Source organism: Gigantopelta aegis, unplaced genomic scaffold, assembly GCF_016097555.1.
Source record: "Gigantopelta aegis isolate Gae_Host unplaced genomic scaffold, Gae_host_genome ctg4123_pilon_pilon, whole genome shotgun sequence".
NCBI lineage: Eukaryota > Metazoa > Mollusca > Gastropoda > Neomphalida > Peltospiridae > Gigantopelta > Gigantopelta aegis.
Genome location: NW_024533694.1, coordinates 3,349 through 64,429, shown reverse-complemented (window position 1 = coordinate 64,429; position 61,081 = coordinate 3,349). Strand labels below are relative to the sequence as shown.

The 61,081-nt window shown below is 33.5% G+C and overlaps 1 protein-coding gene and 3 pseudogenes across 1 annotated transcript; 2 read left to right on the top strand and 2 right to left on the bottom strand.

Moving 5' to 3' along the window:
* Positions 1–9,159: 9,159 nt before the first annotated feature.
* LOC121392590 lies at positions 9,160–15,051 on the bottom strand (annotated as a pseudogene).
* Positions 15,052–16,931: 1,880 nt separating this feature from the next.
* Positions 16,932–20,801, top strand: LOC121392589 (annotated as a pseudogene).
* Positions 20,802–24,315: 3,514 nt separating this feature from the next.
* On the top strand, positions 24,316–25,767 carry LOC121392588 (adenylate kinase isoenzyme 1-like). The gene is given in 7 exon segments (XM_041523736.1): positions 24,316–24,502; positions 24,547–24,710; positions 24,763–24,816; positions 24,819–24,875; positions 24,923–25,003; positions 25,005–25,115; positions 25,690–25,767. Coding segments are annotated over 7 exon segments (732 nt in total).
* A 136-nt stretch (positions 25,768–25,903) lies between these two features.
* Positions 25,904–39,498, bottom strand: LOC121392587 (annotated as a pseudogene).
* Positions 39,499–61,081: the final 21,583 nt, after the last annotated feature.

Below are 61,081 nucleotides of genomic sequence, written 5' to 3'. Positions count from 1 at the left end.
GTGAGTGTATTTCTGGACAGTTTAATTAAACAAGTGGACATTATGGAAAATATTTCTTTGTTGTTCCTCTAATCCTGTTCGGATCGTAGCAGAACTTATGATTGTAATGTCTTCAGTGGCTTAAATAAATTTTTTTTTTTTGGGGGGGGGGGGGGGTTGAACTGTAAACCTGATATTTTTACTACTAAAATTAAAAGGAATAAATATGTTAACTTTTTTTTTTAATCTTGAACAATAATAGTAAACATCAGTAAACAGTTTAAAAGTGTCCAAAATGTTCATTCGTTCCATCATTTCTCTTATTGAACTTTCCTTGGCTATTGAACATAAGTCAAGATTAACAGGTGTAATTCTAGTGTATATGCAAAACTTAAACAATTGTTTAAGTGGCTTTGAGTCATTGAAGAACACAAGTAGTTTAAGAGTGGAAAATGATCTCTCAGATGTGGGATATTGAAGAGATAGGTACTTGTTAAGAACAAACGAAGGAAGTTGTGTACTGCTGGAAGTATCCCCTTTATATGTAAACATTGTTGTGTATTAGCATGCAAATATTTTGTACTGAAGTGGACTTCTTAATGGAAGGGAATTTCCTTCTGGTATTAACATCATACAGAAGAGGCAATTGTCTTGTAAAATCAGATGTATAACATCCTCTCCAAAGCAAGACTGTTGAAAATGTTCTATAAACATCCTGAAAGTCTTGCTTATTTGCAGCTTTAATTAGTGTCTGCTCCATGCAGACTACACACTGGAACATGTTGATTTTCAAATCGTCTTTCCAACTCACCCAAAAAAGAAGTCACATGCTTCATAGTATAGTCGCGGTAATAATCTTTCTACAGATTGAATGATGTGGTGAACATCCATCTTCATATCTTGGAGGTCGTCTCTTTGCCTTTGTAACATAGGCTCACCAATATCTAGTTTCTTAGCAAATGTTTACACTTTTTTGATAAAATTGACTAAATTATTCGTCTGATCGCATTCGTTTGTAAAAGCTTTTTGCAGTTTCAACAGCCACAAAGCATCTTGTAATGAAATTCTTTCTTTGGCAGAGTGAGAGATACGTTTTTAGCTGCTCCAAATAGATATAACCCACCATGAGTCCAAAAAATGTATCAAATAATTCAAGGAGTAAGGAGCAAGCCATTTGCTCTTAACCATATTCATCATGTGTTTGTTACATGTATTTCATCCATTACATCGAGAAGGAGTCTAATAGTCTTTCAGTATGGCTTCAATGGCTCCAGTCGAGCTGTCGGTGCACCGGGTTCCGCATATTGGTTTTAAATTTCACAACAGTCTCATCTTCTTGTTGTCTGCCTTTTTAGCTAGTTTGGATGAGTCCTTAGGGAGAAATGAATTAAATTTGAGATTATTTCACAGATTCCAAAGCATTTCGCAAAGATATTTATGGGCTTCTCTACTCCTGGAGGGCACAAATTTAAAGAATGGGCTAAGCAATGAACAGGAATGGACGCACATTGTTTTCACTAAGAATTCTAGCTCCAACTCCTGTTCTTCTCCTTGCATATTAGCTGACCATCATAAGCTTGTCCTCTAGCACATCTCTATGGGAACTGGTTGCACCGGATAAGAATGTCTATGATTACTTATATAAGGTTTCTGATTTGGGTTGTCAGGTACAAGCAATGGAATCTTCATTTATTTCGTATTCATCGCTTACCCACCTAATTGATATAAATTCAATTGTTCATTGCAACAGAACATCTGTAGCTTTATCAGCTATCAACGAAAACCAAGGGCGACCAGTATATTTAAGACTGTCTTTGTATTTATGCATCAATGCACTCATTTTTGAGTTTACGGAGTATACGGAATCATTCTATAATTGTGTATAGAAAATGTAACAGGACAAAAGTAATTATTGTCTGTAAACTCCGTATACTTTAAAAGCATGCTGCTGCGCGGCAGGAGGAGGGCTATGGCAGCAGACCGATACTTTGGTGTGTTAATTTCAAGAAAATGTCGTAAAAGATTAAAGAATTTTGGCTTGGGCAACGTCATGTTCTCGTATCTTTTAATACTAACATAAAAATGTAGTACAATCATAGTCCTTATATTACAATATTGTAGATGTATTCTGTGATGAAGATGGTAACCGTGAGTTTAATAAAACGTGTTGTTTGTCTGCATGTGTAGACAGAGCTACCTGGTAAATATGATATTGTACAGTGTGATCTCCAGCCATCAGAAGGTATAAATCACGTATGTCATTATAATAACACTATCATATATATTTTGTGTAGATGGTATTAGCTGGACAGAGACCAGAAAACTGTAATTGAGATTACATCAAGAGCTCTGTCATTCTGGACATATCAGGTTAATGTCTTGTTATTATTATAAGAGTTAATTGTAATGTCTTCCACTAGTTCTCATCAAGAAAGAATGTATCAAGAATTTTGTGCAACTAAAGCAAAGAACGTCTTCAACAATTGGAGAGTTATTATGATCAACTCCTTACACGACACAACAGAGCTATTCATTAAGTTATTATAAAACTCCATAAAATTAATGCTAAGTAATGTCTTTTATTATTGTAGCTGTTAAATCTCAAATAGATTGTAAGTATATACATACATTGTATGTAGGCAATATTGACTGCATTATTAATAGCACATACGTAAAAGTTAGACTCTACTAAATTAAAATATAATGAAGCTTCTGAAAAGTTAATGGAAAAAAGTCGTCAATATCAAAAATTACAAGGTCATACGATACATTAAGACGGTAAAGATTATGTCTATTATAGTTAGTTAATTTTATGAGCATTTTCAGTCGGTAATGTTACCATGGCAACATTGATGGACTCTCGAGAATCATCCACAAACTTTCTCCTCGTCGCTATCTATCTCATCCACATCCAAAACCTGATTTTCTGTTTCTAAAAAACAGGCGTCAAACTGATTGTGAAGTCACAAAAACACTATTAAAATGATAATATAATATGTTCTACCAGTAAAATCATCCACCATATCAACAAGGAAAGAACACAGAACAGTGGGTAACTGATAGATCATATTTATTAGTATACATTCCTTCAATAGGGTCTCAGTTACTAAATGTCTACATTTAGCACATACTACATATACAGCAGGTTATACTATATATTCAATGTACTGTGTAATACATCTTGTTATTAGGTTGATCCAGCACTTGCAGCTGCTGTAAATGTTGGAGTCACTTCATCAATCACAACTGACCAAACACATTCATACAACTGATCAGTTCATGTTAGAATTAGGTACCAATCCTATATCTCACAAGATTGGGAAAAGAGTTTTAGATCACCATGACTTATCATTACATCATGTGACTTGATATAGTTAATTCACATGATTTATCATAGAGACTCATTGTCAATACAGAAATCACAAAATCACATGATAATGTACAGAGATCACATGATACTATTATTTCTTAGTTAAAAGTTAAACCATCTACCGAGAGACACTATCAGAAACTCAAAGTGGCAGGTGCTCCACCCAATAAATCTCGGACCATAATAAGATTTTGGAAATGGCCAATGACCTCACGTATACTCTGTGCCCCACAAATTATAGCATTAAACGATTAAAGAAAAAAATCTATGTATTATAAAGGGACCAATAGTCAATAGTTGATGTATTATATACTTACCTAGTGCTGATACCACCATGAGGGGGACAACCTGAACGTAATCCTTTTAATAAATGACTAAAATTATCAGAGTCTATCTTTAAAATAGTTAAATATATGTTCTTGAAGGGCTGGGGTTATGGACTCTGATAGATCCTCCCCCCCCTAATTCCAGCCATATACTACACGATCATATATGTTGAGCTGATATCTGTGATAGAGAGGTCTTAAGACAAATAGATATATAATTTTTTACTTGAATTAATTCTTGGTAATTAGTGGAATATAAAGAGTTCTCTATGTCCATTTTTAGGTGCAGTATAAATGGATGATGAGTGGATTTTAATTATATTAATTACATATTGTTATAATAATTACTATAAACAATATAATATTATATATTACCTTGTTCAACACACAAATAATGAAAAACATTAATCCCATATAAACTCATACTGTGGTACGGTTGAGAGGAGTTCCTAGTCTTTTGTAATACATTGCCTATATCAGTTCTGATACGACCTAATGCAGTTAACTATATGATAACAAAATATACTGATAAATATACTGTAATATACTAATAGATATACTGTAATATACTAGTAGATATACTGAATAAATATGTATATACTAATAGATATACTGTAATATATATTCAGTATATATGGGGTGTAATATACTGTAATATACTAGTAGATATACTGTAATATACTGATAGATATACTGTAATATACTAATAGATATACTGTAATATACTAGTAGATATACTGTAATATACTAATAGATATACGTAATATACTAGTAGATATACTGTAATATACTAATAGATATACTGTAATATACTAGTAGATATACTGTAATATACTAGTAGATATACTGTGTTATACTAACCATGTCATCTTTAGTATTATCACCATAATAATCATGATAATATGGGTATCTCGTCCTCAATTGATCCAGTAATTGTGACATTATATGAGGGATATTCAGATGACAATCCTCACCAAATGAGCAATTGTTTGTTGATATAATTCTATTAATATATTAATTATTATATATAATATTAATATTCAATACCTGGGTTTCCCACAGTGACAGAATAGGATGGTCCTTTAATTAGTGGTTGATGATCTGCTAGTGTCTCTCATTAACTCTTTTATCTCTACTCTTTTAATAGATTAGGTAGCTCCTAAATTATTATATTAATTGTAATTAATTATGTATTAACAATACATACCTTCCAATGAGGTAAAAAAAAATGGGCAGAGAACCACCAAACATGTTGTCACTGGAGATGATCATGTGAGCTAAGTAATTTAAACTATCCAAAGATATACTAATAGTATACTATTAGTGTACTAATACTTACTGGCATATTATAAGTGTATCTGGTTTATCTGTACCGCATACTATATAAGGTAATAGTTTTAACTAGGTTATTAAAAGAGCACTTACAGTATCCATAGCTTCTCGATAAGTCATGATAGAAAAAGTTGAGAAGAACATATTTTTAATTCAGTAAATATTTCAGTTACTAATGATTCTGTTAATTTTATTACTCCTTCTTCATCTACAAATGACATTTCAAATCAATCTAGAGAAATATACAGCCACACCCACTTTATTAAATACCTGTGTGAATTCTGGTTGTCTGTCAGCTACGTTGATCTCTTCGGTCTCTATAAGCAACGAGAAAACTGGAAATACCTGTCAATTTACGTTATTCACCAGCCATAATAACTGTTTAAAACTAATAAAACCCAGTTATAATAACTGGCTTTAATAACTGGTTTTTATATACTTGTTGTGGGCTCTGAGTTAATGAGTACAACTGTCCATGTTCTCTTGTAGGTACTATAAACTCACGTGCTCCCTATCCATTAAGTACTAATTAATTATAATTAAACATATTACCTCTGGAGTTTGGTTTAAATAAAGTTGGTGTCTCTACTTCACAACAAACCCTACCATATCAAATATATAGTACGATATTTATATTATATTATGTATACCATGTTCTTGTAAGAATTGACGGACTATTTTACTAACAAGTGAATCGTAGTCTAAGATTATGTTGTACTGTGGACGACGTATTTCCAAGTATCTCTCACGTAATTTTAACTCTTCATTAATTGTGTCTAAAAGATAAAAATATGTAGCTCCTCTTGTGATATGGTTACCAACCTCTTCATAGGCTTTACTGAGTGGCAAAAAAGGTAATTTTATTATCAGCTTCATTAAGTACAGTCAATGAATGTAACTGGACCTCAATATCACCTGTAGACATGTCCTAATAAATTTACATAACTAATTAATTAAAAGGGGTGGAGTAATTACTTTATTAATATTATTTTCAGGTCTTTGTGATACAAGTCCATTAAAATAGTACTACAGATTCTACTTGTAATGATTTTAATATTTCTTTATGTTCCTAGACAGTAACTCCTGATAATTAACTCATTATTAGTGAACCACCCCACCTCATTATCGCTAACAATTTGGGTTGTACCTGTTGCATCTTTTAATGGAAGGAAAACCACACCCACTGATCCTACACAGGCTATATATATATATATATATAATATTTATACAATGCTATGGTTGATTCCACCGAGGTCTTAAGACCCACCCAACATAAAGTCACGTGACTACCACATGATTGTCCGAAGTTCTCCACAAGTATGAGTACATATGAGAAAACTATTAAAATGAGAACCTAATATAATAAAATATAACGTTTTTTAATTAATAATGAACGCTATCACCTCTAGTTAAAAATTATCCTGATACTCAGACTAGTAGTAGTACAGAATGATTGGAATAGATTTCTAAAGGCAGGACATGATAATATAATATTTAACCCTATAGAAGTGTTTTTTATGACTAGTAGTAGTAAGTACACTATTTATTTTGTTACTTATCTCATATCAAATACAGTCAATCTAGTTGTTTCATTATTTAGGCAATTAACTGGGTTCTTCCTCGGTACAAAGAATACAATCATAAAGATGTGGAAATCTTGAATGAACAAAGCATCTCGCTTGGAAAGTGGAAGGGTCTAGAAAACCGACAAGTCTCATCACTTCGCAGAAAAGAACACCATAGGCTATAGACATCCATTTTAGTAGTCTGAGCATATTTAGTACTTCTAAAAGACTCAGGAGCACTATATACGAAAGCACCAGCTGCATATGTTATTGCTTGACAAGTTTTATTAGCAGAACCAAAGTCCGAGGACCTTGAGTCTTCTAATGTAATAACTCTTGAGTTGTTTCATTAATAATGCTATTGTTTTATAGACTATAATATATCTCTTTGAAGAGAATAGTAATAAAAAACCACATGCAAAAACACTAAAAGTAACTATAAAAATATCATATAATAAACTAGTACATATAGCCTCCCTCCTATTAAAATATTCCAAAACACTATTACACACTCTATTCTACTACAAATAGTTAATACATTACTTTAGATGTAGTTGATGTAACTATTGAGACGTTCAATTACTTGTTCATTATTGGACGACTACTAGGATCTTCTTTAATACAAGAACGTATTAAATCATGAAGAGGTAGAAGATCTTGAACAAATTTGTTGAAAGCATATCTTGGAAAACAGAAGGGTCTGGAAGACGACAAGTCCATAACTTCACAGAGAAGAACACCATAACTATAGACATCCATTTTAGTTGTTAGTAACTTTTGGATTCTATGTAGACTTGGTACAGATTCAGGATCATATATAAAAGAGCACCTGCACCCCAGTAATCTTGACGAGCTTATTAGCAGAACCAAAGTCAGAGATCTTAGTCTTCCATTTTGAGGACCTTTAGATTCATAGTAGGACATTGGCACTACTCACATCACGATGTATAATAGGATCAGGTAGACAATGTAAGTAGAGTTAGACCTACTGCTACATCCGTATTATAGTCAACATGACGGGCTCACAAGATGGATCAGGGGTGAGTTGTTTGGTCTCATAAGCATTACGTAATGAGATATCATAATCTCAGTAATAATCATAGGATTACCAGATGGCTCATCTATACAGCACCAATAAAGCTGGAGGAGATTAGGATGACGTAACTGAGCCATTGTATTTGATCTCACGATGTAATAACTCTAGAGTTGTTTCGCTAATAATGAGTTCATGCATTTCTTTTATAGCTACTTCTCTGTCTCTAAATATACCAACTTTAATAGCACCATAAAGCTCCTTTACCTAACTTCTCTTTAGTAAAACATTGATCTCTTTATGACTTACTCTCCAGCTTTCTTCCATTGTTCTGATCTTTTGTTGAAGAAGATCACATTCTTCCTGTTTTGTTGACAAGTTCTTTTGAACTTGTTTCTAATTTCTCTTGTAGTTGATGATGTTCCATTGGTAGTTGTCTTGTAGTTGAGAGAAAGCTCTTGTTTGCTGTTGTTGGTGAGTTTTTTGCAAGCAACATGTGCTCTCCTTCCTGTTCCTTATATTTCATTTGTAACTGTAAGTAGTCTTTCTTGTAGTTGTTGGTAAGCTTGTTGTAACTGAGGATAATGTTGACGCTGTATTATCAACAAACTTAGGGGAGAGTTCTTGTGGTATTTTTACTGTAGAAGGCTCAGGACCTAACAATAATAAAATGAAAATAATATGTCAAAAGTACATACAAGAATAATGATTTGTTCTAATATATCACTTCCATATAACAATAACCTACATATCTAGTATGACTAAACAATTTAATACATGTTCAAACATACTTTCATTGATGTCAGATATAGAATTTAGTTTGCTAGATACATCAGCAAAAACTTGGTCGATCATCTTGGTTTCCATTCCCAACCTATAATACTTGTGAACCAGTTATTGGATGAGTTGGGATAGGTGGAACATCAGTAAGTGATAATTCTTCTAATGGTTTTGTAGACTTATTTAAATTAATGTCTTTCTTGGGAACGGGAGGTTTAGGACTAGAAGGGGATTTAGGTGCCTTAACTGTTTAGAACTTGTTGAATCCAGATTTTGGACGACTTGGGATAGGTGGAATATCTGACGAACTTGTTGAACCAGCTGTTGGACGACTTGGATAGGTGGAATATCTGAAGGAGTAAAAGATGCTACGGTGGTCCTTCACCTCTACTGGGATTGGAGTCACTCTGTTTAGGTGGTTGTCTTGGAGGTGGTGGGCGTGACACTGCTGGTGGCTGGTCTTCTGATTGTACTTTGCTCATAGGAGGTGGAGGAAGTGCCTCTATTTGACCGTGATGGTAGATCTGAAGGATTTTTATTTCCTGCTTGAATAGAAAGAGAACGAGGTGTACCTCCATTATTTGAGGAGGTCGAGGGGTGGTTTGTGACAATGGTATGTGAGAAAGCTGAAGGAGTTTTCTACTGAAAATGCTGTCCACACGAGGTAGACTTTCTCCTCTTAATGTGGCTTCAACAGCTATAAAGGGGTTTAAAATAATAATATTCTAAATAGTATGTGAATAGAACATACTTTCATTGATGTCGATATAGAGTTTAGTTTGCTAGAACATCAGCAAAACTTGGTCGATCATCTGGTTTCCACTTCCCAACCTAACAACAAAACATTACATAAGTTATTGTAAATTGTGTACATACATTTTTCATTAGTTCATATAGGCTGGTGGCACACCTTAGGTGATAACATTCTATATCCTGACTCTAACAGTTTATAAACCTGTGCGTAACTCAATACTGGGATAGGGTGACATACCATATGTGGCTAGCTCCCATAAGAGAACACCAAATGCTAGAAACAAAGTATGAGAACAATTTTAAACAATACTATAATTACATACCCCAAACAAATCTGATTTAATTGAAAAATTTGTTATAAGTTAATGCTTCAGGGGCTCTGTCCACTAATGGGCACTTAGGCTCTTTCACGAGTAATATAAACATCACTCTCCATGAATAGACTGAGACAAAACCAGCCACTTTCACAAGATAATGTTGCACCAACTAAACAATTACGAGCAACTAGATCTCTGTTATAATGAGAAACAAATATAACACTTCTATCCACATATTTCACACTTACCTATGTATCATGTTTATCTGTTCCAAAATATGCCATTGCAGAGGCTACTTGCTGTGCCATATATACTAATGTCACAGCTTCTAAATCTTTTCCTTCTGGTCCTCTGAGATAGTTAAGAGGTTACCTTTTGGCATATACTATGTAATTATAAAGAAGGGAGGAAGTTCCCGTGTACAGACCCGAGGAGTTGGACCAAATTTGGATGTCTGACACGTTTCATAACATTAGCTTCTTTTAAGAATTCCTTTGCACTCAGTGGTTCCTCCTACAGGACAAATTAATATACATATTAATTGCTAGTATGTTGACCATATAAGGTAGTCCACTACATGTACTACATGTAAACATAGGGTGTGAAAAACTCTCTTAAGAGAGTTGACCACTTACTCTAAATGTCTTTTTACAGCCACAGTAACACCACGACCTTTGATAAAACAGCTTTATAGACTTCACCATATTAGTCCCCTCCTAACTTTTTGGCCCATTTCTAAGTTAGACTGATCAAATCCCCATTCATCAAAGTCATGTGACGTGCACATAAACAGGAGGTTTACGTGAATTAGGTGGATGATAACGAAGTGTAGTTCTCATACCATCTGGACTCTTCGAGTGATGTTTTTAACTAACTCTGCTAGTGTATCAAACTTTGATCCTGGATAGATGTAATATTGATTGGTCACTGGGTCTGAGAGAATACGATAGGGATTACTTGTCCATCAACAATGCAATGATACTGAAAATTGACCTGGGTTGTTTTCAACTTTCACGTATTAAGAAAACTACCATTATAACCAGATCCTAAACAAAGTTCAGCTTCAGCTCCGAGTGATATTGCCAAAAAACCATGAGTGTTTCTCAAGACTATCTAGTTTGACAATATAGGATGCAGGTACCATCCATTATCACCATTTCTGTTAGTACCTTCTACCCAATCACCTGTGTCCATCGCTACAAGTTTTCTTTAACTGATCTCTGTTTACGTATTGACAATTGCCCTTGTGACTTGTGATGTAGTCATGTTTAGCAATATTAAAATCAGGATCACTGTCTACATCGGTGAGGTTTTCAAAAAACGCCATCTTCTATATATCAGGTGTGAGGAAAATCGCTGGGGTCAGCATGGACTAAATACAAGACTTGAAGTATTCAACTAACTATTGAAAAATTAAGAGATACACTCCATTGGCAAGCTTGGAATTTACTACTTATAAAGATAACCATAGATTTATACCTGTTTCTCTACTCTTATTTGGTCTACTATAACATGCATGCTATGCCAATTGGTCTAACAATTAAATAAGTTATCATCAATTATTAGATCAAATTAACTATCAAAAGATTACTTATGATTAATCAATCAAATCACAACTTATTTAATCAATTGGGAAAAGCATGCATGTTAGTAGATGAAAACAGGATAGTACCCCACCATAGATGGTGGCAGGCCATACAATGTAAAGCAAGAGTTGCTATTAGCTTAATTCACGTTAACCTGAGAATCTGTTCCTCAAATAAAGGTAAATCTCCTCAGATATGATGTGTTTATACATCATATCTGAGGAAACAGTTCAAAAGAACTCGTAACAAAACAAAAAAAATGTGGACCTTCTTCAGCAAAAGATCAGGACAATGGAAGAAAGCTGGAGAGTAAAGTCATAAAGAGATCATTTTATATCTAAAGAGAAGTTAGGTAAAGAAGCTTGTGTTGCTATAAAGTTGGTATATTTAGAGAACACAGAGAGTAGCTATAAAACAAATGCATGAACTCCTTTTGATGAAACAACTCTTGAGTAATGAGCAGGACATACCTGTTGAGGACCAGCTATACCATTTACTACTAAATTATCACTTGTTATGTACCTGTTTATTCAAATCAACAAATATCTATTTTAAACCACCAAATTTAGAGTTGTTTTCATTAATAATGAGTTCATGCATTTGTTTAAAGCCACTCTTGTTCTCTAAATATACCATTCTAATACCACCAAAAGCTCTTTTACCTAAAACTCTTTAGTAAAATATCTCTTTAGACTCATTTTTTAAGGTGAAGTCACCTTGTCTTTTTAGTTTCATATTCTCAACTGTTAAGACAAGCTATCTGACTTGTAGTTCAGACTCTAGTTTATCTCTTTGAAGTTAAGTAGCAAGCCTGGATATCAGTGATCTTTCTTTAATGATGTTGTTTTATAAAAAGAATAGTAATAAAAACACACATTGTAAAAAACACTAAAAAGTAATATAAAAATCATATAATAAAACTAGTACATATTAGTATAAAATATTCCAAACACTATTACACACTCTATTATTACTACAATAGTTAATACAGTACTTTAGATGTAGGTTGATATGATTATCAAGATGTTCAATTACTTCTTTCATTATTGGACGATACTAGGATTCTTCTTTAATCCAAGAACGTATTAAATAATAAAGAGTGCAGATCTTGAACAAACTTGTTGAAGCATATCTTGGGAAAAACAGAAGGGTTTGGAAAACAACAAGTCATCATTTCACAGAGAAGAACACCATGCCATAGATATCCATTTTAGTTGTTCTGAGCATATTTTAGTACTTTAAAGATTAGGAGCACTATATATGAAAGAACCCAGTTGCACATGTTATTGCTCGATGAGGGGGGCTTTATTAGCACGAACCAAAGTCAGAAATCTTAGGTCTTCCATTTATGAGGACCTTTAGATTCTAGGAGGACATTGGCACTACTCACATCACGATGTATAATAGGATCAGGTAGACAATGTAAGTAGTTTAGACCTATTGCTACATCACGCATTATAGTCAACAGACATGCTCACAGGTTGGATCAGGGGTTGAGTTGTTTGGTCTCATAAGCATACGTAATGAGATATCCATAATCTCAGTAATAATCATAGGATTACCAGATGGATCATCTAATACAGCACCAATAAAATGGAGGAGATTAGGATGACGTAACTGAGCCATTGTATTGATCTCACGATGTAATAACTCTAGTTTGTTTCGCTAATAATGAGTTCATGCATTTCTTTTATAGCTACTCTCTGTTCTCTAAATATACCAACTTTAATAGCACCCCAAGCTCCTTTACCTAACTTCTCTTTAGTAAAATGATATTCTTTATGACTTACTCTCCAGCTTTCTTCCATTGTTCTGATCTTTTGTTGAAGAAGATCACATTCTTCCTGTTTGGTTACAAGTTCTTTTTGAAACTTGTTCTAATTTCTTCTGTAGCTGATGATGTTCCCATTGGTAGTTGTCTTGTAGTTGAGGAGAAACTCTTGTTGCTGTTGTTGGTGAGTTTTTTGGAAACAACATGTGCTTCCTTCTGTTCTTTTATACCTCAGGTCATTTGTAACTGTAAGTAGTCTTCTGTAGTTGTTGGTAAGCATGTTGTAACTGAGGATAATGTTGATGTTGTATATAACAAAATTAGGGGGAGAGTTCTTGTGTACTTTTACTGAAGAGGGCTCAGGACCTAACAATAATAAAATGAAAAATACCATATGTCAAAAAGTCCATACAAGAATAATGATTTGTTCTAATATATCAATTCCATATAACAATAACCTACATATCTAGTATGACCTTTAAAACAATCTAAATACATATTCAAACATACTTTCATTGATGTCAGATATAGCGAATTTAGTTTGCTAGATACCTCAGCAAAACTTGGTCGATCAGTTGGTTTCCATTCCCAACCTAAAAACAAAACACCACATCTAGTTATTGTATGTTGTGTCTCATACAGGTTTTCATCAGTTTCATATATGCCTGGTGGACAACCTTCAGGGCATTGCATTCTATATCCTGACTCTAACAGTTCATAAACCTGTGTTAACTTAGTACCTGGATAGGGTGACATACCATATGTTGCTAGCTCCCTAAGAGAACACCAAATGCTATAAAATGCATGAGGACATTTTTGAATATAATAATTATAATTACAATACTATAATACTTACCCCAAACATCTGATTTAATTGAAAATTTCCCATAAGCTAATGCTTAGGGCTATCCACTGGATGGGGAACTTAGCTCCCTCACGAGCATTATAAATATCACTCTCCATCAATCGACTGAGACGAAATTAGCCACTTTAACAAGATATTGTTCACCAACTAAACAATTACGAGCAGCTAGATCTCTGTATAAGAGGAAACAGATATTACACCTCTGTCACATACTTCACACATATAATTACCTACTGTATCATGTTCATTTTTCCAAATATGCCATTGCGAGGCTACTTGCTGTGCCATATAATACTAATGTCACAGCTTCTAAATCCTTTCCTTCTGGTCCTCTGAGATAGTCCAAGAGGTTACCTTTTGGCATATACTCTGTAATTAATAAAGAAGGGAAGTTCCCGTGTACAGACCCCAAAAAGTTGGACAAAATTTGGATGTCTGACATGTTTCGTAAACTTAGCCTCTTTTAAAAATTCCTTTGCATCAGTGGTCTCCTCCTACAGACAAAATAATATACATATTACTTGCTAGTATGTTGAACCATATAAGCTTAAGGTATTCCATTACATATCCTACAATTAAACATAGAATGTGAAAACATTCTTAAGAGTGTTGTTGACAGTAAATGGCCTGACTCCCCTACTCTGTTTATGCCTACTCCAGTTTGCCTACTAAAAAAATAATTTGTATGTATTTGTCTACTATTAATTTAATTCTATTTGCTACTTAAGTATGTGTTTTAAAGCATAAGTAGGTGTTTCTGTACTTTGATCTGCTAAGTAGGTGGTAAGTATAGTAAGCATTTAAAAGAGTAAACAAACACTGTATAACTGCACTTACACTAAATGTCTTTACAGCCCCAATAACATCCACAACTTTGATATATAGCTTTATAGACTTTATGATGTTGTCCCTCTCTTACTTTTGACCTATTTCTAAGTTAGACCGATCAAATTCCCTTCATCAAAGGCACCCCCCCCCACAGGTGAAACACCATAGACAGGAGGTTTCACGTGAAATTAGGTGCAGGGACGGAGTAACGAAGTGGTGGTTGCCAAACCATCTGGACTCTTTGAGTGATGTTTTACTAACTCTGGCTAGTTGTATTAAACTTTGATTTCATAGTGATTGTAATACTGATTGGTCACTGGGTCTGAGTGATACGGCAGGGGATACACACTCCATCATAATGCAATGATATATAGAAAATTGACCTGGCTTGCTTTCACTTTCACGTATTAAGAAACTACCATTAATACCAGATCCTAAACAAGTTTTCAGCTTCAGCTCGAGTGATATTACCGAAAAACCCATGAGTGTTTCTCAAGACTATCTAGTTGACATATAGGATGCAGGTACCATCCCAGTATCCGCCATTTCTGTTAGTACTTCTACCCAATCAAACCTGTGTCACTACCTACGAGTTTCTTTTAACTGATCTCCTTTACGTATTGACAATTGTCCTTGTTTACTTGCGACATAATCAATTTAGCAATATATAAGTCAGGATCTGTCATGGCAGTTTTGTGTCCTACTGAAAAACTGCCCTAGGATAAAATTATTTGCTATTATTTTATTCCATGTGATAAAATTTCTCAAGCAATTTTTTATCGTAAGTCAAGTGTATAGAAATTTTTATCCTACCGACAAAAAATTATCCTAGAACATAATAACTTAGTGCTAAATTTTTTATCCTAATGTAAATTTTCTCAAGATAATTTTATAATTGTAATTGATCTTGTTAAAATAATAGGATAAAATTTATCTTATCTTAGGATAGAAATTAGCGGTAAGTTTATTATTCCTAGGATATTTTTTTGCTGACAGGATTGTTTCTTTAATAATGATTTCATGCATTTGTTTTACAGCTACTCTCTGTTCTCTAAATATACCAACTTTAATAGCACCCCAAGCTCCTTTAAATTACCTAAACTTCTCTTTAGTAAAAATGATGTCTTTATGACTCATTTTTCATAAGTTGAAGTCACCTTGTCTTTTTAGTTTCATATTCTCAACTGTTTTAGACAAGCTATCTGACTTGGTAGTTCAGACTCTGTTTTATCTCTTTGAAGTTAAGTATACAAGCCTGGATATCAGTGATCTTTCTTTAATGATATGTTGTTTTATTAAAAAGAATAGTAATAAAAACACACATTGCAAAAATGAGTTCATGCATTTCTTTTATAGGCTACTCTCTGTTCTCTAAATATACCAAACTTTAATAGCACCATAAGCTCCTTTACCTAACTTCTCTTTAGTAAAAGTGACCTCTTTATGACTTACACTCTCCAGCTTTCTCCATTACTGTAATCTTTTGCTGTTTTGTTACAAGTTCTTTTTGAACTTGTTTCTAATGTTCCTGTAGTGATTTTTTTCATTAGATATTTTTCTAATTGTTGTTGGTATGTGTCTGTAGCTGATCATGATCCTTGCAGTTTTCTTTTGTTGTTGGTAGTATTCTTCTTCTTGTCTCTGATGACTCCTTTGCAACTGACAATATTCCTTTGTGTAATTGTTGGTAATCCGTAAGTAACTGTTGGTGAGCTTGTAGATGTTCAATAGAGGGTTCTTGTACCATTTGTCTCCTTGTGTCGTTAGTTTGATGTCCTCTTTGTCGTCCTTCATTTCTTTTGTGGAACTGAGGGTGAATGTCCTGACTGTGTTGAGGGTATTCTTTTTGTTGTTCTTCAAATTCTTTGTCTAGTTTTGAACTGTCTGTTCAAACATTGGTCTCCTATAAGCAGAAAGGTCTGTTAATAGTGATAGATATTATCATGATGTTGATAGTACTTATGTTTAAAAGTTTTCACCATACAAAAATAATCATTCTTCTCCTAAATCCCATCTAAGATTAAAGTTAGTTGTATCTCAGACCCGCATTATGAATCTGTATCATATGATAGGATCCATAGATGTGGACTGGAATAAAATTTGTGTGCATCTGATGGTATTTTTAACAATATTATCAGGACATTGAGGAGTCATACCAATCCTCTACAATTACAACAAACAATATATCATAATAGTATATAGTAAATAAAACAATGTTAGTAATAATGATATTACATTTATGACTCACTATTGATCCACCAAGAAAACCAACTAGTATTTTTGTGTAAATCAGTATTTTCCTCAATCAGTTTCACTTGAAACAAGTTTCCAATAACAATTGCTTGTTCAGTGAACACAATAACCATTATCCCAACTCTTCACTCGATGTGCTACTGTTCCTTCTCAAGGAGACGTATGTTACGACCATGTCTACGATGAAGGTACTTCATTTTCCAGTATACTTTTGGATATTTATAGTATACTATAGGTCCAAGACTTATCAGTATATTTTTGGATATTATAGTATACTAAGTGTCCATGAGGTGTAGTTAAGATGCCAGAGAAAGAATTACTAGCTACAGCATCCAAAGACAATATCATTTGTAAGTTAACATGTACGTTACACCACACATGATATTATTCATCTTTATAGGAAGATACTGATATCCCTTATGAGGAGGAGATATTACGTCATCCTTATCAAGTTAAATGTTGGATAAGATATATTGATCATAAACAATTAACGAGTACATCGTCTGCTGCTATTAATTTATTGTATGAACGAGCTTTGAAAGAACTACCTGGCAGGTAGGGGTCTCAGTCTAACTAGATGGTATGAGAATGAAGTTTAGTTATAGTTACAAATTGTGGTATAATTATCTGAAGTGTCGAAGAAAACAAGTTCGTGGAAGGTATAATTATGTGTGGGTGTAGTAATGAAGTACTTGTTGTCATGGTAACAGATGTATCACTGACCCTGTTTTGAAGAGGTTAATAATGCATTTGAAAGAGCATTAGTCTTTTTACACAAGGTATGTCATCATTTATTAGTCTATAATTGTCTGTCTATCACAAAAGATGCCGCGCATTTGGTTAGATTATTGTCAATTTTAATGGACCAATTTAAAATTACTCATACTCGTCGTACCTTTGATCGTGCCCTCCAATCACTCCCACTCACTCAACATGAAGGGTGTGGCCTCTATATATCAAATTTGTACATCTTCATGACATTCCAGAAACTACAGTCAGGAGTATACAGACGTTATATTAAAGTGGGTGTGGTCATAATTAATTAACTATTAGTTAATTAACATGTAGCTTTGTCTGAGAAACACAGAAGATTATATTGAGTATTTAATTTCAATTGATCGACTTGATGAAGCTGCTATTAAGTTAGCAGAGATTGTGAATCGGGTAGGTCTTAATTAATGGGTGTGGCTATTTAAATGTATGAGGTATTTTAGGAAAGTTTGTTTCAAAAGAAAGGCAAGTCAAATTTCAACTTTGGCGTGAGTTATGTGAAACCATCTCAAAGAATCCAGATAAAGTACGTCACTTACATTATCTATCATTACAGTATGTGTCTCTCATAAATATATCAGGTGACTAGTCTTAAAGTTGAACCAATCATTCGTGGGGTATTCATCGGTTTACTGAACCAATATGGTAGGTCAGTGTGGTGTTCATTAGCAGACTATCACATTAGAGGTGCACAATTTGAACGAGTAAGCCACTAGCAATTATTACTATTATTACTATAATATTATAAATAGGCAAGAGATATATATGAGGAGGCCATTCATTCTGTTATTACTGTACGCGACTTTTACTCAAGTGTTTGATGCTTACTCTCAATTTGAGGAATCAATTGATTCAAGCTAAAATGGAGGCTACATCAGAGAAAGGTCTCTTGAGGGAAGGTCCTTTAATTAATTACCTAATGAAGAAAATAGTGGTAAATTTATTTTATAGATGACATTGAGTTAGAATTGAGATTGCTCGATTTGAGTACCTCATGGATATTCGTCCAGTTTTATTAAACAGTGTATTGTTAAGACAAAATCACACAATGTACATGAATGGCATAAAAGAGTAACTCTGTTTGAGGGCAAACCTCATGAGGTAATGTTATCCCTGTTAGATCTAGCCCTGTTAATTATAATTTTAATTACTAGATTATTAATACATATACTGAAGCCGTACAAACAGTTGATATGAACAAGCTATTGGTAAACCACACACTCTCTGGATAGCCTTTGCAAGATTTTATGAAGACAATGATCAACTCCTGAAGTAAATACTAAATTATAATGTGTAGTTTATATTGACTGTCTTTATAGGCTCGTGTAATATTTGACAAGTCAACTAAAGTTAGATTCAAAACTGTTGAAGATTTAGCAAATATTTGGTGTGAATATGCTGAGTTAGAAACTACGACATGAGTCAGTCAATGATACTAATACATGTTAATATCCCTTATTATACAGGAATTATGATCGAGCTCTTCAGTTAATGGCAAAGAGCTACTGCTGTACCTGCTAAAGAGCTGCTTATCATGACAGAGTATGTCATCTACTAATGTTGTATTGAGCTATAATAATAACCTGTTTATCTTGTAGACTGAACCAGTACAAAAACCGGTTATACAAGTCACTTAAGGTGTGGTCAATGTATGCTGACTTGGAAGAAAGTCTGGGGACATTTGAGGTATGCCCCTGTTGTTAATTGTGTTATTAAATTACTTTTATTTGGCAGACAACCAAGCAGTTTATAACAGAATAATTGACCTCAAAATTGCTACTCCACAAAGTATTATTAATTTTGCATCATTTCTTGAAGAGAACAAATATTTTGAGAAAGTTTTAAAAGTCAGTGTTATCAGGAAAGTAGGAGGGCATGTGTTAACTCAATTATTATAGGCATATGAACGTGGTATTGCTTCTTTTCGATGGCCTCATGTGTTTGACTTATGGAACACTTACTTGACTAAATTGATTCAAAGATATGTAAGTTAATAATCATTTTAATAAATCCATTAATTTGTAATCATAGGGGCACAAAATTAGAAAGAGCTAGAGATTATTTGAGCAAGCTCTCAATGGCTGTCCATCAAAATATGCAAAAAGTCAGACAATAATAATATAATATATTATTATATTAATACTTGATAATGACAGACTTGTATCTATTATATGCCAAGTTGGAAGAAGATCATGGGTTAGGTCGACATGTATGACCATCTATGAGTTAGAGCAACTGCAGCAGTTTACCAGAGGAACAATACGAAGTTGAGTCATGTGACTGTCATGTGATCACTACTATTATCCTATTTTCTTTAGATGTTTTGTATTTATATCAGAGAGCAGCTGATGCATTTGGTTTAGTCCAAACTCGTAAAATATATGAGAAAGCTATTGAAGTTTTACCAGATTAAACATGCAAGGTAAATTAATTATAATTAATTATTATAATATATTTTATAATATTTTTAGAGATATGTGCTGCAATATGCACAATTAGAAACAAAACTAGGGAGATAGATAGATTCGGCTAGAGCTGTTTATAGTCATGGCTGCTCAATTTAGTGATCCTAGAGTTAAGTAGTATCATGTTATATAGTATTACTGATACTGTGTATTGTAGATTGCTAAAAGTTATTGGAAAGAATGGCAAGATTTGAAGTTCGTCATGGCAACCGAAGATACATTTAGGGAAATGTTGAGGATTAAACGCAGTGTGACAAGCTCAATATAACACTCAAGTAAACAAATGTTTATTTGTTTATTATCTTGTTGTTGTTGTTTTGTTTTGTTTAGGTGAATTTTATGGTCAGCTCAAATGTTATCAAAAGATGCTCAATTGAGTGGTGGCCCAGTGGTAATATGGATGAAATGAGATTATAGAAGAGGAAGCAAGAAAGATAGCAAAGAAAGTAAGAAAGAACAACCTAAAGGAATGAAGACAATGAGTTTTGTTAAAGTGAGTTTTCTAATGATGATGAAGCAATATCTAAAGTATTATTTAGGAGTGACGAGGCTACTGCTGAAATGGAAGAGTAGCTAGAACATCAGCTAATCTGATGAAATTAATATAACATTGATGATGAAGAGGAGAGTGGTGATATTGAAGGTAGAACACATATATTATGATAACATTTATCTGCTGTTATGCTCACAGAGGTTCAGTTGGAACGTCAGACAATACCTAGTGCTGTGTTTGGTAGTATACCAGAAGAGAAACAAACTGAAATATTAGGAGCTAAACAACGATTGGCTGCTAAAAGAAAGACTTAATGATATTATAAATATTGTATTATGATCCTTTGATTATAAATATTATAATAAAATAAATAAATTGTTATTTTCTTCTCTCTCTGCCTCTTGAATGTAAAAATGGTGGATGTATTTTTGAGGCAAGTGTAGCAAGTGATATTGTAGGATTAGTAGATACAATTGTAATAATTGTATCATTTCTTTACTAAATGCTTTGACAATATCATGTTTTAGAAGATGTGGTTGATAGAGAAGTAGCCATCAATACTCTCTCCTCTAACTCCTTCCCACATAAAAACTAACATGAGAAAATAAATTTAAAAAATTATTTGATGTATTATAGAAAATGAATTATTATCCTAAGGACAATTTCAAGTACTCACTTCTAGTTGACATGAGTCATCCATTTTTGTATTAAGTGGATCAATGTAGCAACATGTACCAAAACGTCCTAATGCTTTCTTTCAACACCAACTGATGTTTCTATGAAATAAAACTCATTGGATTACTTAACTGTTGAACATCATGAGGATAAAGATAGGAGAAATGTACAGGGAGACCTTGTACCAAAACCAAGCTAAAACAAATTAATCATATAATATACCAGGGGCTACTCTTACTTCATCTGCTATGTGTGTGAAGGGATAATGACTATGACATCGTCCTGAATGAACTGATCTCCATAGCGACAGAACAAGATCTGCAAATGACTGATAGGAACTTAAATCTACACGTACACCAACAGCTATAATGGTAAACAAAGTATAAAACTATACAGGTTTGTTGAAACTACTGACTATTTGTGAGAGGTCCAATAACCCTTGAGTTAATTCTGGAGCTTGCTGTCTCAGAGAGATTTTCAACACCAATTAAAAATGACCGACATCTAATTTACACCCCCGTCTCTTGATTGGACTTCTTGTGACATGAGGACTTCTTCTTTCATCTCCTTGTTGATATTTTGTAAAGGATCTGATACAACAGGTTGAGTGAAATGATCTTGTTCAGTGGTTTTTCAATGTGGTTTCTCCTACTCCCCATCCTCTACAAACATTACCCCAACAAAAGAACATACACACTCAAACATGTCAGTCCCAGTAACTCTTTACGATCAATTTTTTTGCAAGATATTCTTCTGGAAATGATTGTACAATTGTAAGTCCAATGTTTTCCTCAACCTGTATATATAAAAAATGATACTTCCTTAAATACATATTTGATATCCTGACCTTAATAGATAAACTATCTCTTTTAGGACCACTGAGTGATTCTTGGGAGAAAACCATCTGTTAATCCACCATTCTTCTACTAGCTGTCACTGGTCTATTTCTGGCAGTAAGTGGTCGTAGTCTAGATGTTGTCGGTCGTCCTACTCTAGAAGTTCTTGTAATTTCTCCTAGCCCAGAGGAATTCTTATCGGTGGTAATTATTTTAACACGTGGTGGTCCTCGTAATCGTTTGATAGTAGCTGTTACCATGGTCTCCCCAAAACGTCCATAGTTTCTCTTTAGGATAACTTAATAATATTTGACTCTCTCTTAAACCAACTTGTTGGAATAACATCTAGGAGGACATATAGGGGTAAACCCTTTGTCAGAACCTCCTTGATTAATTTGTGCCCTTCTCTGCAGTAGTTTAGTTGTAGGCCTTGTTTTACCATAACTAGTTTTAGCTCTTCTATTTCTAATGCATTAAATGTCTCTTGTCTTTTTCTTATTTGTGTCAATGCAGTCAATGATGGTCGATACGATGAAGATTCTCTAATTACTATAAGCATTTGTCAGTTGTGGAATAAATAGACAAGATGACCAGTAGTCACAGACAATATTTGGAAATGATATAATTAGAATAAAATCTTGTGGACTCTTAGTAACTAATTTGACTCGTACTAGTGGGTTGTAATCTTCTCCTGATGGTGGTTCATTGAGACAACTTAATGATGGAAGGTGACTGGACTCTTGAAATGACACTATTCGTGGCTTTAGTTTAGGAGAGATCTCTGATTTATAACTGACTATACTCAGACTGTCGTCAAAAGCTATCTCCAGTGCATGTCATTGGACCTGTTGCATTTGATGACTGGAGATCATGTTGTTGTTGTTGTTGTTGTTGTTGTTGTTGTTGTTGTTGTTTTGTTTAATAGGAATATGAAATACTTTACGTCGTGCTAAAGTAACCAGTTCTGATGGTTTCTCATAACTTGTAGTCAGATCAAGCTGAGCTGTCACAGGTCCTAAAATAAAAATGATATAAAATGAAGTATATTCATATTCTTTAATGATATTAATGACACATTCTTTCTTTATATTTCAACAATTGGCTGCTAGTCATGAATATTATTATTACTTACCTTGGGAGGTCTGTACATAGAATTTATTATTGATACGAAGAATGAACTTTGAGGATAAGATGGGATGGATGTTGACAACATTATTTAGAGCACATTGTAACAAGTCTTTATCTAATGGTCCTTTTATTTCAAATGCTCTCACAATATTGTTAACTCTTGGATTAAGTCCAGACTGCAATCCTGTGGTATGTGCTTGATGCTCTAACAAAAGATGTTCTTGTTGCAGTAATGTTGCAGGATAAGGCAAGTGTCCAGATGACACTTGAGGGAAATCAACATCAATTAGTGATGTTAAACTACTATAGGATTCATCTCTAAATCCAATTCCACTTGGAGGTAGTTCATCTATTTCACTAATGTCATCATCAATAAGATTCTATATAATAAAAATTAATAGAAAAGTAGCATAATTATCTTATTATAGACTTACTTCATCACTGCTGTCCACTTCATTGCTGCTATCTTCCTCTTCAATTTGTTCCTCCATTTCTTCTTCAATCTTGTTTTACAGTCACTGTTATTTGTGACTGTAGATGTTTCACATACTAACTGATCAGATGATGGTATTATTGGAGGTAATATCGCTCCTGATGGAGGCGTACTGTTGAGGAGAGAGGAGGTGGAAATTTGAGTGTTCTAGCACTTTCTAATGATCCTTTTCTTTTTAATAGTATAGTATCTTTATTTGATTTCATCATTTGAATAGCTTTAGTATCTGAATGAGATGACTGTAGTCTCCTTTCTCTTGGATTAGTAGGCAGTAATGGTATACCATATGATGACATTCTAGTAGCTGTCAGAGACAAGTCCTCCATCCTAGAGTAAGCATGTACTCCATAACGTAGATAAGCAGGAAGATCTTTAGCTGGTGTTATTAATGGTGGTATAGGAAATCGTTCATGTTCTCCTCCTCTCCAATTCATTTCACTAGAGCTAACACAAGCTTAGTGGGGTGGGGCTCGTTTTCTAGACGCTTAAATGGGCAGTGCTAACGAGTGTCAATAAATTTCTTCTCACTTCAGTCTTTTTCCTACCTTCAAACTAAGTCCTTCAGGAGATAATGGAGAAAACTAATGCTGCTAAAGAGTATCTTCATCGAAAGAAGATACCTCAATTATTTGAGGTACAAGGATTATATTTTATAGAGAGTTATAACGTCTTTTTTTATTATTATAACAGAATATGATGTTAGCACTCATCAGTAATCAACCCGAAGATCACATTGAGTTTTTACAACAATTTCTAAAACGAAAACAAGAACTTCTAAACGATTCAAAGAAAATATTTGGAGAAGAAAAAGCTGAACCGAAAGGAAACAAAACAGTCGAAGAGAATTCATCTTCAGTGGGCAAACCAATTGTGTTTGTATTAGGTATGTATTTTAATACTGCAGTTATCTCATATTTGTACCACTAGGTGGACCAGGTAGTGGCAAAGGGACACAATGTGAAAGAATTGTTAAAGAATTTGGTTTTTGTTCTTTCTCTGCTGGTGATCTTCTCAGAGAAGAAGTTGCTAAAGGAACAGACCAGGGAAAGAAAATTGAAGAAGCTATGAAGCAAGGACAATTAGTACCACCAGTAAGTCAACGACAAGACAACATTAACAATGCTTTCCTCTCTGTTTAATTAGGAGTGGACTATAGCTTTATTAAAGGGAGCAATGGAATCTAAACCTGATACTAAGGATATTTAATGATGGTTTTTCCTAGGAAATTAGATCAAGCTGAAAAGTTTGAAGATCAAGTTAGAGTGTCCATACTTGTTATTATTAACCAGTGTTATTTTAATAGGTCCGTCCTTGTGCTTTGGTCTTAATGTTTGAATGCAGTGAGGATGTTATGATACAACGTCTCCTTCAAAGAGGACAAACCAAGTGGTAGAGTAGATGATAATGAGGAGACTATTCGAAAGAGATTGAAAACATTCCAGGAAGCTACACTTCCAGTGATAGAACACTATGATGCTTTGGGTAAAGTTGCCAAGGTAACAAAGAATGCTTTGATTTTAATATTTCATGCCCACTCTCTTTCATAGATTAATTCTGAGCAATCAATTGATGATGTTTATTCAAATGTACAAAAAGTATTCCAGAAATTTTAAAGAAGATATGACATTTAAAACAATATTAATGATGTGGTTGGATATCACTGTAATCTTTAGTTTATTACAAGACAATATTACAAATGCTTTATTTTTCCATAATATTATTAATTCTGTATTTTAAGTGCTAAGAACTTTCAATAATGTTGTGTTAACAGATAGTGTCAGTTGTGATATGATCAAAAATAACTGTTAAAAATGCATTCCAAAAATGGTTGTTTGTGTTTTTCAGTTTCGTTTTCAATATGTTAATTATTACATTTAGCACCATATGCTGGGTTCATATATAGCCCTGTTGGTTCAGGAGGTGATGACAATGTATTAATGTTGTCTTGTATAAGTGTAGAGTAGTAGTAATCTTCTTGAGGGAGTGAGGAGTTTGATGAAAAGTTTGTTGAATAAGTTACTGTACATGTTAAAGGTGTGATATATTCTCTGCTGTATGCATTAAAAACAGGAACAGTGGGTGAAGAAGTATTGCTATGTTCAGTGGGAGTGTCTAAGGAGACAAATAGATCATTGCTATACAAGTTAATCCACTTACCTACCTGGTTCATCAATGGATCTTTTTCTAGTTCTGCATACAATAATGATAATGATAGAATTGATGACCATTAATAAAAAGAAATAAAAAACAAACAATTACTAGAATAAAAATTATAATCCAGTAATCAAATTCCTGAGATTGTGGCTGAGGTTGTGGTTGAGTTGATGAAGTATCTACAAAACAAGTAATAATATTCTATTAATAGAAAGTGTCTTACTTTGACTACAAAGTTGATTACAAGTATCACCACAGTAACCATCTATACATGATATCCTGTATCTAATACCAATGTACCAACACCATGGTCTCCTTTGCTTAACAAAATATCAGAAAATTCTGAGCTAAGTGATAAGGAATCAGAATGAAATGGAATCCTCACTACATCAATAAAATCATCTCTGCCAGAATCTTCCTCATAAGCATCTACAGTTAATCTTATACCCTCCTACCAAACAGAGATAGGTTAAGAACATAATATATTATTAAAACTTACATTGAGACTTTCTGGAATATAGAAAGTCATGGGGTTTGGAACATTACCTTCAATGTTCACACCAAATGTGAAAGTAATGTTGTCTGGATCAGGAAAGGAATTATCATGATTAGTAGAGTAACTTCCATATGGACAGTTGGTGTTTTGATAAAGATGAACTGAATGGCTGAAGACAAATGTAAAAACGTGTTTGACAGAATCCTTCAATAGAGCAATTTGGATAAAAACACATCTTCATCACAACATTCTAAGTCAAATTCAGCTTTAAATGGATTCTCCCATCTTGCCAATGCTATCTCTAAAATATAGTTAGCAGTGATCTGTAAAATAGAGGATGATAAAAAGAATTTGTAAGAAAGAAAAAGCATACCTTTCTAGATAGAATTAGTAAAATGTAGAAAACTTCAATAAAAGTCCTTCATAGCTTGCTTCATACAGTCATTACTAAGTTAGCATGCAATCACTTTTATACATGTGTATGAAGCCATAATCAAGTTACGTGTCTGGTGTTATTACCTGCTTTGATGTTCTCCCTCTACAAAGCTATGTAAGGCTCTCTATAGAGCTATGTAAGGCTCTCTATAGAGCTATGTAAGGTGATAAGTGATATTGTTGAGGCATACTTTACTTTGTTGACATGAAATATGGAGATCATTACAACAGTTACGTGTCATAGTTTGGCAGTTACTCTAACTTCTGGAACAATTCCAGACCACATCCATTTAGTATGGACTAATGTGATCTCAACATGGCATTAATTAATTATATTATAATTAAACACTATTCTTTTTAAATTTTGTAAGCTATTCAGATAATCTACTAATATTTTGTGTTTACTCGCTCAAATTAATTATAACTTTTCAACGACTATATTAGAATTGTTTTTTGACACATGTAGACATTTATTTCAGCAAAATTGACCAAAATAGGTAATCCTATATTATCATTACTGAAATCATGGATACCTCATTAAAATAGCTTTAATTAATAACAATGGAAGTAGACAGCATTCAGTGCCTGAAGAACGTTACTTTATAAATTGGTCCATTTACCTGTCACATTGTCAACAGATCATCTAATACTACATAGTTATAATAATGATAATGATTACTAGAGGAAGACATACACAACTTAAAATATGAAAATAATACTCTGATATCTTGACACGATAAAATGATCTACCAGAAAAATAGAACTTTTAAAAAGAATCAATAAAGTTTCAAAACAGTCCATTATAATTTGTTTCATAATGTGTACTAATTAAGAGGAGTGATAAAGGAAAAAGAGATGTTAGTAGGTAACCAATTCCCTATTAATCTCTTAATTATAGTTAATATATTAAAATTAACAGGTGTTGCAATAATTATGCGCAATTTTCAGCAAAACTTTAATTGACCAAAAATATAAAAATTGTCATATAATTATAATACATTTCAAAATGTTTGTTTATATTCTCATTAGTCATTAAGTAATTACCACCATCAGGAGTGCATGAGAAACGGGTGGAGTTAACAAATGGGCGTGTTAAACATGTAATGTATCCACTAGAGACAGGAGTAGTAAGAACAATGGGTGTAGAAGGACTACTATGTTCAGTGTCTAAAGAGACAAATAAATCACTGCTTTGTATTTGAATTTACTTACCTACCTGATTTCTTAATGTATTTTCCAATTCTACATAATGTAATAATAATGACAGAACTGATGATCACTAGTAGAAGAAATAAAAAACAAATGAATGCCAAAATGGAAATAATACTCCAAAAATTCAAGTCCTGAGTTTGTGGTTGAGTTGATGAAGTATCTACAAAACAAGTAATAATATTCTATTAATAGAAAGTGTCTTACTTTGACTACAAAGTGATTACAAGTATCACCACAGTAACCATCTATACATGATATCCTGTATCTAATACCCAATGTACCAACACCATGGTCTCCTTTGCTTAACAAAATATCAGAAAATTCTGAGCTAAGTGATAAGGAATCAGAAGAAGTCCAATCCTCACTACATCAATAAATCATCATTTATGCCAGAATCTTCCTCATAAGCATCTACAGTTAATCTTATACCCTCCTACCAAACAAAAGATAGGTTAAGAATAATATATTATAAAAACTTACAGTGAGACTTTCTGGAATATAGAAAGTCATAGGGTTTGGAACATTACCTTCAATGTTCACACCAAATGTGAAAGTAATGTTGTCTGGATCAGGAAAGGAATTATCATGATTAGAATAGTAACTTCCATATGGACAGTTGGTGTTTGATAAAGATGAACTGAATGGCTGAAGACAAACATCGAAACGTGTTTGACAGAATGCTTCAACAGAGCAGTTTGGATAAAACACATCTTCATCACAACATTCTAAGTCAAATTCAACTTTAAATGGATTCTCCCATCTTGCCAATGCTATCTCTAAAATATAGTTAGCAGTGATCTGTAAAATAGAGGATGATAAAAAAGAATTTGTAAGAAAGAAAAGCATACCTTTCTAGAGAGAATTAGTAAAATGTAGAAAACTTCAATAAAGTCCTTCATAGCTTGCTTCATACAATCATTACTAAGTTATCATGCAATCACTTTTATACATGTGTATGAAGCCAGAATGAAACCATTTTATTATCATAATTATGTACCAACTATGACAGTGTCAAAAATAAGTTTTGAACATGTTACAATTTGTTTACACACTACATTACAACAGTCACATGTTAATTACTCTAACACACCCAACCAGGTAAAATCCCTTTCTGTATTATTCCAATTACGTAATAATTATTTAATGTTTAACACTATAACTACAAGCTATATGTAAGACTCTCTATAGAGCTATGTAAGGCTCTCTATAGAGCTATGTAAGGTGATAAGTGATATTGTTGAGTCATACTTTACTTTGTTGACATGAAATATGGAGATCATTACAACAGTTACGTGTCATAGTTTGGCAGTTACTCTAACTTCTGGAACAATTCCAGACCACATCCATTTAGTATGGACTAATGTGATCTCAATAAGGTATATAAACTTTATTCTTTTTAAATTTTGTAACCTATTCAGATAATTTAATAATAATATTTTGTGTTTACTTGCTCAAATTAATTATGACTTTTTTTTCAACACATTTAGTCATTTATTTCAACAAAAGTTGACCAAAATAGGTCATTACTGAGATCATGGATATCTCACTAAAATAGCTCTCATGGATGACAATGGATTTAGACAGATATCCTCTTTTAATCATTTTCTCCTGTCAAATTTCAAGTTGAAATAACATTTGGTAAAACAATTCCAAGTCGTCAAGCTTTTGATTCATTTCTCAAATATGTCTATTATGATGGAGTTGAAATACCTCCTGAAGATGCACTCTACATATTCTCAGCGCCAGACTTCTTTGGATTTTCAAACTCACACTTACACTGTCACTGTAAAGCCATCTTAGAACAAAATGTCAGCTTAGAAAATGTAGTATCACTTTTACAAGTATCTGATCTAATATCGTTACAAGAATGAAAGAACGTTGTCTTTTTCTCATTAATGATCATTTTCCCCTCATTTGTTCATCAAAACCAGAATTTCGAGATCTTCCCAAGTCTCTTTTGTTGGATGTTTTGGAAGTGTTAGTTTAAATCCAAACATTAATAATGTATTGTTAATCAATTTATATCTAATATTTAAAAGAAAACACTTAATTTATAATGTCTTTAGAAATACCTCCTTACAATAGCTTTAATTAATGATAATGGATTTAGACAACATTCAGTAAGAGTATCTACTTTATAAGTTGATCCACTGGTCCTGCCATTTTGTCAACAGATTTTTAGTCCACTATAATTAGTACAGGATATAAAGCCTGTACTATCTGTGAGTGAACCCATATATTTCTATAGCCACCAACTGGCAACCAATAATGTCTTAACAATTACAAGATATATATGATGAACTAAAATTTTGTAGATCAGGTACATTCCTTCTATCATATTAATGAAGAAATAATGAACGACAGAGAGAACTGTAGATATTCAATTCCTAATTAGTCACCAAGTATATAATAAATTCTATAATTTTAATATATCTATTTTGGCAAATTTGATCGTAAATATAAAAAACCTTATAATATATTTTCAAAATGATTGTTAGTATTCTATATTTGGTAATAAGTTACTTAACACCATCAGGAGTACCATATGCTGGGTTATGTCTTAACAATTAGTATCAGTTGTGATATGATCAAAAATTATAAATAACTGTTAAAATGCATTCCAAAATGGTTGTTTTGTTTTTCAGTTTCATTTTCAATATGTTAATTATTACATTTAGAACCATATGCTGGGTTCATATATCGCCCTGTTGGTTCAGGAGGTGATGACAATGTATTAATGTTGTCTTGTATAAGTGTAGAGTAGTAGTAATCTTCTTGAGGGAGTGAGGAGTTTGATGAAAAGTTTGTTGAATAAGTTACTGTACGTGTTAAAGGTGTGATATATTCTTTGTAATGTATTAGAAAAACAGAAACAGTGGGTGTAGAAGTATTGCTATGTTCAGTGGGAGTGTCTAAGGAGACAAATAGATCATTGCTATATAAGTTAATCCACTTACCTACCTTGTTCATCAATGGATCTTTTTCTAGCTCTGCATACAATAATAATAATGATAGAATTGATGACCATTAATAAAAGAAATAAAAAACAAACAACTACTAGAATAAAATTATAATCCAGTAATCAAATTCCTGAGATTGTGGCTGAGGTTGTGTTGAGTTGATGAAGTATCTACAAAACAAAGTAATAATATTCTATTAATAGAAAGTGTCTTACTTTGACTACAAAGTTGATTACAAGTATCACCACAGTAACCATCTATACATAATATCCTGTATCTAATACCCAATGTACCAACACCATGGTCTCCTTTGCTTAACAAAATATCAGAAAATTCTGAGCTAAGTGATAAGGAATCAGAAGGAAATGCAATCCTCACTACATCAATAAAATCATCATTTGTGCTGGAATCTTCCTCATAAGCATCTACAGTTAATCTTATACCCTCCTACCAAACAAGAGATAGGTTAAGAAACATAATATATTATTAAAACTTACAGTGAGACTTTCTGAATATAGAAAGTCATAGGGTTTGGAACATTACCTTCATGTTCACACCAAATGTGAAAGTAATGTTGTCTGGATCAGGAAAGGAATTATCATGATTAGTAGAGTATCTTCCATATGGACAGTTAGTGTTTGATAAAGATGAACTGAATGGCTGAAGACAAATATCGAAACGTGTTTGACAGGATCCTTCAATAGAGCAGTTTGGATAAAACACATCTTCATCACAACATTCTAAGTCAAATTCAGCTTTAAATGGATTCTCCCATCTTGCCAATGCTATCTCTAAAATATAGTTAGCAGTGATCTGTAAAATAAAGGATGATAAAAAGAATTTGTAAGAAAGAAAAGCATACCTTTCTAGAGAGAATTAGTAAAATGTAGAAAACTTCAATAAAGTCCTTCATAGCTTGCTTCATACAGTCATTACTAAGTTATCATGCAATCACTTTTATACATGTGTATGAAGCCAGAATGAAACTATATATATATATATATTTGGATGTTTTTCATCTGACAGTGATACGTCACTAGTGTCACATAACAATGTTTGAAGCATACTTTAATTTTTGTTTACATTACAATAACTGGTTACATGTCATAGTTTGGCAGTTGTTCCATCTCCTGCAACACACCCAAACCACAATTCTTTTGTAAGGAGTAGGTTGGTCTCCAAACAAAGCACTTTACCACTTACAATAAAAGAATGCAAATATCCAAATAAGGGGCAAAGCATTTCAATTTATAAATATTAATATTTAGTCAAATAATTCAACAGCTATAATGGTCTCTCAACATATTGTTTTGTTTAATAATAATCTTTCCTTTCAGCAAAACTTGATCAAAATAATATAATCACTACTTTATTATTATATAATACATTTTAAAATGTTTGCTTGTGTTTCTTCACTTCAACCATTAAATGATGAATATTAATAAGCTCACTACGAACAGATAGACTTTTAAATGGATGCTGTGACAGGATTTTGTTAAAGCGATGATAATACTGAATCAACTGACCAAGAGCCAACTGTTGAGGATATATAAATTACTACATAATTAAAGGGTCACACTCCTTACTTGAAGTATAGCTGTACCATTTTTAAAATTAGTAAAAGCTTGCATTACTTCACCGTTATAGCCTCTATTGATTTCTTCCAGTCTCCATTAAAACCACGAACCAGTTGTTGTATTTGACCTAATCACTCCAAATTAATAAGTCTTGATATTATGGACTTACGTTTCATTAACAGATATTTTGGATCGATCTGTCCCCCCCCCCCCCTCTTTCTAGTTGTAGTTCAGTGTCTTTTACAAAAAAATTAAATAAGTCCTGATATTATGCCGACTTACGTCATTAACAGAATTGGTCGATCTGTCATTCTGTCAGTTGTAGTTAATGTGTCTATCAAATGCACACCACCAAAGTATGGTGACAAAACCTTTAAAATTATATTATTAACCTAACTTTCTTATTTCATGTACTTACCTCCTCAACAACTCTTGTGTTCTAGCATGAAGTAGAGATTTAAAACATTCAGATTCTTTAGATTCTTCCGATGTACGTTCTATAAAACAAAGTAAACTATAATATCTATTATATTAATTCATTCTTACAGTAAGAACACCTAACATCATATCATAATTATTGATCAAAAAAATCAACTGCTCTTTGCGGCCAGGAAATTCTGCTGCCATCCGTAAAATAAAGTTCTCAACTTCCGATTGCAGAGCAGACAGACTTCTATCAACCTTACAATCATGACATATGACATATACACATAATATCATTAGTACCTGGTCCTTGGGTTCATTTGATTATACTAATAGTGCTGCAGAGAATTCAGCATATCTTCTAGTTATCTAAATAATAATAACTAGACAATAAAAGTTATTAATAGTTATTAATACTAACATAATGAGGTCTGGTATCAATGTGTCCTAACTTGTGAGGGTCAGCATCACGTACACTCGATACATTAAGATTTAAAATATGACAAAAACAGGCCACAAAACTGACTGTATCTTTCAGAAAATCTTTAAAATATATTAATTAAGTAATTAAATTTTTATTAGGGACATACCCATCCAAACAAGATACTTGTCTTTTTTGTAAAATAAGTTGATAACGATAGTCAATATGTATACATAGAAATAGTCCAATAGCATCATAACAATGTTCGGCAATAACTTTCATACTTCTCTGTTAAAATATAATATAATTTATTTAATATTCTCTGACTTACCAAGAGAAATTGTAGAGTTTTTCCAAATATATTGTCAAAGTACTCTTGTGATGAAGTTGGTGTCAAATTAAAGAACTTATTAAGAAATAAATACTCTCGAGAAGAATTATCAACTAAAGCAAAATGACAGCTACGAAATAGAGCCTCAATGGATACTAAAATAGATCAAATAATGATTGTATATCAGGTTGATCTTACTCTCTTCTCTCCTTTTTGAGCTTGTGGTATCACAATAATAGGATCCTCTAGTTCTGTAGTTAAAACTGTGTCTCTGTTGCCAGTGTAAAGATTGTGGAACGATTTTTATATGTACTACACGACTGAAAATAGTCCTCCTGTAAAGAGAGAAACATTAAGTATACAGATCAGAAAGAGAGAGCAAGTGTCACCTCGCTTAGCTGAGATCTTCTATGCCCATAAGGTCATCTTTTCAGCAGTTTCTTCAAACTAGAAGTAAGAGATCTCTCTAACAATCTCTCTCTCTCTCTTTCATACCTGTAGTTTCATTAACTTGTTTATAATAATCTTTGAAGTAAGAGAAATATATTTTACTAAGTGTGTCAATATATTCTCCTTGTATTTGTTCAGCAGTCTCTCTACTATGAGCTAACAAGAACTCATTAAAATACCTACATAGAATATTATACACACACCTTATAACTATTATAATTATTATTATAGCTATTATATTATAACTATTATAACTATTATATTATAACTATTATAACTATTATATTATAAACTATTATATTATTAACTATTACGGTAATTTAATAAATGGTTTTGTAACATTTGTATAATTGGCCATTGGACGTCGAAAAACTGATAAATCTTGTTTAATAAAAACTCTCGAGTTTAGAAACCGCCTAAAAACTGTTAAAAATGGTTTATCAAGTCCAATATATACCTTTATCTTTAGTTTCACATCAATACATCATGAACATCAATACTGAATGATAGTCATTAAAACTTTGTAAACTTAAAAACTTCAACTTTTCCCAATTCATGTAATGTCTCAGAGAACTCACTTCACTGGCTGGAGTATCCGTTATATGTCTGGGGGAATAAAGGATGAAGTAGATCTGATAAGGTTACCATAGAAACTGACTGGACTATATGTTCAACTAACAGATATCAAAACAAATATTCAAATATTCAGGTAATTCTCCTTTAACTCCCTAAATGTATAGATGTTAAAACCACACCCATCAGTGATTACATACCTGTCTGTTTTGGTAGTTTGACACTCATTGAACGAGATTGATCCTGTATATGATTGTATCTCAGCACTAATGCTACCCAAATCGTCTTAATGTAAATAATATTAATTATGTGAGTGATATAAAGATGACTTTGACTTGAACTTGCTTAACATTCCTTCCATTCTCTATATATTAAAACCACAATAACCAACATGGAATATTACATTGACACTCACTGATAGAATGTCGTACAATTTCTGATTGAATAATGGAGACTGGCAATACTAATGCCGCTGATCAATACTATATAATATTATAATAGAGAGACATATGAGGGCACACTTGATACATACAATCTCCCCCATATTGAATAGTTCTCTACTTTTCTCCAGTTCCAATTCAATTTCTCGAGAATATTGACGGAGGATCTTGACCCTGTAATATCATAATTATCATACATAAGAGGGTGTGGCTATGAGGCAAGTACCTTTTTAAGAGCTTCCTGTACCAGCTCTCTCTTCAAGATTCTCTTGAATGTGACGCTGCATGTGTTGATAGTTACACGTCTCACATGATCTTCATGTGAGAGTCTGTGACAATCAATACCTGCTGTTTCATCAAGTATATCATCTGTGTGCAGTTATATCTAGACCTTCTAGATCTAAGTCAATAATAAGATCATCTTCTACTTCGTCTTCCTCCTCAAAAACAAGTTATAAAAAATACTATAGATTAACCAGGCCCTACCTTATCCATCTTTTAATGGTGTGGCTGCCCCCCCCCACCCCAAATTTTAAAATGGTTAAAAATAATCCAGCATTATTAAACCCTTGGTGTAATGGCAGAACAGTTAGCTGTAGGTCTGATATCTGGTACAAGTATGGATGGTATTATGGTATGTGTTATTAAAATACAATCAGCTAATCAGACACATTCCAATCATTTAGAGTGAGGTACATATTATATAACAATTTGTCATTTATGTTCACTCATAGTATAGAGGTAATAGGTTATATATGACTCATCCGTATCCTGATGGTCTTTTGTGAACAGCTGTTACACATTTGTAATGAGGGGTGTGTCCAAGAAGTGTGTCTTTATAATGTCTTAATAGGAGAATTAAATTTTGTCTGAGGCAGTTCATGTTATGTTAACCAGATTTGAATTTAACTTATAAAGATATCTTAGTATTGGTTCACATGGGTATGTTATATGTGCATATATGGGTATGTTATATGGGTGATTATAACCCCCATAATATTTTTTTTTTTTTTTCGGTATAATGATGTGATATAATGTACGAGTATAAATGTAGTACATATATTGGTAAATGGGTATATATATATATAGGTACATATGTGGGTATATGGGGGACATATGGTGGGTATATGGGTACATATTATATAGTAAATGAGTTCATAGCAACATATATTGGTACATAGTTAACATGATATGTACATGTGGGGGTACATATATGGGCATAAAGACATGTTTAATCTTCCTATCTAGACAGACTAGACATCATATACCTGACAACGTTATAGATATATGGTCATTATGTACAAGGGACATTACAACTGGTGACCGCCTCAATAATTGCTAATTATTGGGGTATTACAACGTTGGAGATTTTAGACTAGCTGATATGGCTGTCAAAGACAGGGTCCCCTCTCTCGTTCCGTACTGCCCTATGCTTGCTATTAGCAAGGTTCTCATTATGCAAAGACGGTCGTTTGTCAGTATTTTCTTAATCTTGGTGGAATTAGTAAACTATTTACAAATGGTTCTGATATCAACAATGGTATATGTACCCAATTTAAAATTAAAATTCTCTTTCCTCTCTGCAGATGAACATTTTTATTGTTTTGATGCTGACCAGGTACATACTTTACTTATAACCTTAATATCTCCCTTAATTATTTAGGTACACATTCTTATTGATGCTTAATGAAGCGTCTTTATCAAGTAAATTATGATATAAATGGAGATATGCTGCACAAGGTAATGTTCAACAAACCTCCTGGAATGGCTAATGGAGGATACTGTAGTATTGAAATCACCTTCCTAATCTACAGAAGAGAAGTAAAGGAATTTATTATTCTGTAAAGGATTAAAATGAACATCTTCTACTAGCATTATAATACTGGACTATTTGGAGAGAAATTATTTCATAAATGTACTGCTGAGACTAGAGTGACACATTCTAACTGTATTGCTACAGTCACAGATATTATTATATATAATAACTTTATTTTGTTATATCTGTAGCATTTACTGCCAATTGTTCTATCTGGTATACTTTGATAAAATATGTCCGACATTTATTGAAGTGAAGAGAATAAAAAAGACTTGTTGTGAGTGGAGGAGGATCAAAGAATAGTACTTTAATGAATAATATTGTATGAGGTCTATCCATTTATTATTAAATTATAATTATTAGATATTTGACTGATTATTTTCACCCCAATAAAAATTAGGAAGCCCTAGATATTGGAAGTTACCTATTGACGGCAAAGAGGTTATACCCTTAATACAAGTGGGTGGGTTTGATCTTATCTTGTAGGCTATTTGTTTTTCTCTATTGGTTATTAACTATTCATGGACGTACTACTAATATACCGGTTAATAGTGATAGCATCGTATGGTACTAGCCATATCCTCTTATAGAAGCTGTTACTGGTGCTAAGAATAGAGGTTGAGCCTTGGTAAGTGCATGTTTAGTGTCTGGTCAATGTGTTACAACACAAAAATAAATTATCTTTTTAAACTTTATAAATCATTATTTTTAAAAAAGTACTTGATGTGCAATAATAACTAATGTATGTAAGTTATTACTTAGAATTATTTTAATGTTGCTACTCTTACCAATTCCCTCTCGGCTGTCATTTACAGCATTTTTTTAGTACTTGATCATCAAAATTAGGATCTTGTTGTAGTTGACGTACTTCCTTTATATAACTCCTCCCACATACCAACAAATTAGAGAATCTTGAGGAAAGATGTGCTATCAAGTACAAACTAAAGTATCTAATGAGTCTATAGTAGATTTTAACTTGGTGCTCTGTTCTTTCTTCCTTGCTTCAAAACTACTCTCCATCATATGTAACTGTAGCGAAATAGCCACTTCGATTTGTTTAACTTTCAGCAGCTTTTTTCTATAGCATCTTCAATCGCTAATGACAACTTTCATTAAGAACTTGCTGGTGACTACCATAAATATAGATCACTGATTGCTTGTCACTAATGTATTGACAATGCCATGAGAGGAGAATAAAACAGTAGATACATCTGATAACCATTCCAAGGCAAACAATTTTGGTCCAGTTTTAAGTGTTTTTGGTTAACCAGATCCCTACAAGCTGTAGGCATCTCAACTGAGTAATGTCCCTTTATAATACCAGCAGTTTGTTCTCACGATCCATATGATTTCTTAGTAAGCTTTTTCAAACTGGGGTTTACCTCTGAGCTGTAGCATAATGGGAGCGCAAATAGAAGAGCTGTGTCAAGTGATATAAGGGGATAGATAGAGTTTGAGAGCAATCAAGTCATTCTCTAAAGAATGGCTACCAAGATACATTTGGTGGAAGAAGTTCACATAATTAGTATGAACATATCTCCAAGGTAGTAGTGACATCTTTTAAGATTTCTCTCATCAATACCACTATATTTTGTGAGATAATCTACAACTGGATTATCTGTTTGACGAGACGGCTCATAGATTACAATCCAAGTTCTCGTTGATATGGTAAGCTCGTGCTAACTCAAGGCGGACCTCTGTTTTAACCATTTCACAATCCACAGCAAATATTGGAAGTTGAGTGGCATCTTTTATCGCTCTGACAGTTGAGTGTATGGCCATGGTGTTATCATGATGTAATCAGGTGATAGAGTGTCATTAGTTTCCTGGTAACATCCTGGGGGGTCATCAGAGGAGAAGGGGATTGGATATCCATTTTCAATGAGCTCATTATAAAGTCAGGAGACAATATGACGAGAGAAATGTTCCAAGGGACTTTAAATTTTGCAGGCATTGTTTCTGTTGAGATTGTTCTCCATTTCCATAAATGACTCAGACAAAATGGACAAATTCTGTCAGAGCCAGGATGAGTATTTTAAACCTGGAGTTGGGGCATAATGACTTTAACGAGTTGAAATTAGTTTTCAAACTTTGAAAATCTATTTTAGAAACACAAGACCACCAGAGGGGGGGGGGGCTACAAGGATTTTCTTCTGTTTTAAATGGATTTTATTTTCAGATATATTGCTTTCTTGCTAATTTCGGTTACCGGTAAAACTAAAATGTCGTACGATGACTTGAAAAAATCAGTGTTTAAACTGATGAGGACAATCATAACTTGCTTCTTTCCCAGTGAGTTGTGTAACTGCTTGAAAAAGTAATTTCTGTGACGCATTAAAAATGATTGAGTTGATTTATGAGTTGTATGAATCACTTCTGAATCATATTGTATAAGTTTTCTTTTTTTCTCTTTTTTTTCTTTTTAGCTACTTCAGTTGTTCCTGAGACATCTTTCTTCTCTTAGGTCCCTTCACTACCACACACCATTCATCATCATCGCCATCTTTATGTCTTGTAGCATCTACTGGAGTCTTGTCATCTTCGTTTTCGTCTAGTTTTGGTTTCTTTACTAGAGTCTCTTCCTCCACCATCAGAGCGTTCTATCTCTCCGTCTTCTGCCTGTGTATCTGCTGAGTTGTTTTACCACACCTTCTAATTAGTGACAGTTATGGAACTTATTGCAGTTATAACAGGAGCTAATTCGTAAGATATATTAATTACATATAATTTGTTATTATCCACCAGAGAAGACCCTAACTTAAGCAAAGGAGTCTGTGATTTGTGTAGACTGATAGAAAAGGTATTGATACAAATTTTATTCTTTCTCTATAGGGAGTTGGTCTAGCTGTGCTGAACGTGCTTCTCTCAGAGATAGGCAACAACAAATCATTACGATTGTGTTTAGCATGTCGCAACATGGACAAAGCTGAGAGGGCTCGACAGTATCTATTACAGGAACATCCCACGGCACAGATAGATCTCCTTCAAGTTGATACTAGTTCTCCTCACCAATCATCTATTGCTGCAGCTCAAGAAATAAAGAGAAGGCAATAAAATATCATTATTTGATGTCTATCTTTTACCATGGACATTAGGTATCATTGTATTAAGTGGTTCTTTTGTAATGCTGGTATCATGCCAATAAGAGGGTTAAATTTAAAAGCTTGTTTTAACCATTAAATGCAAGTAATGTTAACTCTGTGTAACCTGTCCTCAAATATTGTAGGTTTTGGGTAAATTTTTTACAACAGGAGGATTATTACTCAAATGCGACTGGAAAACACCAGATGGTCACCCGGCAGTATTTGCTACTAATGTGTTTAGGTCATTATCTTATGGTATGTGTATGTACATATTATCATAACTAGTTATACTTAGTAGATCAAAGAACTAGAGGATCACCTCATAAATCAGGGATCATCCTGTCATATTTTGTGGACATCCTCAAACTCAGTCGACTTTATTGACCATAGATCCTTCTGATATAGAAGGCAAAAACCAGTAAATATACACTATTTCAGTTACCATATATACCACTCCCCATCATTATAGAACTGGTCCATACCCTCACTCTAAGAGATTAATGGACTCGTAGTTTCATTAGATATAAAACAGACGTCTTAATTCACATTAGAATATATTCTGACACTGCCTGTCCGGTATGGTACTCTCACAAATAAAATTGCGCTTAATTACCTGGTTTTTCCTGTGTACTTGTTACTACCCATCATCGTCATGGTAACTATAAGAACAATTAAAATTAGATAGATAAGAATTTTTTCTTTAAGAGATACGATTGTTTGTTACTCACTTTCATTACATTTAAAACTAAAAATGGATCTGAGTGTTTTGGTATGTGACATCAATGTAGTAATCTTTCATAAACTAGTATTTACAAACAGGTTTGGCGTGGCTAAACAAGATCCTGCTTCACTGGACCACACTCTGAAAATATTTCAGTCGCGAAACCAGCATTTAATAAAAACGTATATACTCAAAGATAAAGGTTATTTTAATATTGTTGTTTGTGTTATTTAATTATTTTAATAGATTCCAGTTGATGAAACATTATTACCACAAAATAATTAAGGAGTTAGATCAAGTAGCGCAGTCCTCATATGTGACAAAAAGTTTATTATTTTTTTTATTATAGATCATTTTTATTTTAATACGATATTCATGTTTCCGCAATTGCCTAGCAACGTATCTTCAATACGCAATGCGCTAGCTGAAAGAGGGGCGTAGCTAGTTCGAATGCAAATTACTGCTTGTTTTCAAGATTAGCTGGTGTTTTGCATTAGTTTGTGAAAGAAAATAATTCCAAGTTGCCATCTTTGTAAGTTTTAAAAGAAACCATCCACATCATGTTAGCCTCTCTCTTTCTACAGCAACTATGATCCTGAGATTATTTTTACTGCACCAAATATGGCTTTCCACATGTGTTTGTATTACTGGTAGCTGTAATCACAAAAACAAAATGACTTTAGTTCCTTGCTGCTACCAATGATGGTAGAACAAATCAGATGCGAACCTTTCCAGAAACTTTCTCCTATCAAACGATACCTTATGTTAATAGCACATTTGGAAATCCTCACTGTTAATTTTTGTATCAGAGGGACTATAGGTTGAGTTTAGTACCCTCATTAATGTGCAGTGTGGCTTTCAATGTAACTCGACATCTCCACATCCTCCTCAACTAATGACAGATTTCTAATCCTCAATTCCCTAAAACATGGTGGCAATCAGAAAGTGGAATTCTAAGACCAGAGACAGTAGTATTTAGAATAGCACTAAACACATCAGTACAAGTACAAACTGTTCTTTTTTCGATTTATCTCCTTAAAACCCTGATGCATTCTACATTCGTAAGTCAACAGATTTTGCAGTTTCTTACGAACCATTCCATTATTTGCTACTGATTGTATGTCTCGATATGCAAATTAACCCACAAGCTGATCTAAGCAGCTGACAATGAAACTACTATTTATGTCAAAGGATTATTAATCCAGCACCTGGACAAATCAGCTTTGTACCAAGTCTCGATAGACCATCATCAAATGACTCCATTCCAGGATTCAGTGAAGCATGGTATTCATTTGCTACAGCTACTAATATAGAGATTGTACTTGATGGTCATTATATGATCGATGGTCTCAATAGTTCAGACTATTATTATGCTATTGAAGAGCTCAGTGTTGTTGGTAAATGTCAGTGTAATGGTCATGCAGTCAATGTATTACTGAGCCTGTTACTGGTGAGAGAACAATGTGTCTGTCAACATAAACACAGCTGGTAATAATTGTGAGCAATGTGCTGATTTTTATGTGGATGTACCATGGAAAATATCTAATGGGGGAGCCCCTTTGAATGTATAGGTAATTACTTATTAGATATTAATTATGATATTAATTTCTTCTTTTTTTAGCATGTAATTGCAGTGGGCATGCTGTCTCGTGTGTTTTTGATCCTGTATTGTATGTTATTCAGGAAGAGTTAGCGGAGGTCATTGTCTTGTTTGTACAGACAACACTGAAGGAGTTCATTGTGATGAGTGTGTTCAAGTATTACTATCCACAACCTGGAGTGGCTCTCAATTCAGTCAGAATATTGTCAATGTAAGCGACTTATTTGAACTAAAATAAAAATAAATAATTGATAGATTCATTATATCTAAATATGAATACAATTATCTCTTACTGACCACACACAGACTTTAATTGAAGACTGTTAATAAAACATTATTGTAATCAGTGTATCAGTTATTGTCATGGACTATGTGTTGTGCCTTATCTCTCTCTTCTCTCTCTTTTTCTTTAGCATGTAACTGTAATACAGCTGGTATACTGATAATGGTGATTGTTCACGGAACAATTCAGTTGGTATACAATTGGACAATGTTACTGCAAAAACTAATGTAAAAGAAGGACTTGTGATACTTGTAAAGCAGGTTTCTATAACCTGACTGCTAACAATCCTGATGGTTGGAAGGTAAGTATGGGTGGGCAGTCTTATTAAACATTCATAGTTTATAATTATATTCATAAAGATGTGGACATTTTTATCAAAAATATGAATTTTATTTTCCCACCCAAGTGACAATTTTTCATCTCCCTATACAGATTGTGGTTTGCCATAGTAACCTGAGTATATCTTCAATTTGTGATGCAATGACTGGAGTTTGTCAGTGCAAACCCAATGTTCTTGGAGACAAATGTACTTTATGTGACACAGGATATTACCTATCTGATTATGGGACAGCTCCCTTGTGACTGTGATATGGGAGGGGCAATCTTCAATACATGTGACATGTATACTGGTCATTGTATCTGTACAAACCACAGTAAAGGTATTAATTGTAATGAGTGTGTTCAATATTACTATCCACAACCTGGAGTGGCTCTTAATTCATCAGAATATTGTCAACGTAAGTTGACATATTTGAATTAGAAATTTAAAAAATAAAAATAAAATTATTTATATATATAATATTAGAATTTTTGACTGACCTATTAATAAAATTAACTGTTCTTTTTTCCTTAGCATGTAACTGTAATACAGCGGGTATTACTGATATGGTGATTGTCACGGAACAATTCAGTTGGTATACAAATTGGACAATGTTACTGCAAAACTAATGTAGAAGGAAGGACTTGTGATACTTGTAAAGCAGGTTTCTATAACCTGACTGCTAACAATCCTGATGGTTGTGAAGGTAAGACATTGGTATATACTATATAGTGACAGGTTAATTATTATTCATGATGTTGCAGACAATTTTTATTTAATTTTTTCACCAAATAACAATTTATCTCCCTTCACAGATTGTGGTTGCCATAGTAACCTGAGTATATCTTCAATTTGTGATGCAGTGACTGGAATTTGTCAGTGCAAACCCAATGTTATTGGAGACAAATGTACCTGTGTGACAAAGGATATTACCTATCTGATTATGGGACATGCCCCTTGTGACTGTGATGTGGGAGGGGCAATTTCAATATTTGTAATATGTATACTGGTCAATGTATCTGTCGAACTGGGTGTAACTGGTCAAACCTGTTCTCAATCTGTTGATGGTCGCTTCTTTCCTTATCTTGATTATTTTTTTATATGAAGCTGAAGATAGTTTAGGTCTTTTTGACTTTTCTTATCGTTACCAATCGAGTCCTGATCTGTTTACTGGAGCAGGCTTCGCTTTAATTAATTACTATATTGATTTGATAGGATTTGGGTCCTTTACACCTCCTGTCAGTGGAATGTACAATATTGTTATTAGATATTCTCTTATGGACTCTTTTTATGTGGGAAGAAGCAGAATTTAGAAATACAGGTTGGTACAGAGACAGGACATGGTCCTCCATCTATTTGTCAAGAGTATACTGGCAATGTGAAGGTATTCTAGCGAGACTGGATGAGGGGAGCTGGTCAAGCTGTTGTTATTCATTATGTCTTCGAGGAGGTCGTACTTATGATCTTGTCTTGAATGGTTTCAACTCAGGCTCTCCTTTAAATGATACTGAATTAGAAGTTGACTCTATGGTTATATTTTTAGTTCAGGGAGAAGGTTTAAACACACTAAACAACCACTGGCATTCGAGACCAGTATATAAATTGTCTGCTTCAGTTTCAAGGATTAGCTACTCGTAGCAATGCAGCTCTTGCAACTTGTCGTGATGTATCTTCTCTGTTATGACTGATCTCTTTAATGGGACACTTGGTAAGTGTTTTAAATATTATTTTTTTACATTATCATCTTTTTAGAATGTGGTTGTGATGACAAAGTGCTTCAAATCCATCTCAATGTGAGAAATATGGTGGGACAATGTAGCTGTAAAGTCAAATGTTATTGGAAGGACTTGTGATAGTTGTGCAGCTGGTAGCTATGGCCTGACTACAATGGGTTGTTCAAGTCAGTCTTCAATGCATTATATAATATTATTGAGTTTCTTTAAATAGATTGTAATTGTAATAGTGATGGATCATCATCTGAGTTCTGTAATCGAGTGTCAGGACAATGTTCTTGTCTATCTGGGTGTGGAAGGGAGGTCATGTGACTCCTGTATTGCAAACTATTACAATCTTACAGCAAATATCGGCTGTGTAGAGTGCAAATGTAATGCTCAGGGATCTCAAAACTTCAGTGTAATAATGATGGCACTTGTCAGTGGTCGTTCTGGTGTAACTGGAGACAAATGTGATGTTTGTCTTCCATTGTATTATGGGCTTTCCTGGTTGTCAGTAAGTCACAGTTTCTTCATCTTTACAAAATCATCATAATGTTTCTTTTAGGGAATGTAATTGTAGCAATGCAGGGTCAGATCTTCCAATATGTGATATTCAAACTGGACAATGTAGTTGTCATAGTACACACAGGGTCAAACGTGTTCATCATGTATTCAAGGAACCTTCAACCTTCAACCTACTAATCCAGCTGGATGTCAGCCATGTTTCTGTTCTGGTCTTACAAGTAATTGCAGTTCAGCTGCTGGTTTTGTAGCTAGTACTATAGTCACTGATTTTAACTAACACAAATCATGGCTGGGAAATTATCAGTGACTATATATGGAGTATCAACTCCACAAGTTGATGTATTTGGAGAAGGAGTGGTTGCAGTTACTAATACAAACATCTTATTTAGCTGCTCCATTACAATATCTTGGAAATAAACTGAGTTCTTACGCTCAATACATTTATCTTAATGTCACTATAGCAGTCCCTTCAAGGACTACTCAGAAGGATATGATATAATCATTGAGGGCAATGGTTTGCAGTTAGTGTCACCACTTTCTTCAAACTCCAATTCTTGGTGCACAAGTATTAACTGTACCTTTACATGAAACAGCTGGTTGGACAGAACTGACGTCAGGTGTTAACGCTACTGCTATTAATCTTCAAACAGTACTTATTGATCTCACAAAATTATATCTTCGAGTTAGTCTAAGTAGTAGATGTGTTAATCTCTTATATATCTTTTAATACTGCTGTACCAAGTTCATTGGGTGTTGAGGTTGATTGGGTGGAGCAATGTATCTGCCCTGTTGTTAAATATACTGGATTATCCTGTGAAGAATGTGGTGATGGTTTTACCAGAAATACAGATGGATCATGTCAACTTTGTCAATGTAATTGGCTTCTCAAATGTTTTGTAACAAAGTTAATGGCAGTTGTATTACTGTACTGGTAATACCACTGGGAACTATTGTGATCAATGTGCAGAAGGTTACTATGGCGATCCATCTCTTGGTATCCCTTGTCTCCCATGTCCCTGTCCCTTAACCACTCACCCCGGACAATACAGTCCTACTTGTCAACTTCAAGGTAGTGGAGATACTCTGTACAAACTGTACAGAAGGACATGTTGGAGATCAATGTCAGACTTGTGCTCCCAGTTTCTATGGTGACCCAATGGGTATATTTAGTGGTAAATCGACACCTTTGTACCACATGTAATTGTATGGTAATAGTGATATGGATGACTGGAACAGCTGCAGTAATATCACTGGTGTATGTCTTCAATGTCTGTTTAATACTACAGGAGATCAATGCCAGGATTGTCTAGATGGTTACTATGGTGACCCTATTGTAGCCAAGAACTGTTCATGTAAGCTAGTCTCAATATGGCAGTACTATTAATATTGTTATGTCTCTCTTCTCTTATAGTCTGTGACTGTGATCTAGTTGGATCTGTTAATGCGCAATGTGATAATACTGGAAATTGTACATGTCATCCTAATGTCATTGGTCTCAAATGTCAACAATGTTCTTCTTCCATTTCAACATTTCCTCTGGACACGGTTGTCAGTCATGTGACTGTCATGTGAATGGATCTGTTAGCAAAGATTGTGATCTAATGACGGGTGACTGTGTCTGTAAGTCAGGAGTCACTGGACAACGATGTAACATATGCCAATTTGGATACTATAAATTAGACAATACTGGATGTAAGGTGTGTGTGTGTGTGTGGTGTGTGTGTGTGTGGTGATATTATAATCCTATGTTCTTTCTTTAGCATGTGGCTGTTATGTAGTTGGATCGAAACACTACAATGTCAAGAGGATGGCAGTTGTATCTGTAAAACTGGAGTGATGGGACAGAAATGTGACTCATGTGTTGAGAACTACTTTCTGGATGTTTTGGATGGACAATGTAAACGTAAGTATATCAATAATAATAACATAATAATAATATAATAATAATAATAATATAACATAATAATAATAGTAATAATAATAATAATAAAATAATAATAAATATATTAATTTTGATTGTTCTTGTTGTAGTTTGTCCTACTTGTTATTCTGATCTAAAAGAAGATGTTAATATAACTCGTACCACTACGAAACTACAAGGATTACAGTCAATACTATTGCTGAACAAAATGATCCTGAAGAAACATTTGAACATAAACAAAATTTACGCTCTTTCTCTCATTGTTTCTCTAATACATCAATCTATCAAGCTAATGGTAATTATGGTCAATTACACAATGATATTGAGATACTCTATGAAGAAGTCATTACACTACAAACATCTAATATCACACAAATAAGTGATGTTGGTATCATGATGCACTATTAAAAGCAAGTACTTTTATTGCTCTAACTCATGTAGCACAAGAGGTTATGAACAGAACAACAAACGAGTTATATGCTAGTCAATCTCTCTTGAAACAAATTAATGCAGACATTTTGCCAGAAATAATACTCTCTACTGAAATTATCATTCACAATACATCTCTAGCTAATAACAGTCTAGAAGAAGTTAACAGTCACGTCAATGACCTTGCAGAACAAACCAACAATATTACTTTGCTGGCTAATGATGCATTACAAGAAGCCAATGTATCTTTGTCAATGGCTACTCTATTAGTAACACTTTACAATGACAATCAACAAAATATGATCAATTTAGAAGATATGGTTTTAATGTTGATGAATCAAGTTACTCAACTTTATGGTGAACTTGGAATGCTCAATATCCACATAATGGAGACTGATGTGTTGCTAGCTATGATCTCAAATGACCTACCCACTCTCCCATCAGAGGACTATATAATAAACTAATAAACAAGAGCTCATTACTTCATCAATATGCTGATAAATTGAATATTGAGATTAACAACCAAACAGAGATCTTTAATGCTCTTAATATGACTTTAGTATCACTACAAGTCCAGTATGACAAGATACAAAACTTGCTAAACTTGACTGTCCAGTCTATTAACCAATATTATTCCAGTTAAACCAAGCTTACATTGATTCAAAATCAGCAAATATGTCATCACAACAATGTATATCTGAGGCTAAAATATATCCTATCTTTACTAAAAGATTTCAACCACTCTATTACAATTTTGAAAGGCCAAGCTGATCGAGCACTTCAGTCTGTCTCTTTGATACAATCAATAGCTAATTTAACAATTATTGCTGTTCAAAATGCCAGTAGCCAATTACAAGATGCTGCAAGTTCACTCACAGAGGCTAGACCTCTTGCTGAAAATGTATCATTAATTACTCAACAACTCAATAAGGTCAGTACTATCAATTTCTTATACATAATGACATATCTTTCCCTAATAGACTGCTACTGAACTAAAGTTGAAGTCATTAGCTTTACTGTCTGACACTCAGTCTCTATATAACACATCTATATCATCTGCTAATACTGTCCATACTATAGCAACTAACACTAGTACAGTAATTACTAATATTAATACATTGGAAGATCAGGTCGACCAAACTGTCTCTCATTTACAGTCTTTGGAAGTACAAGGGCTACCTATTGAAGCTAAGGTCTTGAGTGATAATGCAACTGAAACAGTAGCAAATCTTATGACAATATTACAGTCAACACAGTTGCCTGATACAGCTCTTATATCAAGTATTGAATCGTACATCAACAGTGTTGATGTTCAGTTCAGTCAAGTAAATATTACCGCTATGTTGGATTTATTAGAGGAAAAGTTGACTACAATTCTTGATCCTCAACTGTCCAGTTGCAGTCTCAATTAGATTTAATAGAAAAAGAAGTTAATAGATTACAAACAATAGAGCAATCTTTACCTCCTGACTGTGATAGTAATTATTAGCAAAAATAGTATATTTAATTTAGTTTGTTTTTACATAATACATATCCTCGCAAAAAATCAATTGACATTTCTTGAAACTTTCTATTTTCTTAACTCTTTTGCTCTTTTTTGACTTTTTAACAGTTATTTTAAAACACAGTAAATTATTTAATTTTAACTTGTGTCATTTTTATTACTGTTGTCATAAATAAATAATACATCAAAACATTAAAGAGTGAACAATGGTTGGAAATATTACAATATAATAATAACAAGTGAGGAGGAGTTTAAAAAACATCAAAGAAAAGAGAGAGAGAGGTTTTATTGACTAGCTGCTGACTTTTCAGGTGAACCATTTGCTAACACTTCTATTTGTTGTATTGTAGGAGCTTCAGAAAAAGCGGTTGATACCTAAATACAAAAATGCTTAAAATTTGGACAACACATTATAAACTCACTCGTCTTTATTTGTGTATTTTCTTGTGATTTGAAAACTCCACGAGCACTTAACGTTCGTTGAGATATAAATCTTCTTGTCGTGTACCTTGTTCATGAAATAAGGATTACCTTCTACACCTGAGAGAGAGAGAAAGAGAGAGAGAGAGGAGAGAGAGAGAGAGAGAGAGAGAGATGCACAGCAGTTTCTGTTATGACTTACTTGTAATAACATATGCTTGACGTCTTATACAATATGGCTCTGTATCAAGTTGATTATCAGCCATAGTTACCACTAATAGAAAGAGAGTGATAACACTGACACACAAAACATTCCCTTAATTTCAAGTGATTGTTTGTCAATTAAGTCAAAGTATAAACTGTAATATTTTACACACATTGGAGAGAAGGGGTATTATTTAACTTATGTTCACACACACACGATGTTATTAGTATTGTCTCTCACTTTTAATTGAGGTACTACTTCTAAACAAGTATCAACTTCTGTCAGTAAATTACCGTCAATACTAAAGTGAGGAAATGAACATAGTGTTAATGATAACTGTGTATGGCTTACCATAATGTAGTTAATTTTCTGAGCATACTAAGTGATGGAGGTAATTCATGAATGTTGTTTTCTACCAGAAACAAGTGTTTCAAGACTGAAAAAAAAATCCAAACCACGTCACATATTCCATTTATTAAGATATCACTTACTTAGAGAGAGATGACAATACTGGAGGTACAATAGTGAGAAGATTATAACTGAGATCTAGTCTTTTCAAAGCTACTAAAGAGCTTATTAGGACCATCATTGAGGAAAGCTTCAAAGGATAGAAAGTTATGAGCTAAAGATAGGGACCCAATCTACGTAGAGACTCCAAACCTAAAGGAAAAAGGATTAAAATTGCTTATTAAAAATGATTATAAAATACCTTCCAAACTTGAGAGATCTTCTAGAGCACAGTGGTTTAATTGAGAGGTGTCTGAGACAAGGCAGATATGCTAAATTAATTGCCTTCAAATCTGGAGTGGAGTCAGGAGATATTTTGACATTTCTACAAGTGGAGGAGGAGACAACAAGTCAAGTCATGTTGTGTCATAGTCTTTGTAGAAACTAATGATGAAATTATCCAAAAGTTATCATAACTTAACAGTACAGGGGAGCAGACCAGACAGGCCACTAAGTCTGTTGTTATAAGCTAACACAACTTATAGCCTGTCATGAATCTACTTACTAAAGTCAACAGTATATCCATTAAAGAAACACATTAGCTTCACTCAAACTAACAATTAGTATATAATGACTTCATAAACAGCTTGTACTGTTTATTAGATAGTTCCCTTACAATTCCCCATAGAAAGTGATATACGTGCATTATAACAATTTATCATTAGTAAACTAAAAATTATCTAAACAATTTGATAATAAAAGGACTTACATTATCTCAAGAGATTGTAAAGACATTGTTAATGACCATAAATAGCTCAAAGAAGTTTTGTTAAAGTCAGTGACCCTCACTTGAGCACTCTATGTAGGAAAAAAATCAAGATGGGTATCCATGTGGGTTGGTTGATATGAATAGAACTAGCATACCTCAGCTGATAAACAGCTGAGATCATACAATTATATTTCCAAATATAAATGTACAACCTAAACACATCATGACATGGAAGTATTAGCTGGTAACAAGAGATACAATCACTTACAGCTTTGAATTTGACTGGTAAAAGTGTCAGCTCAAGTTTGTCTTTGTTTTGAAACATTTTGACAACATTTGCATGCTGGAAGTCTTTCACCTTCACACCATCTAACCAATAATCTGAGAACAAGAAACAAACAAGAAAAATGTTGATAAAGTGTCATTACATAAATATACAAATGTCTGCTAACAGATTTAGTTTAGGACATAGTTCATACAGGAATATGTGTGTTACTGGAGCAGAACTGAACAAACAGTTTATTACACAAAGTGGTTAAAATACCATAGTTGCTTAAAATGTAGTAACGTGTTATTACCATAAACATACGTCAAAAATAGGAGATATTGTAGAGAGAGAGGAGTCATCTAGGACAAAGGCTGTTAGTAAATATGAAGTTATCCCATTACAGACAATATCTAACTAGTCAGATATCAAATTACACATACTCAACTGAGAGTATTAACTTCCACAAACAAAACAAAGTGTCTTTAGAGGTGGAGGTGTACAGTGTCATCTTCCCTCCAAAAATTCAACCAAGGCAGAGGAAACCCATATTTAGAATACACAGAAGTCAATGTGGTATATAGTGTTTTATCAGTCAATAGTGGCAAACAGCCAATAATGACAATTTGAAAGTATTAGAATAGGATAGTTAATGTTTTAAAATGTGCTGACCTGGTCTCCTTCCATTATGCCTGCATTCTAGAGAGAGAGAGAGAGAGAGAGAGACAGAGAGAGAGACAGAGACAGAGAGGGAGAGGAGAGAGAGAAGAGGAGAGAGAGAGAGAACATTAATACCATTAACTACATAAATATTTATAGATTATTGAATTGTGTGCTACTTGGAGTCTACTACCTATCTTTTACAAGAACTAATACCAAATTACAACATTCTTTGTCAATCATGCTAATTAACATCCTCTACTCTTAATACTGTAATTTTCGTTCTATCCTCTAGTCTATCCACTTCAACCTCTGAGACTATTAAAAATCCTATGAACAACACAGCTGTATGACTATTGAGGTAAGTATGAGGAAGACAAGTGTGTCTAGTTTAAACCATCAAATAATAACAACAGAAAAGAATTCAAATCTAAATAGGCTTCATCCAAAAATTGCAATAATAAGATAATACTATTAAAATGCAAGTTGAAATGCTTCATATAAAACAAAGAAACTAACATTGAACAGGCAGTACACTAAAGCTATGTGCTTTAATTATTTATATATGGACAATATACCATAGCTGCTCCATCTTCTTTGACTGTCTCTACATGACATGTATAGACACGGATGCCACTTTTAAATTCACTGGTTGTCCCTCGTAACACAAAACCCCATCCACTGACATTAGAGCCTGGAGGCCTCTTTCTCAAATGACATTTCTTGATCTGTACCACCTTAGGTAAGCTAGGAGTAGTCAATCCTTCCATGGTGGAGCTGGGAGTAATGCCAGCACCACCACTGCTACCACTGGATGCAAGACTTGCTATACTCCGACGATCTACTGGAGTTTGTGAACGAGAATCTTTCGCAGGAGAGGCCTGTTTCTCTTCTAAAGAGAGTCCAAAACACCGTTTGGATTCGGAGTAGAGCGACCAGAACCGATCTAGACGACGAGGGACTAGGAGAATGAGAGCCACCTCTGATCATACGAAAAGGCGATTTTGATCTTCGCCGTTTGAATTTTGCATCGCTGTAACTTGAACTCATAAACACCAAACAAAGGTCAGAGGGAAGAGAACACTATTGACTACTACTACTAGAACTGACTGTATATATCCGTAACGTCCTACTACTAAAGAAACCTCACAATACTTTGAACATTCATTGAATTTTTGATAAAGCATACTAAAAATAGGTGGAGCTGCACTCTGTCTACAAAACCACACCCATTACTAAACCACGTGGTAATACTGTAAACATGTCTTGCTTCATAGAACAGGTGAGATTTATCAATGATATTAACTATATTATTAATATACTTTTATTTTCAGGAGAATGGTCTTCTCTATATTCGTAGAATAAAGCCGACAAGTAAGTCAATACTTATTAATATTTATTTATCTTGTTAAATAGTGTTGACGTAACAGATATTTCAGAAGTGACTGATACATGGTCTGAAAAATCAGTAAGCAATATTATTAATATGCTAAATTATTTTTAATTCTAAATAGTTTGTATATCTTCAATCAAGACAACATTATCTCTCACAATTAATACAAATTATTAACAATGTCGTCAGGGGATGTGTCTCCTTGAAGGAGAAAGTGGGTGTGGCAAGAGTCTACTATACAGATATTAGCTAAGAGATTTTCAAAAGACAATGATATTATTATAATACATTTTATGAGAACAAATTGATAGTAAAGTCAGTAGTAATAATGTTGACATTATATTTACTATACAAGTTGTAGGTATTATTAGGTACATTTTCATGTACTAGTGTACCAGGAAAGTTTATATGGTTGCCAGGACTTTTGACTGAGGTACATGTTGTGAGACAGTGGTTTTATTATTGTTATTGTAACACTTTGTAGGCTGTGATGAAAGGGAGATGGGTTGTTTTTGGAAGATCTGGATCACTCCCCTCCTGATGTGTATGTTGTGATGAATTGTTGTATCAATTAACATTTCTTTGTTCTAATTACTTGTTGTGGTACTCTATATTTGTAGATATCACTCCTCTTACCATTAATTAAAACTAATCAACTGGTTTTACCCGGTTATATTGAAACCAGTCAAACCTGTTGATGGATTCAGATGTTTTTGCAACAAGAAGGTGTGACATTGGTTGCTATTAGCAACGTATGATATATTGTCTAGGTTAGGTAAAGATGGAGTTAAGGTGATGTGTCAAAATAGCGGGTTATTTTAATGTATTAGAGGGTCAGTACACAAGTTACTAATATCACAACATTCTAGGAATGAAATTATAGATGTAAGGAAAATAATTAAATGGTTATTTATTATTTTTATTGGTGTTTTTCAGATACTCAATACACTTCATCCTCATCTAATATCATTTGTTCCCAATTTGATATCAATTTTTGTTAGATTACTAAATGGAGATAGACTTGAGAAAATTGATAAAACTTGTAATCGGATAACACCTTATGTTCATAATGGTCATGTAACATCAACAGATGATATGATGTTAGAAGTTAGTAGTAGTATATAATAGTAAATTACTGGAATACTTCATTGTAATATAGTTATATGATTTTTATTGGGTCATCTTGAGATGGAGAAAAGATATAAAGCTGCTTTAGAATTGAGGTCACTATGTGGAGGGATTTCTTGTGAAAAGGTATTCAATTTAACTGTATTTTGCATGATGTCATTATGATATCATCAGGTGCAATATTTATGTCTGCAGTATAAGCCATCAGTTCAGGGTTGCTATGACAACCTTTACTGTAGGACGAGCATTTCTTCCCTCGATCCCAGACCAGCAGCACATTAAAGTACTAAACCAGTTTGAACTTGTTTTAAAATCTAGTTTTGTTTGTAGTCGGTGCTTTGCTTATACTCGATCATTCTCACTTTACTGGAATGGGGTAGGTCGATGTGTCCAATTTGAGAACCAGTTTTACTAGTTGGTGAAACTGGAGTAGGTAAAACAGCAACCATCAGTTATCTAGCTGATATGACAGGAAAATAAATTAGTTAGTATTAATCTTAGTCAACAAACTGACTCATCAGATCTTCTTGGAGGTAAAGTCTCTTTATTTGATGTCTGTTTGCTTTAAAATATTTTATTTAGATTTAAACCAGTTCCATTATCTCAATTTATATTTCCACTGAGACAAGAATTTGAAGGACTTTTCGTAAAACATTTGATATTAAGAAGAACAATCAATTCTTGCCAATTTACAAGTAAACACCACACCACTATAAGTATACACATTAAACCACACCCACTATTTGACGTACATATAGGCTGTTATAAAAATTGATAAAGACTGGAAGAAATTAATAAACGTTATACTCATTCTGTCAAAATAGCCAAGAAAAAACTAAGAGGTATTGTATATATACCCACTAACAACTATACCAACTATTATTATTATAGGTACATCAAATACATTATTATATCAAACAATGGGAGGATCTTCAATTAAAAACTGTCCAACTTCAGAAACAATTAAATCGACCACAAGCTAATTTTGCTTTTGCATTTATTGAGTAACCATAGCAACCACATAATATAATATTTTTTATGTATGTGTGTATATAGGGAGCTCTAGTTGAAGCTGTTCGAAATGGTTGGTGGGTATGTTAGATGAAGTCAATTTGGCATCTCCTGAAGCTCTTCAATGTCTTAATAGTCTTATTGAAGGAAAAAATGGAAGCTCCTTTTGACAGAGAAAGTGTATGAAAATAACTTACTAATAATAACATGATACTGCTCTCTCTTTTTCTCCCCTTCAGAGATAGCAAGCCAGTTGAACGCCATTTAAAATTTTTCGTCTCTTTTGTTGCATGAACCCTGCCACTGATATTGGTAAACGTCTCTTACCATCGAGCATGCGTAACCGGTTTAGCGAGTTTTATGTTGATGAGTTAAAAGATCCTGCTGAACTTACGTATGTTAGTCATAGGTTACCTGACAAAATACAATGTGACTCCGCCCCTAATTGATGGAATTTATTAAGTAATAATTAAGGAGTTTATTACATTTCAATTAATTAATTTTTATAGGTTTTATCAAACTATGAGAGAGTTGTCTGAAACTAGACTACAAGATGGTACAGGTCGTAGACCACATTACAGGTATATAAAACCTGTTTGAAAAGCTTATCTGTATTTTTAGTTTGAGAAACTCTGTCGCTCACTTCAATATGCCTCTGATAATGGTCGTCATAGTAACATAGTTCGCTCACTCTATGAGGTCAGTATATACTAACTGATATGGTGTTTATTTCATGATCTTCAGGGATTTCTAATGAGTTTTATACTCAACTTCATCAAAATCATCACAATATTGTATCAGTTCTAGCTCAACAATGTCTTTGTATATCAGATAGTCAGATCTCTGTTCCTCTTAATAAACCACAAGATTATAAAGTTGTACAAGTTGAAGGATTTTGGATACCACAAGGCTTAGAGACACCAGTTATACCCAGCTGGTTATATAATCACTCCCAGTATACGTCGGAACTTAACCATTTGGCTCGTATTGTGTCTGGGGGGTAGGTCCTGTACTAGATAATGCTCCACTTATCTCTCTCTCTCTCTCTCTCATGCACATGCACGCACACACACACATACACACACACAGTCGATACCCAGTTCTTTTACAAGGCCCCAACATCAGCTGGTAAGACTAGTTTTTTAGTACAATATTTGGCAAAGGTCACAGGTCATCGTTGTGTGAGGGTTAATAATCATGAACATACTGACTTACAAGAGTACATTGGTATGTATTCAACTAATATTGAAGGAAAACTAGAGTTTCAAGAAGGTACTAATATTATATTACATTAATTGATCAGAAATATTGAATGTTGGTTTCTAATTAGGTGTATTGATACAAGCTATGAGACAAGGTCATTGGATAATATTAGATGAACTCAACTTAGCACCTACTGATGTATTGGAAGCTTTGAATAGGGTATGTATTACTATAATCTGATTGGTCACTTTTCCCATCACAGGTACTTGATGATAACCGAGAGCTCTTCATACCAGAGACTCAAACAGCTGGTCAAAGCTCATTCTCATTTTATGTTATTTGGGACGCAGAATCCTCCAGGTATTTACGGAGGTAGAAAATTACTTTCTCGTGCATTTAGAAATCGATTTATTGAGTTACATTATGATGACATACCAAGTAATGAATTAGTACAAATATTACATCATAATGTGCCTACCTGAGACATATGCTAAGAAAATGGTGGCTGTAATGAAAGAGCTTCAAGTAATAACAATTAATAAGAATTAATAAATTTATTATCTCTCTATTAGCAAAGACGCTTTATCTGGGATCTTTGAAGGCAAGTATGGATTGATAACTTTAAGAGACTTATTTTGGTGGGCGGAGCGCTATCGTAGATCACCAAATAAGAAACAGTTCTTTGATGGGGACAATTATTAGCTGAAGATGGTAAGAGGTTAAAGGTCAAAGAATTTTTAAAGTTATTTGTTATAAGGGTTTATGTATTGGCGGGAAAATTAAGGACATCTCAAGAAGAACAAGTGATTATTGAAGTGATTGAGAAACATTTTAAGAAAAATAGTTGATCCCAAAATGTTATTTGGAATTAATGGAGGACTAGCAACTAAAGAATGTTTGAAAATATTAAATGGAACCCTTCCTGATGAATTTCAGCACCTTGTCTGGACCCCCGAACTTCTTAGGATGGGAGTTCTGGTACACAGGGCAATCTTGTTTGATGAACCAGTTTTACTAGTAGGAAATACTGGGTATGATATTAATGGATGTGGTTAATTTATTATATTCCAAATGTTATCACAGCTGTGGTAAGACAACACCTCTGTCAGCTGTTGTCAAAGTTACTAAACAGAACATTTTATTCCATTAACTGTCATATACATAATGAAGCTGCTGACTTCCTTGGAGGACTCAGACCTATACGGAACAGGACTGAGACTGAAGAGGTATGTTAATTATAATTTGTCATTTTATTATTGGTTTGTTTCAGTCTAATGATGCGTGGGCGTTGTTTGAATGGAGTGATGGCATTTTAGTGAAAGCAATGCAAGATGGTGGATGTTTACTTGTTGATGAAATCTCTCTTGCTGATGATGCTGTTTTAGAAAGACTCAATTTGTTTTAGAACCAGAGAGATGTTTATTAATAGCAGAGAAAGGGGGTCGTATGGAACAAGTAAAACATGTTTGACCAGTTTGATGATCATGTGATATCATAGGTATATGAAGTAACAGCACGAGATGGTTTTCTCCTCCTAGCTACAATGAACCCTGGAGGTGACTATGGCAAAAAAGAGGCATGTGACTCTCGTATGACAGTCACATGATCATAGATTGTTTTTATTATAGCTATCACCAGCCTTGCGAAACCGGTTTGTTGAGATTGGTGTCCAGATATGTCCAGTTTAGATGGATACAAGTTAATAATTGACCACAATCTTAATTCTAATTTTAAAGGTTATTATCAAAGACACACCCCCTGTTAATTATATAGAAACAACCCTATAGGTTTGTTGTCATGGAGTGATAAAATGCTCTATTTTATAACTGGTTGAAGAAACAGGTTTTGCAATTAGGTATGTTACATAAGACTTGTCAAACCTGTTTAAACTTGTTTCTTTAGATATACAGTAACAACTAGGGATATATTAATGTGGGTGGAATTTATGAACAAGAACATCTCCGCCCCTTTCACCATCCCAAAGTTTTATTCATGGAGCTGAAAATGGTATTTGTAGACTCATTAGGTTGTGGGGGGTGTTGGATTAGCTAGCGATAGTCAAGAACTAAGACAACGTTGGTATCAGTGTATTAAGGGAGTTATGTGAGAGATGTGAGGCTGATGGTGAACATGAAATGGATGATGAAATTAATATGGATTTGTATATCCATTCTTTATTGATAGAGGTATCTATTTAATTAAGTAACATAATTTATTTATATTAATTATAGGGTCACAAATTACAGCTGCTGTTAATAAATATGCCTCACTGCAAAGGGACCATCTAATAATTTGCTCCGCCTACTTAGAGCCTTACAATTGGGTCGTCCTCTGATGTTAGAAGGAGACCCAGGTGTTGGTAAGACAAGTTTAGTATCTGCTCTTGCATCTGCTAGTGGACACGCCCTCACTCGTATCAATTTATCAGAAACATACTGTAAGATATATACAACGATGTGTTCAAATTTATTTTCTAATTATTAGGACATAAGTGATTTATTTGGCTCAGATTTACCAGTGGAAAAATGTTAGTGGAATTAAGTTTGAATGGAGGATGGACCATTTTTGAAAGCTCTCCTGTAATTCAGAATGGATCCTACTAGATGAGGTATTAAATATCATATGACAAACAAATGTTCTATAATATATATATTATATATATATGTCTATCTATGTATGTATGTGTGTGTATGTCTATATTAGATGAACTTAGCATCGCAGTCTGTTCTGGAAGGTTTAAATGCTTGTTTAGATCACAGAGGAGAGGTACATAACCCTCATCATTTATATCATATTATATATTGTATCTACAGATTTACATACCAGAACTTAATAAACTCTTTAGGGTGCCTCTAGGTACACGTCTCTTTGCCTGTCAAAATCCTCTTCATCAAGGAGGTGGGCGGAAAGGTCTCCACTCTTCTTTTGTCAATCGATTTACAACAAGTTAGTAGTTGATAATTGTGTCATGTGACTGTCATGTGTCTATCAGGTGTATATGGAGCCAATGTCCTGTGAAGATCTTGTGTTTATCACATGTTCTCTTTATCCTGAACTGACTAGAGATACTGTAGAGAGAATGAATAGTATTCAACAATAAGGTATGATGTCATATGATGTCATGAATGTTATAGGACCATACTTTAGGTGCAGCAACTTTATGGTTGTCATGGCAACAATACATCAATGCTGTGGGAATTTAATTTAAGAGACATTTGAGATGGTGTCAAAATTATGAAAGAGAACAAAGGACTATGATCCTAGTCACTGGATACAACTAATTTATTGTTGTCGTCTACGTAATCAAGACATGAGAAACAAAGTTAGTTTTATAATTGTTCATTATTACTTTAGTATGTGTTTTTGGACAGGTTTTAGATCTTTATAGAGACTCATTCCAATGTACGTTGGAGTCTGGGTCTCAGTCTATAGGAGGATTATTTCATATATCACAAAACATATTACAAGTAATACAAAATGATAAAAAAAAGTAATAAACTATTAATAACTACATTAGATTGGTGTCACAAGATATGACAGAGGATTATTAATGACGACTTTTGTCATAATGACATTAACTTGACTTTTTGTCATAATGTTTTTGGGGGGGGGAATGTCCCCCTTCCTTCCTCTCTTGTCAACTACCTCTGTTGGAAATGATGCTACAAAATGTAAAGATGAATTGGATGACAATTTTAGTGAGTTAAAAAAAACCATGGTAACAGTTACCAGGTAACCAATAAACATTAGGTTGGTGGCAAAGTAACAGTGGGTAAGTTAACGTTAGTACGTACCCTCTCTGCTTATGTGGTCACAAACTATTGGAGTTCCCAATGAATAGTGATACTGATACTATGGAGTTTACTGGGTGGATTGGAACAAGTACATGTCACATGATATCACATGATTGTCATATGGCATCTTAACAGGTTATATCCTGAGAGACAACTTAGTAATATAGTGAGCAGAATATATATATTGTGAAATGTTTAGAGACTGAAACATAAAAGACAAAATATTACAAAATCAAATTAATGAAATTATATCATTTTTAAGAGTGTTGACATTTCCAAAAGGGTATTTATAAGTTTGTATATTTATATATTAAATTGACAATATTTAGATAATGAAAGAATTAATAATTTATATGTACTACTCTACAACATTATATGACTGATATCCTCTTAATAGCTCAATATATTAATTCCAGTCTTCAACATGGTTAGTTGTATTAACAAATCATGTTGATATCTTATTCCTCTAATATTGTAGATGTTCGTTCTCTCATTAATGGAATGTCAGTCTTTACATACTAAATTAACAAAAAACAAATATACTGGACAATTTGAGTGGGTAGAGAGTTTATTAGTATCTGCATTGACTAATGGTTACTGGTTACTTATTTCAAAGTGCTAATTTGCAGGTATAGTGACAAACTCTCTCTCTCTATTGTCTTGTAGTCCATCTGTTGTAGATCGCCTCAATCCTTTATTAGAACCTAATGGAATACTTACTATTGATGAAAGAGTATTGTAGGGGGGATGTTCCTGTCGTTAAACCTCATCCTGGGTTT